This window comes from Pipistrellus hanaki (genome assembly GCF_964339955.1).
Source record: "Pipistrellus hanaki genome assembly, chromosome: 5".
NCBI lineage: Eukaryota > Metazoa > Chordata > Mammalia > Chiroptera > Vespertilionidae > Pipistrellus > Pipistrellus hanaki.
Window position 1 is genome coordinate 66,656,427 of NC_140507.1, and position 71,860 is coordinate 66,728,286.

Consider the following 71,860-nt stretch of genomic DNA (forward strand, 5'->3'; position numbering starts at 1 on the left):
GTGGAGTAAATGACTGATTTTCAAAACAATTTTAAAGCTACACTCTGTTCAAATAGCCCTCGTAGGCAGCTGAACACATGAAACAGGTGCAGGAAAGGCTGCTGTGCTTGGGAGGGTGGGTGGGACCTTCTCCCCTCCCACCCCCTTCCCATGTGAGCTTCCTACTCCTGAGTCCCCTCCACTGAACACCAAGGAGGACAGCTAGACCAGATTCTTCCTGGAAGAATGTGAGGAATGATGAGTCCTCACTCCACTCTTTGCCAGCTGTGTGGCTTTGGGCCAGTTACCTACCCTCTCTGTGCCCCATTTTCTTCATTTATAAAATAAAGATCCTGGGACCCATCTCTCTGGGTTGTCATTGGAATTTTATAGTCAACAAATGACTGATCATGAAGGTTCTATTCAGCTTTCTAAGATTCTAAACTTGGTATCAGGGTTGGCACTTCCTTTAATCCAGAAGACTGTGAGCTGGGCCAGCCCATGGGAGGAGCTGACAGGCCTGTGTCAGAGCCCGGGGCTGCTGCGTTCCCTGATCTGCCTGTGCATCATGGTGTCTCCTGCCTTCTGCTCTCTCCTCTCACTTCCATGGCTAAGTGCCCAGACTGGACATGGTTCTTGCCTATGATGACTGAAGTGCCACATGTCAAACAAAGCTTGGTGACCATTTTGAGGCAGAAGCCCAAGCACAGGCTCTTCAGCACACAGCCTCACCTGGGCAGGCAGTGAGTCTCAGGCAAGTTCCAAGAGGCCCTAAGGCTCGCAGGGCAGACCCACCCCGGGGAAAACTGAAAGGCAATTTCCCTAGAATAGAATCTCATTCCCAAGACACTAGCCAGCTGGGACCCCTCAGCCAGGCCCAGGAAGCCCCCTATCCCCAGAAACAACAAAACTGCAGAGGCATCAGCCTGAAAAGACTAATAGTGAACACACAGGGGCAAAAGGGGGAGGCAGGGGGGACCCTGAAAATTCAGAATCACCTGAGGGCATTTCAAAGAGGGCTGAGTCTTGTGTGGACCAAAATCAAAGAAATTTGGGTTATTGTTATTAAAAGGAAGTCCACCTCATATCCATTAGGATGGTTACTATAAACACACACACACACACACAACAACCCCAAAACAAACAAATAAACAAACAAATAAACAAACAAATAAACAAACTAAAACAGCCCTGACTGGGTGACTCAGTTGGTTGGAGTGTTGTCCTGTATCCCAAAAGTTTTTGGTTCGATTCCAGGTCAGGGCACATATCTACGATGCATGTTCAATCCAGGTCATACAGAAGGCAACTGATAGATATCTCTTTCTCTCTCTCAAATCAATACATATATCCCCAGGTGAGGATTTAAAAAAAAAAAAAAAAGCAAGCAAAAACCTACAACAGAAGATACCAGGCTTTGGTGAAGATGTGGAGAAACTGGAACCCTTGTGCACTGCTGATGGGAAAGCAAAATGGTGCAGCTGCTGTGGAAAGCAGTATGGAAGCTCCTCAAAAAAAATTAAAAGCAGAACTACTATATTAACCAGCAGTGGGTCTCAAAGAGATATTTGTACTCCTATCCTCTTAGCAGTGTCAGTCACAATAGCTAAAAGCTGGAAACAACCTAAGTGTCCATTGACAGATGGATGGATAAACAAAATGTGATATACGCAATGGAATATTATTCAGCCTTTAAAAGGGAGAACATCTGACACATGCTACAACATGGATAACCATTGAGGGTGTCATGCTGAGTGAAATGAGCCAGTTACAAAAGGACAAATGCTGTATGATTCCACTTATATAAGGTGTCTAGAGTAGTTAAACTCATAGAGACAGAAAGTAGGATGGTGGTTGCCAGGGCCTGGGAGGAAAGGGGGATGGGGAGTAGTTTAATGGGGACAGAGTTTCAGTTTGGGACAATTTCTGGAGATGGATGGGTAGTGACGGTTGCACAACAGTGTGAATGTACTTGACAGGACTCAACAGTAACTTTAAAAATGCCTATGATGGGGTCCTCTCCCTCCTGGGAGCATACCTGCACCTTTCCCTTCTCCTCTTCTTCCTCCCAGGTGTGCATCTCCTAAACTCTAAGGGACCTCATGAGACTTGCAACCAGGGGGCAGTGGGCAGCAGGAGCTCATCCTGGGCTAACCCCCTGAACCTGTCTCCAAGGCCCCCTTTTCGTTGACTCTCCAATGAGCTACAGCAACCACCTTGGCTCATTTCTTTCTTATAACATTTCTAGAGGCCAAAGCAGCGCCGCCTGGGCTCTCTCCAATTGCTTCTTGTTCCCTAAGTCCTTCCTGGTTTCACTGTACCCAGCTTTAATAAATTAAAAAAAAAAAAAAAAAAAGCCTAAGATGGTAAATTTTATGTGATGTGTATTTTACCACAATTTAAAAATATGACAGCATGAAGCCTGGGGAAATTTGAGTACTACTTTTAAAGTATCTAAAGGAATATGTGTGGGACCTTTTACAAAAAAACATTAAAGACTATTTTACCTTTCATGGAAATCTGGATTTTGACATGTGAGTTTGCTTAAAGCTGGCCCACAGGTATTCCAGCTTTGCATTGGACCTTCCTGATTTGTAAATGGGAAGTTTATTCACAGCAAATATTCTTGTTTCTGAAACTAGCCAGTCAGTCATAAGAATACACTGATACCTACTATGGGCCTACCACTGGCAGGTACAGTGGAATATATGAAAGAAGAAATGTGAATAAGAAATAATATGAAAAAAGAAAATACAAAAGAAGAACATAATTATTACATTTATGTATTACTATTTGCTAAGGGCTAAATTGTGTCCCCCACACGCTTCCAAATTCCTACATTGAAGTCCTAACTCCCAGTACCTCAGGATGTGACTATTTGGAGATGAAGCCTAATAAGGTCATTGGATGGGCCCTAATCCAACATTACTGGCATCTTTATAAGAAGAGGAGATTGGGCCCAGCCAGTGTGGCTCAGTGCTTGAGCATTAACCTATGAACCTGGAGGTCAAAGTTTGATTCCCTGACAGGGCACATGCCCTGGTGCAGGCTCAGCCCCCAGTAGGGGGCATGGAGGAGGCATCTGATCAATGATTCTCATCACTGATATTTCTCTCTCTCTCTCTTTCCCTTCCTGTCTAAAATTAATTTAAAAATATTTTTTAAAAAGAAGAGGAGATTAGGACACAGACACACAGAGGGAAGACCACGGGGGAACACAAGGGGAGAAGGTGGCTGTCTGAGAGCCAAGGAGTAAGGCCTTGGAAGAAACCCTGCTGACATTACATCTGACCTTCCAGTCTTCGGAGCAGTGAAAAAATCCATGTCTGTTGTCTGTTGTCAAATCCCCAGCCTGTGGTATTTGTTGTGGCAATCTTACGTACCACTCCATTTTCAAATCTTTAAAACACCTTGTGAGGGAGTCACTGTTCTCCCTGTTTTGTTTTGTGTTTTTTGTTTGTTTGTTTGTTTTTAAATATTTTAAAAAATATATTTTTATTGATTTCAGAGAGGAAGGGAGAGGAAGAGAGAGGTAGAAACATCAATGATGAGAAGGAATCATTGATTGGCTGCCTCCTGCACGTTGGACTGACCCTGCAACCCAGGAATGTGTCCTTGACTGGAATCAAACCCGGAACCCTTTTGTCTGCAGGCCAATGCTCTATCCACTGAGCCAAACCGGGGAGGGCCTCCCTGTTTATAGCTGAGAAAATTGAGGCTTAGAGGACTTGAGTTACTTGCCCAAGGTCACACAACTGAAAAGTGCTGGGCAAACTTAGGTCCTTGACTTCAAACCCCAGGCACTTATTTCCCAGTTCTAGCCCAAGGGTGTGAGGAGTGTGGAGTAAACAAACAAACAAATCATAGCAACAGATAGAGAATGTATCACAGAGGTCGGGGGGAAACCCAGTGGAGGGTGGTGAAAATTGTGGCTCAGGGTCTCAGAAGGCCTTTCTTGAGGATGACATCGTAAAATACTAAGAGCTACCATTTCTGAACATTTGCCATAAGACAGACACTCTGATAAATGCCTCACATGGACTAGTTCATCTAGACTGCAAAATGAGCTTATAATATACGTGTTATTCGTGTGCCCATTTTACAGATGAAGAAACTTGAGGCCCAGTGAAATGAAGCAAAGTGCCAAGGGTCATACAACCGAGGAGAGAAAGTGCTTGAATTGAAACCCAGGTCTCCCCGACCTCGTAAATCTTGTTGCTACTCATTTTGCAATAGATGCAAGTGTGTACGTGTGTGCTGGCTCTGGGAGGAAGCACAGTCTTCATCACAGGCAAGACAGCACGTGGGGTCTGAGGCTGGGACCATTCCTCCGCAGAGCCCTGGGTGCGAGGCCAGCAATCATATGCTCCAGATGTCCCCGGCCTGGGCCCTTTCCAATAGCCTCACACTTGCAGATGATGGTTGCGAGAATATGGCCTCCACAGCCTCGAATAGGCTCCCCTCCCACTTGTAAGACAAGTTTTCAGAGCAGGAAATGTTGCCTTTTTTTTTTTTTTTTTTTTTTTTTTTTTTTTTGTCCATTCATGTTCTCTGTTTCTCTTTCTTTTCTCTTTTTGTGTCTCTACCTTTCTTTCCCTGTCTCTCTTTGTCTTTCTGTCTCTCTCTATCTCTCCACACCCTCTCACACTTCATTCTCTGGCTGGGAATCAGAAGGCTTCTTGTCCTCTATGGTCACTTACACACCTAACAAAAACCACCAAGACACTGTCTCAGTTCTGGCTACCGCTAAGGCAAGGGCGCCTCCTAGTGGGGAAAAGTCTCATCTTCTCTAGGAAACCACCCTGAGGAGGGGGAGGTGGAGATGTGACTGCCTTGCCTGACATTGAGAATGTGCCAGTTGCTGGGAGTTAGACTGGCCCCCAGTCACTTGCAGCCAGCCCCACAGGTAAGGGGGCTCCAAACCCCATGCATAGCCCAGTGGCTTCATTCTGATGATCATTAGCCAGTTGGGGACATCTAAAATGTGCTGAGGGCCCCACCCCATCTGGAATTATTATTTTTTGTTTGTTTTTTAAATTTTTTAAAATTGATTTTTTCACAGAGAGGAAGGAAGAGGGATAGAGAGCTAAAAATGTCAATGAGAGAGAAACATCGACCAGCTGCCTCCTGCACACCCCCACTGGGGATGTGCCCGCAACCATTGTACATGCCCTTGACCGGAATCAAACCTGGGACCCTTCAGTCCACAGGCCGATGCTCTATCCACTGAGCCAAACCGGTTTCGGCTGGAATTATTTTTAATGTGCCCTCCCCACACTGTCCCCCCATTTCCCTCTCACAGCGATCCGTACAGGCATCCAGACCATGGTCTAAGCCCAGATCACGTGGGGCACTTAGGAAAGATGAAGTTTCCAGATGCTGCCTGAGACCTGCTAGATGGGCATCTCACACGAGGGGTCTAGCCACCTGAGTTTTACCACAACAGAGGCAGTTTTCATGAAGAGTGAGGTTGGCCGAGGCTCGGGTGACTCCCTTCACCTTCACGGGAAGGCGGTGGGGTCCAGAGAGTTGGCCAGCCAGCCAGCCCCAGGCTCACTTCAGAGAGGCAGGAGGTGGTGCTCAGGCCTGAGGTATGGGCTGCAAAACTGGAAGGAGAGACACATCCCACATCCCACAGATATGGGGTCCTTTCCCATCCCTACCTCCGAAGGCACCCGCAGGGGCCCTTCTCACCCATGAGCACCGCCACTAGTATTTGTGTCTGTCCGATGTACCCACCCCTGCAGGCTCCCTCAGCTCTCCGGTGTCCTGCACCCCAGCTTAGCTCCCACTGGTCACACCCATTCCCCAGGTTCTGAGCCAGGCAGCCTCAATTCCTAGAGATTATAGGGAGAGGGGTGGGTGCTAATCCCCTGGGGATGGGGGAGAGGGGTGAGTTGTGCTTCTTTTTCTGAGAGACTTAAAGAGCCCTGGGTTCCAGAGGGGAGGTCTAAGGCAACTCCCCAGAGGCCCCTTCGGCCTCTGCCTCCAGTATCCTAGGCCTCCTGGTGGAGATCTGTCCAAGTCACTCCCCCCCCCCTCCACCCCCACCTCGGAGCCCAGGGCGCTTTTTCCTCTCCTCTGTGCAGCCCCCAAGAAGCGAGGCTTCTCCTGTCAGCTCTGAGGCTTTACTGAGGATCCCTAACGCAGACCCAGAGGCCAAAGATTTCTGAGGTGAGGGCGCCCCCTGCTGGCTCTGCTCGGAGGCAGTGGCAGTTGTATCTGCGCCGTCCTCCTGGCGCTGGGGACTCGGTTTCCACCGGAAACCAACCATCCTCCGCGAGTCCCTAGCGGAGCCACTACACGCATCCATGTAGGTCGTGGATGCGAGGACCAGGCGTGTCACCAGTAAGGACGCGGGAAAGCTCAGATCGCGCGACTTTATTACAGAAAAGTCCCAAAGTGCTCTCCCCTCCGGGAGCCAAGGCTGGCGGACGCTTTTAGGCGCCCACGTCGGGGAGAACCCAGACCCGCTTCTGGGGTGGGCGCAGGGGATCCCCAGCGGGGGGGGGGGGGGGGGGGGGAGGCGGTCGGCGCAGGGGGGAGCCCGGCACTCCGGATCACCTGCGCCCGCACAGGGGACCCTGATAGGATGGCACACACGAAAGCGTGTGCCAGGAGTGTGCCAGGCACTGTTCTGAACGCCTTACCCCGGATAATCCAAGCAATCCCCATGAGGAATGCACGAGGTAGGAGCTTTAACAGTCCTTCCTGCTGCACAAAAGAGGACGTGGCGGCACAGAGAGGCCAAGTAACTTGCCCAAGGACACACAGCCCGAGAAGGGTGGGACTGCAATTGGACCCGGCTCGGAGCCCACGGCCGCCTCTAGTTTCCTCCTCCTCCTGTTGGCATCGGAGCCGCGAGGGGAACCTGCCTCATCCCTTTCGTGGGTCGGGCCCCAGGTGTGCGAAGCGGAGGCCCGGGAGCGGAGTCCGGGCTAGGGCTGCAGCTCGTACTGCTGCTCGGTGGCCGTGTGGAAGTCCTCCAGCACCGACTGCAGGAACTCGAAGGTGGGCCGCTCCTCGGGCCGGCTCCGCCAGCACTCGGCGATGACGCCGCGGTACAGCTCGGGCGGGCAGGAGTCGGGGCGCGGCATGCGGTAGCCGCGCTCCAGGCTGCGGATGACCTCGGGGTTGCTCATTCCTGCAGGCAGAGGGGGCGCGGGGCGCGGCTGAGCGGCGGCAGGCAGGGGCCAGCTGAGTGCCCTCTCTAAACACCGCTTCATTTACTTCTCACCGCCCCGAGAGCCTCTGGAAACGAGGCTGTCGATTTTGTCCTCAGGGCGGCCAGGGCTCAGGACGGCCCCTGTCTGGCTCATCTGTGATGGCCTGACCCGCAGCTGAAGCGCATCGCTTGCAGGGAAGGTGTTGGAGGGAGCGCACCGCCCGTTAATGAGGAGAGACTGATTGAGCAGCTGCCCAGACCCTTCTACCGGGGCCTGGGGGCTGGGTTTACAGCCCGGGGTGGGGTGTCAGGGGTACTCCCAGGGCCCGGAGAGGGACAACTGTCCTCAACTGGGAGTAAAAGATCAGACCCTGGACCTTTCTTATTTCCAGGTTTGGGGGCTGATGCAGCCCTATGGAGGAAGGGGACATGGCCCTGTTGACAGGAGCAATGCTGAAGGGATCAGGACGCCCCATCCCCACCTCCCCACCCCCAACTGGTGTGCCTGATGACTGTCCCCACCAGAGACTCTATTCTGACACAAATGTGGGCACTGCAGGCACAGGATGGGCCCTCTGCCCATCACAACCACCCCAGGACAGCGGGGACCCAAAGTGCCCACCGGAAGAAACTGCCTACCTGGGTAGGGCACCCGCCCGTACGTGACGATTTCCATCAGGAGGATGCCGAACGACCACACGTCCGCCTTGATGGTGAACACCCCAAAACGGATGGCCTCTGGGGCAGTCCACTTGATGGGGAACTTGGCCCCTGCAGGAAAAGCCGCGAGCAGCTCTGTGAGGCCAGGGCTGACTGCCCCCACGTCCTGCTCTTCCCGTCCCTCCCGCCCCACAGCGTTTGGCAGGGCTTGTGTACTGTACTGGTCACCGAGACTCACTAGGACACACGACCAAGTGCGTGCAGACGACGGTGGGGGGGGGGGGAGGTGTGGGGGAGACACCACATGAAAGGACAATAGGGGCACACAGGTCACCCCGTCACCCTCTTTAGGGCCTTGCCCAGTGGACTTCCCTGGACAACCATCCCCCTGTTTCCATCTGGACAGACGGGTCCCTTTCCACTCGACCTGGCCTTGTGAATAACAGGGACTCAGGGCTTGGGCGAGTCCCTTTAGCTGGTCCCTGCCTCAGTTAGTCCTTTCCTGCTCAGTGGAAATGATGATTTATGTATCTCTGAGAGTCAGAAGGAGGAGGGGATTCAAATGCTGCTGCCCCAGGAATTCCTGCGGATGGGGAAGGCTGCCGTCTGATCAGCATTCAGAGCGGATGGCATGGCTCAGCAGCCAGTCTGCTCTCACCTCGCCTAGCGTTCTCCACCTCCTCCCCAGCCAGCCTGAGGTCCCTCAGGGAATGAGCCATCCCCATCCTTCTCCTGCACCCACTGGCTAACATGCTCAGCGGATATGGCTTGCCAGCCTTCTTGATAAATGTATGTGCACTTGGATTCCCCTTGTGAAGAGGATTTTTACTTCAGTCATACTAAGGGGCTCTGTGGAATCTAATTCAGGGATAAAGTTTTTGCTGCTCATACTTCAGAGCAGTGACTTCTAAAGTGTGTCCTTTGAAACCCGAGTGCTGTGGGAGGTTAGTAGATGATAGGTGGAGAAGTATTTTGGGCTCAAATCAGTTTGGAGGAGTGAAGCAAATGTGCACAGTTGCTTTCCTGCAGGACTTCTCAGTGCCTTTAATATGCTGGTGTGCCTTGGAAATCACCAAGGGAGCCCTGGGTGGACTTTGCAGTATCTGCACCCTACTTCATACAGCCACTCCTCAGAGGCACCAGTGCTCTGCAGAGCACAGTTAGGGAAAAGCTGGCCCACCTGGGGGTAGGGCCAGGACTGTGGAAACCCCACAGCTCTCTGATCTCTTCACACAGGGCTCTGCTATGTAGTGATGAGGAGAAGTCCCAGGGGGTTTGGGAGTTGGGGAAGATCAAGTCCCGAGGTCTCCCTGTGGTTGGGAGTCTCTGCTCACCCTCTTGGGCGGTGTATTCATTGTCGATGATCCGGGCCAAGCCAAAGTCACCGATTTTGCAGCCCAGTGTCTCAGACACCAGGATGTTGGCCGCCCTGAGGTCACGGTGGATTGAATTCATTTTCTCAATGTACGCCATTCCTTCGGCAATCTGGGGGAACATGCCACAAAGGGGAGGGCAGCATGGGGACCTCCGTGCAAGGACCTTGCCTATCTGGGGTGCCCTACAAAGTCCCTATGAGGGAGAGGAAGGACCCGCCCACCCTCCCACCAGACTGTCCGTAGAAGCATCTCTCATCCTCTAAGTCTGGAAGGGGAGGGAAAGAATGCTGATGTGCGTTATTGGTTTTGGTGGTGCATGGAGGGTGGTGGTCTTGGAGAAGGAGCAGTTCTTGGGTGGAGTGGAAAGATGGCTTCCTCTGTCCTCAGCTGAATAAGCTACACCCCCTTGTCCCCTCAAAGCCTGGAAAGCAGAAACACTGCCATCAGCACTAGGGACTACCTCTCTTCTCCTTCCAAGTGTCTGCAGGGGAGGGAGACAGCAGAGTGAAGACTGGAGAAAAGGGAGGTCTCTGGACGGGAGAGAAGACCAGGAAGGGGCAGGAGGGAGAAGGTGGTGGGGGGAAGGGTTTCATTTTCTTGGCCTGTTGGAAGCACAGCTTTTGGAGCAGGGTGCCCTGGTTTGGAATTGCTGACCCCTGGCATGCTGCTTAAGCTCCCTGAGTTGTCTCTGAACTTATTGGGACACAGGAAAGGGGTGTCTGGGGCTTGGAGTTGAGGTGAGCAGTAAATGAGCCACATGGCTGAGAACCTAGCCCAGCACCACTCCAGGGCAGGCCCTCAGGGAGCAGGGGCAAAATCCCGAAGGAACGAAGGCAGGAAAAGAGGAGGAAACTCCATGTCTGTCCCCTGTCACCAGCACTGGGCCTGGAATGGCTGTTTGTGCTGCTCATGCGTCCTTTAGCCAAGGAAACCCACTCAGGCTTCATTCTCTGCACTCCCATTGATAGATGAAGAAACTGAGGCAGAGCATAGAAAGCCAGTTAATCGTCTCAGATTTGTGGCGGCAAGAAGCCAGCACTGGGATTAATCCCTTCCATGAAAATAGAAGGAGAGGTGGGATTTGTATTGATTTATCCACGAAAAAATGAATTCATTCTTTTATCCCTTTGCTAAATCATTCCATCAACACACATTTACTGGTATGATACTGTGGGGACTATACAGCTAAGTATCAAATATCTTTTATCTGGGCAGCATTTAGCAGTGCTCTTCTCATTAAAAATAAATATATTGAATAGAAATACCAAAAAAAAAAAAAAAAGGGTTGAGTAGGAGCCGGATCTGCTTTCAAGAAGAATCTGCCGTGCATGATGCTAACGATAACATATGAGCTAAGCGCTCTCCAGCACTTTCCTGTCCAGGGAAAGTTTACTAGAAACGACTCTTGACGTGGGCCATGAACACTCATTAGGATGCTTCCAGGTGGGAAGAGAGGCAAAGGTGTTCGGGGAAGAGAGGACAGCTGGGCAAAGGCTCTCACAGCCTCAGAGAGCTGCCCTGTGGCTGTACCTGGGGTGTGGTTGGAGGGGAGCTTTGCATTTCATCCTGTAGAGCAGGAAAAGGTGCGCCCAGAAGGGCATTGAGTTTGAGTGTTTGTGTGTGTGTGCATGCACACATGTGCACACGTGGTGAGGCACTAGCATGACCAGAACATGGTTTAGAAGCTGATCACCTGGGAGGTTCTGATTTGGGGTTTCTTAACCCTCAGCATCTTGACCATATCTATGGATAAACTGAGGTGGCTTTTCACATATTTTGCCCTTGGGTAACCCACGATTTACCAAGGAATGGGATACAAGGCAGGAGAGAGCGAGAGAAGGAAAAGAAAGGAGTCCACGGGTATATCACTCATATGTGATTTGAAACCGGTTACCAGCGCTAATTTTTCGAGACCATCTCACAGCCTCCTCAGACCTGTCTGTGGAAAACGGGTGTGGTGACATCAGTTCCTGCATCGATACTAATAGCAGATAAGGCCTCCGAGGTGGGGACGGGTCTGTGGGGGAGGGGAGGTTTCCTCTCTGGAGCAGGATGTGTGTGTGCATTTACACGTCTCACAGGTTGACCACAGATTTTCTGCTGAGAGTTCCAGTTTTAACAGACACACTCGGGGGCCCCGGATGGGTTTTCCTGCCAGTTAGAGGCTTCAGCTAAAATCGCTGGGGAGGAAAGGGCCTCCTCTCCATTTCCCACCTGCCTCCGAAGACGCTTGTGGGCACCCACTGAGGAAGAAATGAGGTCCCCACAAAACACTTGCCTACCACGTTACATGGAATTCATGCAAACTCTCTGGGTTTTCCATACCACCATCTGCTCTCCCTCTCTTCCTTATTGATAGAACCCACATTATCCCATCATGGTTGCCCAGAATAAAGACTACATTTCCCAAGCTCCCTTGCAGCTAGGAGTGGCTGGGGAGAATGTAAGTGCAATGTAGCCGGTGACTTCAGGGAGATGTCTCTAGGGAGGAAAATGGGCTTTCAACCCCTTTACTTCTTCCTGCTGACTGAGAAGAGGACAAGATGGTAAGGCTTGAGCACCCACCTTGGGCAATCAGATGACATGCTAAGACATGTGGCAGGTGGAAGAAACCTGGGTCCCTGTGACTTTGAGGAACAAGTCCACCTACCACCCAGACTTCCCACCTTTGGATGTTGAAACATTTAAGCCATTATTACTTTGGGTTCTCTGTCCTTCACAGTCCAGCCTAAATCAGATAGATACAACCTCTAAACAGCTGATTCTGTTAAGCCAGAGAGCAGGGAGGAGAGATCTGGAGGCCTCGGCCCCCATGAGGGCATTGGTACTCGGGTCTGCTGCCCTTGGTAGCTCACAAACCTGGGCTGACATGTCGATGAGTCTTGGGAGGGACAATCTGCTGCCTTCATCTGTCTTCAGGAAATCCAGCAAGCATCCTGAGGAAAGAGAAGCTGCAGCTACACGTCTGCAAGTGACCCTTCCTTCCCTGGCCATCCCAGCCTTCTCCAGGTGTGGACTGCTCCCCAATGGGCCTAAAGCAGGTGGCACTCTGTGAGACTCTTGTCCACAGAGAAGAAATCCACCCACAGAGTCAGAGTGCCTTCCGCTCTGCAGGATCCCAACGTCGGTCCTCATGGCACCCAGGAGGCAGCTAACATTAGGGAGGTTAGTTTTCAGCCAGGTTCAGGGTTACAAGCCAGGGAGCCAGGAGCAGAACCTGCTCCTCTGACTCTAAGTTCCGTGCTCATTCCAGCATGACCTTCACCCTTTGTTGGTAGAAAGTGTGCCTCTCAGCACCAGAATGGAGAGACCCAGCCCCTGGGATTTGGTGCCTCTAAAAGCCCGGAGGGACACTCACCTGAGGTGTGGCTAAGAGGTGAGCCGGGGAGCCATTGGGTCCCCAGTTCAATGTGGGCCCTCCTTCATGGTGACATTTAAGGAACTACATTAGCATGGCACCTTAGAATCCACAGGAAGCAGTGTGTGATCAGTGTCACAGGAGGGGTGAGAAGGAGGTCAAACGCGAAGCCCAACCCCCGGCCCAGCCCACTGCCCCATGAGAGCTTGGCCACACTGTGGACCTCAGAGGCCATCTCAGCCAACCTCTCTTTTCACTGTGTGGTAACATGTTCATACGGTTTTAAAAGGCCCCATGGCTGGTGAGTGGTAGATCTGGGACTAGAACCATCTCTGGATGCCCAGCCTACTGCTCTTTCGACTTGGCCATGGTCTGTCTTCCCCAGCAGGTGTCCAACAGTGCTGGCCACAGAAGACACACGCCAAGTGCTCCTGAGCTGAGGACACAGCTCTAGAGAACCACCAACCTGTCTTGTTCCTCCCCTCTGTCCCCTATGGCTGCAGGACACTCTGGGCGAGCAGTACGTTGGCTAATCCACTCAGCCCCTGGCTCAGTGATCCTGGGCACAGGTCCCCTGGCCAGGCAAACCCATGGCAGCAGATGAGCCTCTGGCTTCCCAGCCCCTAAGCCTATAGCCTCCCTCGTTCCCGCCTCTGTCTGAGGGACACAGGCCCCCACGGGGCACCACCTCTGGCCATGTACTCGGTCACGATGTAGATGGGCTCCTTGGTGACTACGGCATAGAGACGAACCAGCCTGTCGTGCCGGAGGGTTTTCATCAGGTTGGCCTCACCCAGGAAGGCCTCCGGAGACATGGTTCCCTCCTTCAGGGTCTTGATGGCCACCTTCACATTGTTTTTGTAATAACCTGAGCCGGGAGGTGGGGTGGGGTAGGGGAGAGAATGAATCTACGTAAGTTTTGGGGAGCCATCCAATGCTGGGTGGTGGGCTGGGGGACTGAGGCTAGAGCTACTCCCTTAGGAAGTGGCCCTGAGCTGGAATGTGCAGATACATATCAGCGTATCTGGCCAGATGTCAGCCTGTCTCAGCCTCCCTCCGGCATTTGAGGAACAGTGCTCTATGCCTCCATCACCTCATCGGTAAAACGGGTATCATAGCCTCTGTCCCTTCTCCTTCACAGCCTTTCCGGGGAAACAGGATGTGCTGTGCAAATCCTGAGCCTTCTGTGCACCAGGACGCAGGGCAGGGCCAGAGGCTCCGGGCAGACCGCACACTCACCCATCCAGACCTCGCCAAACTGCCCAGACCCTAGTTTCCGGACCAGCTTGAGTGACTGCCGGGGGATTTCCCATTCATCCTGGGTCCAGGGGTTCTCAGGAGCCAGCCTCACACAGGGTTGGGTCAGCTTCTGGCATAAGCCGTCCCCTTTCTCTGTGTTAGAGAAGAAGAAATGGAGCTGGAGGTTACCAGAGCAGCCGGGCTCGCATCTCTTCCTGGAGAGCCATACCTCTCGTAGCTGTGTCCTGCACCCCCTGTTGCTAGCCCCACCCCCACCCTCACCCCAAATGCTCCTCTACACATGTGTGTGTGCATGCACACACACACACACACACACACACACGCACACACGCGCGCGCGCGCGCGCGCACACACACACACACACACACACACACACACACTGAGCTCTTTGCAATTGTTTTATACAAAGCAAGTCATGCTGGCATCAACCTGCTCTCTCTAGGATGAAAATATTTGTTCCTCTCCAGGCTGTTGAATGCCGATCCAGGAGAAGGGATTAAGTACACAGACTTTAAATCACTATGCTGACGGTGTCAACTCCAAGACACACCAATGATTCTCAATCTCGAGATCTTAGCAGTAAAGAGATGCAAGGGCTGCCCGGCACAGGCCTCCACCCCCATCACATGCCCCGTCTTACTGGAGTAGTGCTGCACCAAAGCCTGGAGTGTGGGGAAGGAGATTCGGGGGGAGACGTAGTAGCCTCCTTCGTCCAGGGAGCGGATCTTATAGTGTTTGATCACCTCCCCCTGGGTGGTCAGGTCCTTCACAGACAGGGAGAAGGCACCTAGAGGGGTGATAATGACACAGCATGAGAAATACGGCCTAGAGAGGGAAAACTGGGCTGGGATGTGGGCTTCATTTCAATGCCTTGGGGAAAGCTCCCTGCATTCTGATCTCTATTTTGACCACTTCCATCCTAAGCTGCCTTTTCCTTCATCTCAGCCTCAGGTCTCCTGGAAGCCTGCCCTATCGGCTCCATCCGACTCTGTTCTAGATGTTCCTGCCAGAGTTTCCCCAAACTCAGCCAGGGCACCAAGAACTCTGGAGTAGGAAGGATGATCTCTTAGGAAGCAGGACTGGGCACCTGGTCTCTTGGGGACCCTTTGCCATGGAACATGGATTGATTCATTCATTCGGGCTGAAAAGGCTGATTCTACTCCCACATGCAACATCAAATCTCAACTTCAAGCACCCTTGTCCAGGGAGGAGAGCATGACCAGCTGTTTCCCAGGGGTTCTGCACACATCCACTCACACATCGGCGTGTTTCGTCATCTACGTTAATGCTTGCCTGCAGACAATGGCTAACTGATGCCAGGGGTTACGAGTAAGTTAAGGAGGCAAGAGTTTCCAGGTGAGAAACTTCTTCCCATAAACCTGCTGTTTTCATAAAATGCCTCTGCCCACCTCTCTGGGTACCATGCCCCTACTCTTAAGTGGGAGGTGAGAAAGCCGAGGCCCGAAGGGGGGTGTTGCTTGGCCCCGGTCACTCTGCTAGGTAAGCAGCGGGCATGGGGACCCTAGAGTCTTCCCTAAGGCCTTGCCTACCACGAGCCAGTACCACTCCCTCCCGCCAGGTGTCAGGCTTGAACACCTTTTTTTCTGGACTTGGAAACCTGATTTTTTTGGTTGTACTGTTTGTCAGCAGGCATCCTTCCTTTCCTCTCAGACCATCACTCTGTCTCAAACTCGTTCTCTCCCCCCATCTCCCTTAACCATAGCGCCTCTCTCATCACCTACTTGCAAAAGGACGCCGGGTGGGTGGGTGTCGCATTGGGCGCCTTGCTGCAGCCACAGCCCACACCAGCCTGCAAACCCAGCCCCAGCTGCAGGCTGCAAACTGTCTCCCACCTCTGGCCTAGTAGGTGCAACTATGCCCCAGGATGTAAGGCATTGGAGAGCGGCTCCAATGAGTTCACACCACCGGAGTGAGACAAAGGGCTTCCTCTCCATTTCCTAGGCTGCACCCTGCCTGCAGAAACTCGCAACGAGCCCAGGAGGCCTGCTCTCTTCCAGCCAGAACCACTGCCCAAGTACATGACTTAGGGCCCCTCACTTGCCCAGGCTCATCCAAGGATCTGCTATCATCTTTTCACAATTTGGCATTCTTCTTAAAGGAACCTCCAAATCCTATCAGCTTCAGGTTCACAAAATCTGCACCTCCTTGCTTCAAAACCCAGACCCCCTGCCCTGCCTCTGGGCTGCGCTGGGCATGCAGACGGGGCTCCCAGAGATGGAGACTTCTTAACCCCGGAAAGACCACCTGCCTTTGGATTAATGGTGCTCACATGCAAACCGATAAACTGAGGCTAGAGATGCGAAGGGACACCTGGAAGCCACAGGGAGCGAGGACTCTCTCCCCTTGCTTCTGAGTTTCTACCCTGTCTTACAGCCACGGTAGACAAATGTAGACAGAGGGATCTTGCTTTGGAGTTCTGAGAGGTTGTGTGTGCGTGTGCGTGAGTGCGTGTGTGTGTGTGTGTGTGTGTGCGTGTGTGTGCACGGTGATGATGCTTGGATAATCCTGCAGCCCAGGTCCATCTGGGCAGTGCCCATCTGGGATGAGCTTCCCACAGTGGGCAAGGAGGAGGTCCCCCTCCCTCAGAGAACCCCTTCCTCCTCCACACCGAGGGAGGAGGGCACCTTAGCTATAGGCAATGAGGAAAACATCCTTTCCAGGGTGAAATGACACAATATCTGGGATTTGCTATAATATAACAGGTGTGGGTGGGAATATGCATGAAACAAGACGGGCTGAGTTGGTCATAGTTGGAGCTGGGCGTCGGGTACAATGGGTTCCATTATATACTAGTCTCTCCACTTTGGTATGTGTTTAAAATATTCTATAAAAGGGTTAAAACTCATAGGTTTCATTTTTGGCCATGGGTGCTCTGCCATTAAAATGGAATAGTGGCAATATGCATACAGGGTGGGGCAAACATAGGTTTACAGTTGTGAGTATGTGAAATAGGTTTTATTCTTGTATTATTATTTATTAGCTATTTTCCATATGAACAACTGTAAACCTACTTTTGCCCCACCCTGTGTGTGCGTGTGCGTGTGCGTGTGTGTGTGTGTATAATTTAATGCATCCATTGATGCACTTCAGGAAATTCTGCACGGAGAAGTCTGCACAGAGCACCCCAACTTATCGATGATGCACCCCTCCTCCAATCCGGCCCCAAGCCTTTGGGGGGCATGAGGCTAAAGGCTCTTCCCTGAGCCTCACAGTGTGTGATAAGCAGCTCTCTTTGTCCAGCGTCTGCTGCTCTGGTGTTTCCACTCACTGCAGATCTGGGGCTGTGAATGGAGCGGAGGGACAAGCCCGGGAGGTGCTCCTCCTGGGCCAAACCTCTGTCGGCTCTCATTGTGCCAACCACAGGGAATCAAATCCAGCCTGAACTGGGAGGCTGGGGCCTGGGGGCTGCCAGGTGCTCCTGGCTGGCCTTCCCCTCCCACTGCCCTGGCAGCAGCCAGGCCTCAGGTGGGGGTCGCCCAGAGCACACAGGGCAGAACGGGCTCTGCCCGCGCTTACCTTTGTTGGTTTCACTCTCTCTGATGAGAAAGGAGCCCACCTTATTGATTGGAGCCAGCAGCTGCCTCTCGGCATCTTTCCGGCTAATTGATCTAAAGAACCACCTGGAAAAGGTCAAAGGCAGGGGAGCCTCAGGGAGTGGCCTCGGATCATTCTTCTCCAAACCTCCCTCCTAAGCTGTGCCTCTGCCCCCAGGAAATAAAATTTGTGTCCCTGGTCCCAGGTCCACTCTGAGCCAGCGCTCCTCCCAGCTTGAGCCACGCATGCTCCTCCCCTTTTTTCCCACTCCTGGACTCACTGTTTTCTTGAAACAAAATAAAAACTATTAAATGGGTGCCCTTTGTTAATTTCACTCTGGAAAAGGCGCCCAGCCACCTACCCTCAGAGCACACTCTTCTTGGAGCCGGTCTCTGAAGTAGATTCTCAGAGCCTGGTTCCCACCATGGCCCCCGGTGCAGGGACTGGTCAGCGTGGGAGTGCACGCGGTTCCAGGGCGGGGCCAGGGCCGGGCCAGGGCCAGGGGTGCCAGACAAGGAACCCTCCCAAGGGCTACCTACCATCACTGCACGAGGGACACCAGGTGGGGCCACTAACACGGTTCCTACACTTTGCTCCTGAGTTTGACAGGAGGAGCCACGTGTTACTCATTTTACAGCTTCCCCAGTCCCTGGACAGAGCAGGCTCTGGGTCCTGTTTGCTCAGTGTCCTCTGTGTGAGTGAATGAATGGCTGAGGCCCATAGCGGACCTCCCAGGGGTTATGAGGATGCTGCTCCTTGATAATCCAATTCTGAATGAGGCCACCACCCTGGGCACCCCCCTTGCCCCCAGTTGCTGGAGGCATGGGGAGTGTGAACTGATCCAGTGCATCCATGTTAGCTTGTAAGGCCATGGGACATGGGGAGGTTTCTGTCCAGGTGAACCAGAAAAGGTCGGTCCTCATATGGGGGAGTGATATGCTCACAGAGGAGTGACTCTTGCAGGATCACGGCAATTGAAACATTGTCAAGCCTGTTCCAGCTCCCTGTCTCTTCCTGCTCCCCCTGCTGGGTTCACACAGGCTCACTCTCTAGCCGCTGTCTGGCCACACCCTGCACGGCAGCCCGCACAGCAGAAGCCTCTGCTCTGTGCGGCCTTCCCTCTGTCCACCTACTTTTCCACTTCCAGGGTCTCTACTTGGGCCACAAAGTTTCTGGGTACGTAGCCTTCTCTTCCCGTGATGAGAGACTTGGCCAACCACCAGTCTCCAGATCTAAGGGAAGAAGGAAACAACAAAAATGAGAGAGTGGGCCGAAACCGGTTTGGCTCAATGGATAGAGCGTCGGCTTGGGGACTGAGGGGTCCAGGGTTCAATTCCGTTTAAGGGCATGTACCTTGCTTGGTGTGGGCATATCCCCAGTAGGGGATATGCAAGAGGCAGTTGATCAATAATTATCTCTCATCGATGTTTCTAACTCTATCTCTCTCCCTTCCTCTCTGTACAAAATCAATAAAATACATATTTTAAAAAATGAGAGAGTGGCTCCGATGGGTGCCTCTGTGCGGCAGCTTACGACCCCCCCCCCCCCAGCCCTGCACACACACACACCCACCTCCCAGGACAGTGGGCTCATCCCTGCGAGGCAGAGGAACCACAGAAGCACACAGCCTGGCAGAGGGGAGGGAGCTTGCGCAAGCTGCTCAGTGAGCTGTTTCAAATGCACGGGTGCCCCTGGCCTGGGAGAGAGAAGGGGATGGCACAGCCTCCAGGGGGCAGTTGGTCTAGACAGCCTGACCTACCCACTAGGGGCCCCTGTCTCACACTGAGTAGCCTTCCTCTTGATTAATGGACGTCTTTGGAACAGAGTGAGCAAGTTGGGACTGGACAGGAAAGACAACACAGGAGGGCTGCTGGTGAAAGGAGGAACGGGCAGCCCAGGGATGGCCAAAAGGTCAGGGTTTGCATGCTGTTCGCTCAAGGTCATTGCAGAACTTCAAGAGCAAAGCAGGAGGCCCTCAGGACTCTACAGGACAATCCAGATGTTTGAGACCAGATTCTTGAGGAGTCGCTGAGAAGGAACAGTGGAATTGAACCACAGCTGATTTATCTCACACGAGATCTCGTCTGGCGAGGGAGACAAATATTGACACACGTGACTCCAACATGAAGCTGTGATGGAGCGACTATGCAAACACCGTGGGGGTCAGGAGGGCTGCACGAAGGAGGTGGCATTAGAGGTGGGCTTTAGGAAGAGTAGGATTTTGACAGTGGAGCAGGAAACCCCTCACCAGGAGACTTTGGGAAGGAAGATGGAAGAAAGACGGTGAGTCAAGTTAAAGAAAATGCTGGGTACCTGGGCTTGGGGCTGGCAGTGGAGAAAATATTCTGGAGGCAGCTGAAGAGAGTGTGGCGGGATGGAATAAGGCAGATAGACGCATGGGTGGGAGTCCCGCTCTCATAGGGAGCTGCAGAGACTTCTGACCATGAGACAGCATCCTGGAGACTTACTCTTTCAGGATCTGCAGCTTCTCCCCTTTCAGCATCTGCAGGTCACGGTCATTCACTGCCATGTAGTCATACAGCGCCACCACGAAATGCTCTTCTAGGGGGAAAAGGAAGACATGGCCACCGCTTGGGCCCACGGCACTGGTGGCAGGGCTTGGGTAAGCCTGTGCTGTGAGCCACCTTCTGGCTACTAAGAGGGTCAGAAAAGGCAAGGATAGAGGGGAAGCCATGGTGAGCCTTCGCACTCACTGATGCAGAAGACGTTTCTGTCTGGCAGACGGACCTCCTGAGCTTGCTGCTGGGAACAAGGGCATACTGCCCCTCTGAGCCCATTGCAATGTCCTTTCTGGACCCCACACAGAGACCCTCAGGCCTAGGTGGGGCTGGTGGGTAAGTGATTCAAATAGCCCAGCGTTTAGGGAGATCGGCTGCATGGGCCTGAGGGCCAAAGACCCAAGTCTGGAAACCAGTGTTGTCCGATCCCTTATCTCCTGGAGGCATGTGAGCATCTCCTCTCTTCCCCATCCCCCGTCCCTTCCAGCCTCTATTCCAAAGGGAGCAGTGGTCTTGGAACCTGGCAACTGTAACTTAGACCTGCAGCCCTGCCCAGGGTCCCATCGTGGTGCTTCTGGCGGGCAGGCCCCTGCTTGCTGGTGGGCCCTAGGACGGAGGAGGAGAGAGGGCTCCGGAGCTTGCATGACAGCTGTCACATGACGAGGGCTTTTCTGCACGGCTCCCGGAGCCAAGGCCCACCTGGAAAAGGCCACCTGGAGACCACCAAGCTTCCCTGAGAGCGATGGCTCCAGCTTTGTCTCTAATGCCTGGCGTGACCTTGGGCTGGTCAACGTCCCTTGGTGGGAAGAGAGGGTTGGAATAGATGACAGAGGCCCCTCTGGTTCTGAGATTCAAATTCCTGTGCCAAAAGCATTTAATTTATGTCCTTCTCATGGGATGTTCTTCCTGGAAATTTGACCCCTCTGGCAGGAAGCGGAGGATGGCCCCTGATGCTAATTGTGATCTCCAACAGGATGAGTGACACCAAGTGAAGTCAATACCCTGAGTCTGGGTTCTTGCAGAGAGGAGCCACGTCTTATACAGCTTCCCCTCTTATACAGACAGAGCCAGCTCTGGGTTCTGTTTGCTCAATGCCTTCTGGGTGAGTGAGTGAATGAACGGCATAGGTTTGGGCTTGCATTCTGCTCTCCCGCACGCCACTCCAGAGTGAGGCCACCATCCCGTGAGACCCTCTTGAGGTCTGAGGCCCTGACTCCGGAAGACTGAGAGGCCCCCAAGGGCAGGCAAGGCTGGGACAGAACTGGGCCACAGGCTCCTCCCTCAGCCTCCCCTAGCCTCCTCCCCTAAGCCTCTAGGGGCCCAGACACCTTCCTCTCCAGGAAGCTGCAACCAACTGAGCCCCTGTTCTAACTGCGTAAACCCAGGGCCTGGGGAGGAGGCCTGGGGAGCCTCAGCTTCCAAAGCAGCCCCTTCTTACCTCGATCCGGGTGTGTGTCGGGAGGTGCAGGAGCCAGGTGGTTAAACAGGACCTAGAGCAGAAACACATGCCTCTGCATTAGTTCAAGGCCCCGCGGCCTGGGCAGGGCCTGCAGGGCGGTGGGTGAGACTACAGGAGCTGCCCTGTTGGCACAGGAGTTTGCACAGTTACCAGTGCCATCTCGAATAACCCCTGGAACACCTGCCATCTTTGCTCGAACCTTGTATACATTTAGAGGAGGGGTATGTAGGGATGCCCATCTTTGCAAGAGGCAGCTGTGGAATGGACATGGTGGTTGGTGTGGGTGTGGGTGTGTGTGTGTGTGGTGGGGGGCACCTCATCACTTGGCTTAAAATCCTGGCTCTGCCATTAAATGATGAATTTTCTCAAGGAAAATTATTTTTAAAATGTATCTCTGTCATCATTGATGTTTCTATCTCTCCATCTCCCTTTCTCTCTGATATCAATAAAAATATATTTTAAGAAAAGTATTTCCTTAAAACTTAACAAATATATTCCTACGTATATACCCTAGAGAAACTTTTGCATATGTGTACTAGGAAACATGCACAACAACTGCTTCCCACAGAAACACATAATAATAATAAATAATAATAATAATAATAATTATTATTATTATTATTATTACATGACCAAAGAATAGATAAATTGGGACATATGCATGCAATCAATCAATCCTACACAGCTGTGGCAGTTAAGGAGCTATAGCTACATGCATCCACATGGATGAAGCTCACAATGAAAAACTCAGATCTGAAACCCATGTCTCAGAAGAATCCATGCTGTTGGATTCATTTGATTTAAAATTTACAACATGCAAAATTAAATTAAATAGTGTTCAGGAATATATGTATATAGGATGCTACAGAAAAAGCAAAGCTAAGGAATAAGCACATCAGAATAGTGGGACCTGGGACGAGGGGGACAGACTGGGGGACAGCAGAGGCCTTCAGAGGGATGGGTCACTTCCTACTTCTGAGGATGGGAGGGCCTGCACTGGGTGTTCATTTTATTATCCTGCTTTCAACCTGTAATCAATAATCTTTTTTTGTATTTATTAAACACAAATTTGCAAAAAGCAGCATTTTTGCAAAAACGGTGTGTATAGTATTACAGTTCCACTGAAAATAGAAACTCAAATAACACACAAGAAAGGAGTCTGGGGTAAGGGCATGTGCTGAGGGGTGGGAATGGCCAGGGAGAGGTCAATGAAGGGGGATGCTGGGGAGGAGATGTAATTAACACTAAACAATAAAGAATTTAAAAAAAGAAAAGGGTCTGGAGGCAGGACCCCTGCAATGCTAACTCCGAGTATCATTGGCTAGTGGGATAATGAGTACTTATAATTTTTTTTTTCATAATTGACATGTATAATGTGACTTTTTAAAAGTTAAAAACATTCCAGGCTCTACTACTTATTAGCATGTAACTCTGAAGAAGTTATTGAATCTAAGTCCTATTGAGTAATTTTCTCAGTCGGATAAATCAATCATTAACCTATGGCCCTTCAATCATTCATTTATTCAACAAACAGTTCACTGTTACATGCCACGCCCTGCACTAAGTTGGGACACCGATAAGACGCCTGGTTTATCTAAGAAACGGGAATAGCAGTCACCACTCCCATCAGGTCGCAGTTGGGATGAAGTGATGACTGGTTGGATGTGCCTGTGGGGGAGGAAAGAGCAGGAAGAGAAGTCCAGGCATGACTTCCAATTGCCCCAAATCGAAAGGGGGTAGGTGACCAGATTGGGGGTGGGGGGCGGTCACAAACAGTCATCTACAAATGCATCTTTGGGAACAGTAGCATCAAAGGGAGTGAACTACTTTGTAAAGAAACCAGAACTTTGAGATAGGCTCCATGAACACTCGAGGGCCTGTGGGGAAGGTGAGCGTAAGCACCTTCTTTCTGAGGTTGCCTCATCCTGGGGAGTGAGCTCTTTGGAAGGCTGGCACACCAGGAAGGGGACAATGATCCAGGAGCTTCTGGATAGAGTTGAGGGCAGCAGATATTGCTAAATGCCTTAGACTAGTGGTCTGCAAACTCACTAGTCAACAGAACCAAATATCAACAGTACAATGACTGAAATTTCTTTTGAGAGCCAAATTTTTTAAACTTAAACTATATAGGTAGGTACATTGTTATTAACTTAAGTAGGGTACTCCTAAGCCGGTCTTTGCTAAAATCTCAAGGGGCCAAAGAGCTGTATGTGGCTCGAGAGCCACAGTTTGCCGACCACTGCTCTAGACTCTTCTCCACCTCAAGCTGACCTCTTTGATTTTTTTCTTTCTCTTCAAGGCTGCCCTTGCCCAACGAAAACTGGCTAAAAATTATTGGGGCTAGCCATGCACAGTTTTGTGCTAAAGGTAACATGTTAAAGCATTGCATACTTGTATCGACATGGCGTGTTGTTACATCTCCATCAGAAAGCCCTTTTTATTCTACCCACTTTACAGGTGGGGAAACTGAGGCTACAGGGAGTTAAGAAACCTGCTTCAAAGGTACAGCTAGCAGATTTAAATTCCAGCAATCTGGCTGTTAAATATTTTACGATCTGTAACACCAGTAGGAGCTGGGGTGGCACTGGAGGGGAGGGGGGCCCTACTTGTGAGAGCCCTGAGTTATCAAGAGAGGGCACCGGGACTTGCTAGAGACCAGGAGCAGCCCCCAGGGAGCCACACGTGCTCGGTGCACTCCCTCCTCCCGCCCCCTCCCCCGCTGGGAAAGCGACCACTCACCAGGGGTGGCAGTGGTGGGGGCTCTCTGCTCTGGGTGCTGACCTTCACGGGGCTCCACTGGCCCCTGCTCTTCTCCTTGCCCTGCTTTTTGCTGCTCACCACTCCCATCCTGTCAGAGAACACACAGCAGGTTGGTGACGTGAGTAGGTCTTCAGAGCCTCTGAACGGAAGAATGCCCCTAAACCCCTTCCTGGTGGCCAATTAGAGAGGTGGGGGTGGAAGTGGGGGACGGTGAAGGTCAAAGTCAGACATGAAGTTAGAATGGGGTTGGTGGGTTAGGCTTGCACCCACCTTTTTTCCCCCCAGAGCAGGGAGAAGTGGCCCAGAGAAGAGACATGGCTGGACTTAGGACACAGAGATTACAAACTCCTAGAGTGGCTTCCACCCCTCATCCCACCTCCCGGGACAGGAGTCTTGGCATCTGGAAAGAGTCTGACCAACGTGTCCAGTGGTCTGGGTCTTCGCTGTCATCTGCCACTGCCTGCATCCCTCGGGAAAGTCACACTTCCTCTCACAACCCGTTAGGGCATGTCTGAGGTCCTTGCCAGCTCACATATTCAGGTCAGACTTTATACATTTAGGGCACACAGATAGCACATGCCTCTAAGGCCAATCACAGCTTCTCCAGGAATATCGAGGAATCTTCTTTAGAGGTGAGAAAAATAGGTAAAGAATCAGAGGATGACAGACATGGAAAACACCCTAGATTCTGGCCACTCTTACCACCACCCTCATTCCAGAGGCTGCTATTTAGAGAGGGCTTACTCTGGACCAGGAATGTCACAAGCCCTATCTCATTTCCCACTTTCAACTCTCTAAATACGTGTAAGTGGGTGTTAGTGCTATCCCAGCACTATCCCAGGACCATGGTTCGAGGCATTAAATAACTGTTTCATGATCAAACAACTAATCAATACAGAGCAACTCTGAAGCCTCGCTGACCCCAGACCACCACACTTCGCCTCACTCTTGGGTCTTCTCCAAGCCCCGGATATCGATGGAGAAAGGGACCTTGAATCCTGACTGGCCGTGTGGTCCGTGATAGATGTCTGATTGCCTTTGGATGTCTGCACCGTATTCCATAGATTTTGAGATGCAACTTTTTTTTTTTTATATTTCAGTATCTCTGAAAATGGAATATGTTTTACAATTGATGATGGCTCATATTATAATTAGCAGCATTTTTTTTTCTCTTTCAGTGACACATAAAATAAGTGCTAGCCTTCTAAGTAATGGTGTCTTAGATTCAATGAAACATGGTAATGTGTGGCTGTTTTTCCAGAGAGTCAAAGGTACATGCCTCATGGTATTTCTCCTTAAACTCAACTTAAAAAAAGAAAAGACTACAATAAATTTGAATATAGAACAGAGAGCCACAAATAATCCATACTATTTTTGAGTGTGCTTTGCCTACAGAACATATAATACTGTACATTTGTAAAATAAATAAATAAATAAATAAAACTTTCTGTATTTAAGCAGTTAGTTTGTGTCAGTTCAGATCTACTTTAACATCAGATGAAATATGGTGCGAAGTTACAGGTCAACATTTTCTTTTTCAGAGATATTGGGTCTTAGAATTTTGGATAAGGAATCATGGGTTTATATTAGGAATAGCTACTAAATTTTATCAGGTGCCTACTTAGTGTCTGTTAATATGACAGTCTTTTTAAAATTTGTTGATGTAATGAATTATGTTGATAAATTTTCTGTTATCAAAGCATCCTTGTATTTTGGAGTAAAAGGTGTTGGTTATCGTAAATTAGTGGTTTTGGCATGTGGATGGATAGTTTTTGCAAATATTTTGTTTCAAGTGAGAATCTATATTCCCAAGTGGGATCTGTCTATTATGCATTAGCCATTAAGATGATGCTGGCTTCATAACTTCATAACATATACCAAGGAGTCCTCTATCTTTTTTCCTTTGGTTTTGAATGTTAATAACAACATTGGGACTATCTGTTCTTTAAAGGCTAGATAGAATTTAGCTGATAAGTCATCTGTTTCTCAGGCCCTTTTAAGTAGTAGGTCAGAAATTATCTGTTCAGACACACCCTGATTTTATCTGTTCCTATTTCCCCTCTCCATGTACCATTTTGATGACTTATGTGATTACTTATAGATTGATTTCCTCCACATTTTCCTATTTGTTTCCAAAACTTGTACATAGTCTTATAACTATTTCAATCTGTTTTGTTTCATGGTTATGGCATCTTTCTTATTCCTAATATAAATTAATAAAATTATAGTTTTTAATTGGATAGAAACTATAATTTTTAAACCTAAATTTTAAAATGATGAAAAAGAAAACTAATCAAAACAGCATGAAATTGGAACAGGAATAGACAGAGACCCAGCGGAGCAGAACAATAAGATGCAAACAGATTCCAGTACATATGGGAACTGTAAAAGGTGGCATTTTAACTCAGTGGAGGATTGAGAGTTTACTTTAATAAATGGCATTGGGACAATGGCTATCTACCTAGAAAAATGCAATTGGACCCCTACCTTATACCACATTAAAATATAAATTGCAGGTGTATTGAAGAAGAACATAAAAAATAAAATTATTTGGAGGAAAATATAGGAAACATTTCATATGAACCAGAATTTGGAGATAAGAATTGACAGAGATAGAATAGGCAGAAGCTGAGAGGACAAAAAGAAGTCATAACAAAAAGATTAATTCACTAACATGAAAGGCATTACACTGTAAAGTAAACCATCATGGAGTCAGCAGATAAGCAATAGATTGGGGGAAAGGTTTGCAAAGCACACAGCAGATAAATGTGCATTTATAGTATACACAGAGCTCATGAACATTGACAAGAAGTATGGGTCTAGCATACAACCCACTAAACAGAAAAATATATGATTATAAATAGGCAACTCACCCAACACAAATCCAAATAGCTAAATAGACGTGGAAAAAATATGTCAAAATTACTTACTAATGGAGAAAACACAAATTGAGATAATAAAATACCAAATTACATGAATAAACTGGGGGAAAATAAAAAGAATGATAATACCAATTGTTGACAGTAAAGCAAGGGATAATTGAGTTTTCCTACATTTCTGTTACATAAATATTTATTAAAGTAATTGTCATTTCATGTTCTTCCCACTCCATGAAACCTCCATGAGGTCTGGGGCCTTTGTTGAAATCTAATTGGTAAAACAGTGCTTGGCATTGTGTAAGAGCTTAATAAATATTTACTGAACAAATAAAATATGAAATATTACTGACCTTTTAGAAGCAATCAGTCAAGTTCTATTAAAATGAAAAATTATACATAGTCTTGGATTTATAATTCCACTTTATGGAACTCTCACAGATTAATAAATCATTATTACGTAGAAATATCAAAACGTTAATTGCAGTGAAAGTCAAAGCAGCAAAAAACAAAAACAAGATTTGTAATTGCTCACAAATTGGGGATTTGTGAATAAATCCACACTCTAAAAGTCTCTAAATATTATACAACTAGAGGATTTTCTATAACATGCCATTATGTGAGAAAAGGAGGAGGCAAAGTGCATGACGTTATGCCACATTTAGGAATTCTGAAGAGTGAGAAAAACAGGCATGCACATGTGTCTTTATGCTATGTGAAGAGAGGTCTGGGGGGAGCACACCAAGCTGTTTACTTTGGTTATGGTGGGGGAGGTAGAGACGGAAAAGGGAGGTGGAGGATCCCCCAACAAATAAATAGGAAGTTGAAATAATTGGGTGGGTGGGTGGGCGTTAATGCAAAGCAGTGCCCCAGAAAGATATTTCCTGAGATGTGAAAATTGTTTATTCTCGGGACTTCATGTGACTCTTCATGATAGAACTTCGTGTGACTTTTATCTTCTTTTTTGTGATTTTTATATATTCCTCGAATTCTTTAATAGTAGGCATATATTGTTGGTATAAGCAGAAACATAAAATTGAAGGTGAAGGACTTGCCCAGCAACAGTGGGGCACAAGGCCTGGAGTCAGGGCCACTCCAGCCGGGGCAGCCTGAGCCTCAGGCCTTTGCTGACCTCTCCCAGCCTCTGGACTCAATGACGGGTGAACAGGCAGCAGCTTCTAGAATTTTTTGACTTGGATTCTTGCTTCTGTGCCTGCTCAAATGACCAGCCCTCTTCCGCTGGCGATATTGCTGCCGATTTTCAACTTCCCGTGCAAACATTTATGTCCACTTAAACAACAGAATTGAACATTTAAATAACTTAACGGAGAGTAAAATGCCTAAAATAAAATCACCCACTGATGACAATTCTTTGCCTTTCTATTCCTTAGCAGTGTATATTCATGTGATTTTCCATGGGTTTTATAAATAACACTAGAGGCCCAGTGCACGAAATTCATGCACAGGGGGAGGGAAAAAGGGGGTCCCCTCAGCCCAGCCTGCACCCTCTCCAATCCAGGACCCCTCAGGGGATATTCAACAGCCGATTTGGGCCTGATCCGCACGACATCCCTCTCACAATCCAGGACCACTGGCTTCTAACTGCTCACCTGCCTGCCTGCCTAATTGCCCCAACTGCCCCTGCTGGCCTGGCCACCCCAACTGCCCCCCGCACTGGCCTGGTTGCCCCCAAATGCTCCCCTGTGAGCCTAGTTGCCCCACAAAGCCTGTTCATCATCCATTTGGTTGTGATGGTTGCTTACGCTTTTATTATAGATAGTTTTTTTTGTGTGTGTGTGTGTTTTTTTCAGATCCCTCCACCCCAGGGGTTCTGGCTAGAGTTACTCAGGAGACCAGGTGACAACTAGAGCTGGTTGCCACCCCACGGTGATATTTTGGCCGTTTCAGGCTGGGTGGAGCCAGGAAATGTACAAGTCCATGCACAAGCAGAGGGCAACACCAACAATGCTGGTCCTGGTGGCTTTGCTGACTGCAGGTGGCTTTGCTGGACAGAAGACACTGGCCTCCTTTTCAGGGGTGAAGAGTGGATGGGAGAGGGTGAGAGTTTGTGTATGTCTTTGTGTCAGAGAGTGTACACATATGCGCACTTGGGTGTATGCACTGCAGAGCAAGTATGTGCATGGACCTATGTATGTTCTTGTGTGTGAATAAGAAGGTTGGGTCTTGTAGCAGACCCCCTGTACAGACTTTGAGCAGAGCAGGGAGGTCAAGGTTGGCCTCAGGGAAGTTGCTTAAAGCAGCCTAAAGCTAGAGAAACTAGAAACCCTTTATTTACAGTTGCCTAGCACTTCACAGATTAAAGAGCACTTGACATATATTTGACAGTCAAGATGGCATTAGCAGGTTAATTATCCTTATGTTAGAGCTGAAGGCAGAATGGCAGGTGGCTTGCGAAGGCCCCACGGGAGGTGGCAGAGCCAGGAGCTGGAGGATGCTCTCTGCCCAGAGCTCGCTGCCCAACGCAGGTACACGGGTGGCCTGGCCTAGGGCTCCATCCCCATGGCTCACAGTTCAGGTTCAGGTTCAGATCCTCTTTTCTCTCTTCTACGGGACTGCCCCCGCCTTCAAAGTCCTCCCCTTGAAGGAACCTGGACTCAAAGCAAGCTATGTACTGGCTGTGTGAACGTGGGCAAATGACTGAATCTCTCTGAGTCTCAGTCTCCTTACCTATAAGAGGGGGGGGCATGAAACGGTTCATCATTTCATCCACAAAACCTCCCTGAAGAAAGCATACTCAAAGGGGAATGCTGAAAACAGCCAACAATGGACTTCCCTCTTTTGGGGGGGGGGGGGAGGGGAGGGGAGGGGCAGTTCTGTTTCTGCAGAATTGGACCATGAAATTCTCAATTACATCTTTCCTGACTGGCAAAGCTTCGCTATCCATTTTCAGCTGTTCACAGACGTCTTTTAATTATGCACTTACCCATGATTACGGGCGTAATTCCAATGACTATCTGACTATTTGTGTAAAACTAGGGGAAAAATGAACCAAAATATTAAAACAATTGTGCAAACATGACTACCCAGACGAAAATGGTTGTCCTGCCGAGGCTGAGCTGTTGGCAGCCAGTGTTAGTCCCTGGTGATGGCTGGGAATGTCCCTTCCCCAGCTGATGTGCTTAAGTACAAATTCAACACATGAAAAATGTCTTAGGGATGTTGACACATGGTGAGCATATATGTAGATTTTATGGAGGTCAAGGACCAACAGCCTAAAATAAATACATCATTCACATGGTTGTCATGGGAACCAAACAAGATGAGGGTGGGAAAGAACAAGAGCATAGAAAGCACCGAGTAGATACCAACCAGAGAATGACGTTCTGAGATGGCCATGGGATTCATGGAGATTTCCTACCTTTCCTTTGGGGTTATTTAAAATCCAATCCATAATTGAATTTCCCCAGGTGTCTCAAAAAAATGGTTTCTTGCTGTTGGTTTGTTCTAGTTAGGATTCCAACAAGCTTCATGCATGACATGTGTTATGTCTTTATGTCTCTTTTACTAGAGTTGCCTCCTCCCCCCACTGTGGTTTGTTTCGTGACATCAGGTTTGTAAAAACCAGGTTAGAGTGTTCTGCATTCTGGAACTTGCTTGCTTGAGACAGCTTGTACCTGTTCCTCCATCTCCCTATTCCTCGCACATACAGTTCACTTCATAGACTCCATTTGCTTCAGGTTCTGTAGGGATGTCTTATGGGGGTGACATGTGCTCCAGGTCATACACTATCAGGACATCTCACGTGCTCTCAGGCAGTGACCACACCGTCTGGCTGCACCATTTCAGTGATGCTGAGAAAGACCTGAGTTCAGGTGATGCTGGTTTGATCCCATCATTAAAAAGCTTCTCATCAACATTTCAGCTAATGGCTTCCCCAGGGGTTACTAAGTACTGATGCCCTAACTCCGCCATTCCTTCCACATGTGTTAGTTGAAAGTTGCTAGAGTAAAGGATGAAAAAGAGAGAACATCAGAAACATGTGCCTCAGGGTCAGGTAATATTTGGAAATAGATAAATAATGCTTTCCCAAAGAAGACATGGAATCAGAAAACTTGTTCAGAAAACAGAGTTTGTCTATTGGCTGGATTGGTGATATGTAATAGAATGATTCAAATATCACAGTTAACATCTTGTGTGATACTTTTAAAATACCAGTAGAATAATTTTCCTGACTAGCATAGGACCTGATGGAGTTGTAACTCCTGGCTGAGTAGGTAGGGGCCTCTGTGCACTGTGGTCCCTGGCAAGAGGCGAGTGAACAGAATGACCTGTGTGCCTTGGTCCATGTGGCTGCCAGCTTAGGCGTAGTGAGGCCATTTCAATTTTGTCAAGTGAAAATGTTTCTGCCATAGAAATTCACTGCCCACGATGGTAAAGTTGATAGAAAAGGTTAAACATTTTTTTCTTATTGCTTTCAGAGAGGGGGGTGGGTAGAGAGATAGAAACATCAGTGACGAGAGAGAATCATCAATTGGCTGTCTCCTGCAAGCCCTCTGATGGGGATTGAACCCACAACCTTGGCATGTGCCCTGACCAGGAATGAAACCATGACCTCCTGGTTCACAGGTCAACACTCAACCACTGGGCCATGCTGGCTAGTAAAAAGATTTTTTAGGTGGTGAAAAGTTTGAGGATGTAGTGCAAAACTTCAGGAAGAAAGACAGCATTTTTGTGAAGCTGTGTTCAGTGAAACACGGACACAGGTTAATGAGTTGCCTGCATTTGGTTCTGCTGACATGGAGAAGCTTGAAATCTGTTAGGCCATCATGTGGGAAAATAGCCTGTTTTAATATTTAAATTCTTGTGATAATTAGTAGCCTCCAAATAAAATTTCTTCAATTGGAGACGTGTAAATTATGTTTTTTTAAAATCCCACAATAGTGGTAATTAAAACATACTGCTGATATGCCAAGTTGTAAATACCACTACTGTTGTATTTTATATCGATAGGACTAAGGACTTCAATCTACTTTGCACTTTCTGAAAATTTCTTTTTTTTTTTTTTTTCATTAAAAAATTAAACAAAAAATTAAATAATGAGTTCACGGCTTCCTAATGGACTCAATTCTGACTCCTTAGCACAAATGCTCTCCAGGTTCTCAGTTTGCGTTATAACCGACAGGGAGTTTGCAGACTCCTGAGGCCCAGCCTCGGCAGGTCCAGGGCGGGGCACCAGAATCTTCGTGTTTTTTTTCACAAGTGCCTCCGACAGAGGCTGATGTAAGAGAGCTCACCAACCCCACTTTACGAAGACCCTTTCTATGATTTGGCTGCGCTTCAGAAGTACGACTTGAATCAAAAGACAGTCCTGCCGACCTCCGGCACTTCCTGTGAGTCCCTTGTAAATAATGTGCGTACTTTTCCTGCCAGAGATCCTCTCGCCTTTAAAGGGGATGGATTTTTTTTTTTTCTGTCCTCCACACAAACATTGCTTTACACTTTAATATATTTCTGCATTGTTTTTGACATGGGAAATAATGACCCTTTCTATCAAAACAATGACAGCATCTCTCTGATACCTGTCAGTTCACAAAGTATTTTCACACAAAGCATCTTAAGAGCCTCCAAAGAACCCTATAAACTAAATAAAATCCTCATTTCATCCTCAGATCAGAGCTAGAAGAGCAGAGCAGGGACATAAGTCACTCAGAGCCTTGCTTGCTCCCCCTAAGGCTCACAGGGATCCTCCCAGATACACATTCGCTCTGACTTGCATTTCTTTAAAGAGGCACTGCCTCCATCCTTCCATCCTTTTGAGCTGCCTCTCCAAGCAGAACCCAGAGGAGATGTGTGACCAGAGGGGAAGCACCTCTGCTAGGCTTCAGGGGCCAGGCAAACACCTGGGCTGGAAAAGCTGGCTCTCATTTATGTTTTCAAACATGAACTGGAAAAGGTTCAGGACAGAAAAAGAAAGGAAAAAAAGGTCTCAGGCCCCTGACATTTGTTGTTGTTGTTGTTAATTGTGATTACTGAGTGGATCTAGAGACACGTGTGTCCCTCTAGAGACAGAGAGATTTAAATTAACGTGTAAAACTCTTGTTGCAGGATTTGTGTCTCACATGAGAACAGGACTACTAACAATGATTAGCCCAGGGCCTGGCACTCCTGCCAACGCCAGGTTACACGCGATGACTGCGTTTCATGTGGAGAGTGTATCTAGCCAACAGCAGACATATCCCTCCCCGATTTACAGATGGAAAAAACCGAGGCTCAGTGGGGTTTAAGGACTTGCCCAAGAACATACAGTGAGTCACAAACTGATATTTGAAAACCAATTCTGACTGTGAAGTCTGGCTGATTCTACTCTTTTCCAAAGTATGTGAGGTAGTAAAAAAATAAAACACTTGTGATAGTATCTGTGAAGAATGTGAACCCGATCAGAAAATTAGGGTGGATTTTAGAACAGAATGAGGGTGATTGAATTTATGATACATGTTCAGGCCACACTTGGAGAACTCAGCCTCCTCTTATCAATCAGGTGAATGTACTCTCCTCTCCACACATATAATTTGCTTTTGTTGCAGGAAATTCAGAAAGCAGAGAGGGAGAGAAAAATTACCGGCAACACCATCCTCCAGATAGCCATGGTTAACAGTCTGGTATGCAACTTTCCATTGCCATTAAAAACAAAATAGCAAAACTGGGATCATTATCTACATCCTGTTTTGTGAACTGCTTTAGAAGAGCGTATCGTGACCATCTTCGCGTGCCACCTGTTTGGCCTGTAGCGTTGGTGGTGAGGCTGTGAGGCACATTATCCGAAGACTGTACCAAACTTACTTCATCCACTGCTTTTGTTACACACCTAAGTCGTTTCCATTTTTTTTTCTTTTCAGTATCAAATATAATGTGGCAAAGATGTCCTTCGCTGGACTGGCTTGGTGGCCCAGTTGGTTGAAGTTTTGTCCTGCTTGGTTTTTTGTTTGTTTTTTAATTGCCAAAGTCGGATAAACAGGGGAGACTGTCATGCGTATGCATGAAATGGAATTTAGTCAAATAAAAGATTTTGGTCACTTGGTCCTGACTTTTCTCTTTCTGTCTTTTAAACTTTTTATTTTTGGAAAAACAGTGTAGATTTTTTTTTTGTGGGAAGTTTATTCTGTGTATTGTTTTCCAAATGGTCGTGATTTAATCTGGTGTAAAACTGAGTGACGTTTTAAAGGATTGTAATTGGGCTTCATCCCCAGGCATAATTATCTCCTCGCTTCTTCGGTGTGGTGGTTCTGAGATGCCTGAGCATCTAATAGATTTGTGGTTGAATGGGCTTCATTATTACCAACCAAGTCCACTTTGTGGGCCCATAAGCATACTGTTGGCTGGAGCTGTTCAAGCTATTCTGAATATTATTGATCAAGTATCTGACAAGCCTTAAAACCACCTGCACTGCTTGACCCAGTAAACCACTTCTTTGACAATATCCTAAAGGTATGTTTTATGTTAATCAAGATGTTACTCCTACAGAGATGGTTAAAGAAATGATGGTGCATCATATAGTAGACTATTACACCTATATTTTAAAATATTTCCCAATAATACTTGGAAACATGTTTAATAATGTTAAGTAGGGGCCAGACCCCCAATCTGTTTTATACATTGTCATTGTTTTGAGTGGAAGGCCGTTTATAGAGGGTGGGAGTTCTTGTTCTGGCTATCTGAGTGTAAAGTTCTGCTAACCAGTTGAAGATATTATAAACCTGTCTTTAATGTATTGTCTGGGAAATAGAAACTGAAACATGTTTTTCTCACAAGAGAAACTGACCATTATAATAAATGCACTAAGCAAATGCAAACTTTTGTTTTTATAAAGGTCTTAAGCCAGGTGCTACAAGTTGAAAAGAAGGCTGGTGGTATTTTAATTGCTATAGATTCCTCTAATAAATTTAGAACCTATTGTTTATTGCCATGCACATTACAAGCTTGAATGTTTTTATAAATAATTAAAATTTTAGAATGTGTATTAAAGATGTAAATTTAAAAAAAAGGAAATTCCTCATTAACTGTGAATTTTATTAAATATGATTATTATCTGATGGAGCAAATTTATCCTTCGAGACCATGTGGTGGTATGTGTTATGTATGATGTTGGTTCTGGAAGAGGTCTGTATGCTTATATCAACACATGTGACTTCATGTAAAGATTCTTAATGTTCACAGTTCTTGGCAAATGCAGTTTCAATCTATATATAGCCAGAAGTAGATGTTACTGCAGGAAAATGCAGGATTAAAATTGTCCTTAAGTATATAAAGGGGAAAAAAGGTTGAGGACTCAATTTCCAGTCAGAGCACATACCTAGGTTACAGGTTTGATTCCTGGTTAGGGTGCCCTGCAGGAGATAACCAATCAATGTTTTTCTCCGTTTCTCTCTCCCTAAAATCAGTGAAAAGCACATCCTTGGATGAGGATTTTTTTTTTTTTTTAAAGTTCTTTGTTCCTATGTTTTATCCTTCTTCACATCCCCCAGTAGTCTTGGATGAGTTTAAAATCTTTGAAGTGCAATTGTTGGCTCAAGAGCACATCACGTTTAAGTGTTCTGATATATTTTGTAAATTGTCCTCTAGGAATTTCACACAGCAGTGCATGAGTATACAAATTTGGAAGAAATATTATTAATTATACTAGAGGCCCGATGCAAGAAATTTGTGCAAGGGGCTTGGTCCTCGCAGCCCCGGCTTCATCCGGAAGGACGTCCGGAAGGTTGTTCAGCTACCCAGTCCAATTAGCATATTACGCTTTTATTATTAAAGACTAAATACTAATTTATTTAACTACTATTGGTCAAAGTAGTTATTTTCAACTTTTGACTATTCTAAGAAACCTGTAAAAAGCATCCTTATAAAATATATATTTAGTTGTTTGAATATTTTTAAAGCTTTTTTCTATAAGTGGAATTACTAAGTCGAAGAAGATGCACATTGTTAAGAATCTTGATCTGTGATGCTTAACTGGCTTCCACAAGAGTATATGGAAAAATATCCTGATTTACACTCTCACAGTGATGCAGGCCCATCTCCCTGGTTCTTTGTCAATGGCTTTTATCAAATTTTAAAGAAACATGACAATCTGTTAAATGAAAGGTGATAAACAACATCGTAAAAAATTAATTTGCTATTAATATTTATTATGTATTTATCAACCACTTGTGTTGCTCATAATCATTTGATTGTCCATGCCATCAGCTCATTTTTTACATTGAGGTGTTTATCTTTATCTTAATGCCATATAGGACCTCTCTATAGGATTTATGTATTTAATTTTTACATTAGTGTGCCGTGTATGTTTTATCAATTTATCTTTTGCTTTTTAATGTTGTTTATGGTGCTTATTGTGCACAAAGGTAATCATTGCTGTCTATCCAATTTATTCATCTCTCTCACAATCTTTGTCTTTAATGTTCACACTTGGAAATTTCTTCCCCACCGCAAGTTTATAGAAATATTAAGCTAGTTTAAGTTTTCTTACTGTTAATTAGGAATATCTTATCTGTATAAAAGCACACAGACTAATGTAACAGCACTAATATCAAATAAATACTATTGTTTTGTCACTTTTGTCTATTTTTCTTCCTCTCTTTCTTGTTATGTCACAGATATAGCTAAAGCTTGAGCATTATTTTCCCCTCTCTCTGTCTCCAAAAATAATCTTGAAGTTAGTAGGTATTATTATAATGTATGATGTTGTGTGTTTATGACATATGTATAAGCAACCACAAGCGATATATATTCTTGTTTTGTATATTTTGCAAAAACGACTTCATAATGCATGCAACCTTTTTGCAAATTACTTTTATTTTTTATTTAAATTGTGTTTTTCAGAGTTGTTCACTTTAATACATAGATCCCTAGTTATTCTAGTTTTTGTTTTATCCTATCCATTAAGTAAAGATGCCTCATTTTAATTTAGCTATTTATTCCTCTGCAGTTTTGTGTATGACAAACTTATTTTTTTAATAAAACTCAAAACTTTGTATAAGAATATGTGCTCATTATAAAAAAAATAATTTAAATACAGGAAGCTATAAAGAAGAAAATTTCTTATAATCCCAATATTCAGAGGCAATCTTTGTTAATATTTTGGTTTATTTATTTTTAGTCTTTTTTTTTTAATGGTGGGGAGATATGAACATTTAAAAAATTATTACAAAACTGAAATCAGAATGGAGCACGATTTAGAGTCTTTAAAATGGATTAAAATCCTGACTTTATAATTCATAAACTACATCACATTTGTTAATTTTCTCAATCTCTTGAAGTCTCATTTTCCCAGTCAGTAACATACTAATAACTGCCTCACAGGGTTTTTGAGAGAATTACACTGAGTGGCCAGATTATTATGATGTCTGAACACATAATAATCTGGCTACTCAGTACCAGCCTGGCCAGGGGAAGGGGATATGGGCAGTTGGCCAGCTTGCCTGCTGGTCGAACTCCTGGTCAAGGAGGCAATCTGCATATTATCCTTTTATTATATAGGATATACACTGAGTGGCCAGATTATTATGCATTCAGAGCTCATAATAATCTGGCCACTCAGTGTAGAAAGAATAAGTGAAGTCCTTGGCATGGTCTCTGGCACAAATAGCTTCTAAATGCATATAATTAGCTATTACAACTATACATACATTTTTGTTTTCTTTTTATCATTTAATACTACATCATAGGCCTTTTGATATCATTCAAACTTATAAAACACACATTGCAATGTTTATATTTACACACACACACAGCTTTACCTAATATTTCTGTATGAATTGCCTCCTACATTTATGATTTCTCCCCTTTGTTTAGGCTCTCAGAAGGAAAATCGCTTTGGCCCAATTCCATGGAACTGTTTCGGGATTCATGATCCTAACTGTTAAATTGCTTTCCAGAAAGGCTGTGGCGGTGTGGCTGCCATCACTGTGTGCGAGCCCCACCCGATAGCAGCGTGGTCCTCAAGCCCCCAGGCTGGCCCAGACAGTCTCATCCTCCCTGTGAGGAGCTCCGTGTCTGCCCAAAGATTAGCTTTGAGCACAGGCCTGGGCCAGGCTGTGGGGTGAATGCTGGGCAGACAGTGGGAACTAGTCAGATCAGGTTCCGGCTCTGGAGCCCAAACTAGTTAACACAGCAGTGAGCGAAGGAGAAGCCAGAGAACAAATAAGCAAAGTAAATGCCCAACTCTTTTCCAAAGAGGTCAGTGCTGTGGAGAAGGCAGAGGATGGTGTGAGAGAATGGTCACGGAGGCACTGGGTTATTCAGGGAGGAGGAAAGGCGAGGCAGTGAGGTTTTTAACTGGGGTCTGGATGACCAGCAGGCAAAGGTCTGGAAGGGCAGTGGGAACAGCAGGAGGGAAGGACCTACTGAGGATAAGGCATGCACTTGGCACATTCTAGGAACAGGAGGGGCCGTCAGGGTGCCGGGAGCAGAGGGGCAGAGCAGAGGGGAGGTGAGGACAAAGAAAGGGGACAGGAAAAATAAACTCAACCCAACTCAAACTCTTTTAAAATGCCACGTGAAACCATCGGATGGTTTCAGGCAGGGCTGACTTACCTTTAAAAGATCACTGAGGTGCCATGTAGAGAAGATTGTGGGGTGTGAGCCTGGAAGCAGGGTCACTGGGCTGGAGACCACTGCCGGAGGCGGGGTGAGAGAGAGTGTGTCAGTGGAAATGGGGACAGTGGGTGGAAATGGTGAGATGCCAACCAATGACAAGGGGATGATGACTTTCAACTGTGAGGGGCTGTCTGTGCAGGGGAAAGAGTTGCCCTCAGTCCTACAGAATTAGAAGCCAGTGTCCTGCAGGGATTGGCTAGGTCAGGTTTTAAAAATTGAATGTGCTGGATAAGCATAGAGGGAAGTGCGGGTTTGGTCTGGGAAGAGCCTTAGCTGAAGCCCGAACTTGAAAGTGCAAGCCTTGTTTAGGATAAAGGGCTCCCAATGCCGAGTGAGGCCAAAGGGCTGTTCCCCAGGACCAGGAGAACTGAAAACTACACCTCATTCAACCAGGCTGTGGACCCTGAGCATTCCCTCACCCTCTCCCAGCCTCGGTTTCCCCTTCTGTAAAGTGAGATCTGAGAGGCTGACATCCATGCCACTCACTGACAACCAGCCACTCAAGGATGCCCTGCTCCCTTTTTGTTTGTTTGTATGCTTTTTGTTTGTTTGTTTATCCTCACCCAAGAATATTTTTTCCATTGATTTTTAGAGAGAGTGAAAAAGAAGGAGTGCAGGGAAGGCGGGGGAGAGAAATATTGATGTGAGAGAGACACATTGATTGGTTGCCTCCTGCATATGCCCCAACTGGGGCAGGGGATCGAGCTTGCAACTGAAGTGTATGTCCTTGATTGGGAGTCAAACCTGAGACCCTTTCGTGCGCAGGGCCGATGCTCTAACGGTTAGAGAAATACCAACCAGGGATCACATCTTTTTAATGACTTCTCCAGGAGCTGCCCTCTGGTCCGTGGGCGCAGCCATGGGCTGCCCTGGGTGCAACTGCTTTAACATACTTACTTCTCTGGCTCTCCAGAACCACTGTCAGGTCTGAGAGGGGCCCTGGACTCAGGGTCCTGTTGTTGATGCCTTGGGGAGTAGGACCCACCATATAACGGGGCCAAGAGCTCTCACCTCAGCACAGGCAGGTGCGGGTTCTCACAGCAGCTGGCTCAGGCGGGGATGAGCGAGGTCTGCAGGGGCTGGACCACTACCTCCTGCCCCCACAGGTTCCTTTGAAAATGTTAAGCCTTTCCTGGAACGAACCCCCTGTGTTGGGTTAACAACTTGCTTAATAAGTGTTTTATTGTTGGGTTGAGTTTATTTTGTTGTTAACTATCAGTGATTTATTTGTTCTAAGTCCACGCAGGGAGAAGTTATTCTTGTTGCTCGTATTAAGAGTATTACTTCTGTTTAATAAGAGAATAGTAAAGTTTTACATTGGGAGCTAGTTTGTATGGTTGGAATTAAGATAATTAGTTGGAATTAAGATAATTATATGGTTGAGCTTAAATGCTTTCTTAATTGGTGGCTGCTTTTTTTTCACTCCCACATGCCCAGAAGAGCAGAAAGCAGAAACGACACAGATGACACGGCATAAGCTACAACAGCAGCAGCTCAGGAGCCTAGAAGCATTAGAAAGGTCTAGTTGTGCAAAGAGGCTGGCGGTCCATGATACCCATGTGAGACAAGAGCCAGAGAAAGGGGCTGGTGGAACTCAGAGGGCCAGCTGACATCACCACTGATATTGCCACTTGAATTCTTAACCAACAGCCCAGACTTCCAAAGGCCAGAGTAGGCCCCCAGTCTGCTCCCAAGCCTGCGGGTCTCAAAGATTTCCCTATCTCTGCAAATGGCAACTCCCTCTGCTGGTTGCTCACGCTTTTTCTCCTGCATCTCACAAATAAACCACCACTAACACTGCCAGCTCTACCTTCAACATGCATCCAGAACCAGGCCACTTTCCCTGACTCCACTGCCACCATCCCAGTCAAAGCTTGGATTCTTGCAGTAGCTTTCTCAGTGGTCTTTTGCTCCTGTATTTGCCCTCCCACCAGCCTGCTTCCAGCAAGGCAGCCAATTGTGATCGTGAAACTTCTCCCCCCAGACTCTGCCAATGGTCCTCTCCCATTCAGTGGAACTTCTCTGGTCAGACCGTGAAACGTCTCCTCCCAAAACCCTTCATTGGTCCTATCCCACTCACTGAAAAAATCCTCAATCCTCTATGACATTTCCTCAAGAAAGTGAGCAGACTTGCCATAGGATCCGGCAATCCCACTTGTGGGTATAGAGCCCAAAGAATTGAAGGCAGAGACTGAATAGATATTTGAATACTAACATCCATTGTAGCTTTACTCACAATACCCCAAAGGTGGAAGCAACCCAAGTGTCCATCCATGGGTGACTAGATAAACAAATGTGGCAGATCTATATAATACAGCAGTATGTAGCCTTACAAAGGAAGGGTATTCTGACATATGCTGCACTTGAAGGCATTATGCTAAGTGAAAGTATTTGGTCATAAAAGGACAAATATTGTATGATTCAAAATCATATGAGGCATCTAGTAAAATTCATAGACACAGAAAGTAGAATGATGGTTGCCAGGGGCTGGAAGGGGTAGAATAGGGAGTTAGTGTTTAATGGCATGTTTACTTACTTGGGTTGCCATAATAAAGTACCACAGGCTGAGTATTTTAAACAACAAAAATTAATTTTCTCACAGTTCTGGAGGCCAGAAGTTTTAGATTAAGGTGTTAGAAGGGTATGTGTCTTCTGAAGCCATTCTCTTTGGTTTATAGATGGCCGTCTTCATCTCGTGTCTTCCCTCTGTGTCTGTCAGCGCCTTAACCACCTCTTCTTAGAAGAGCACGATCAGATTAAATTATAAGATGATGACCTCATTTGAACTTGATTACTTCTTAAAGGATTCTATTTCCAAATACTGTCACATTCTGAAGTATTAAGGGTTAGGACTTCTACATATAAATCGGGAGTGGGGAAATTCACAGTTCAGCCCATAACATATGGGTACAGAGTTTCAGTTGGGAAAGTTAAACTAGTTTTGGGGAGAAATGGTGGCAATGGTTGCACAAAAATGTGAGTGTACTTAATGCACTAATTCAAATGGTGAATTTTATGTCATTTCCTAGAGGCCTGGTGCACAAATTCAGGCACGGGGGGGGGGTCCCTCAGCCTGGCTGGCTCTTAGGGTGGATCAGAGCCATCTTGCCCAGTCCTGATCAGGACCAGTCAGGGCAGTCATGGGGGAGGGACCATGGGAGGTTGCTGGCTGTGAGAGTTTGGCTTTGGGAGCACACTAAACACCAGGGAGCAGCTTCTGCATTGAGCACTTGCTCCCTGATGGTCAGTACACATCATAGTGACTGGTCAACCAGTTGTTTGGTCAGTTGTAATGGTCAGTTAGGCTTTTATACATATATTTTAACACACACACACTCCAAAGTCCTTAGAATTGATCCACACTTTTCTCTTCTCTCTCTTCTCCTACCACTCTTCCCCCTTGCCCACTCTGCTTCCAGCACACCAGCTTTCTTCTTGGGCCTTAAACAAGAAAACACACTCTCACCTCAGGACATTTGTATTTGCTCTTCCTTTGCCTAGAATATTCTTCCTCAGCTATTGCTAGCTCCTTCACCTCCTCCAGCCCTCTGCTCAAACGTCACTTGGTTAGCAGAGGGACCCTTCCTGACATTTCAGAATCACACAAACCCATCCATCCCAGGCACTTCACTCTGATTTATTTTACTCCATAGTCCTGACCCCCACCTGACACTCCAGGTTTACTGATTGGCTTAGCATCTGTCTTCTCCCACTACTAGATGAGCCCCTAGGTGAGGACAGGGCTTGTTTTGTCCATGATGTAACTCCAGTGCCCATAGTAAAAGTACACAGATATTTTTGAATGAAAGAATGGATGGCTCCTCTTCTAATATAGCATCCATTCTAATTAATATCTACAGTGACAACTGACATGTCATCAAATTTGCTCCTTGCAACAGCCCTGTGAGGGTTGGGAGGGGCGGGTACTAAGCTTCAGGGTTAGTAAATGATGCGTCGGGATGAAAAGCCACCCTCATTTTAATCTATCGCCCTTTCCCCTCATGGCCCAAACTATTGTTACCACTTTTCCCAGGTTCCCTGGATCGCAGGAAGAGTAGGGATTGTACATCACGATGAATACATTTAAGTCAATGCTCTGCCTCTCCTTCTCTGGGAGCCGCGGTGAGGAGCTCATCTTATGTGTAGCACTTTCTAAAAGTTATAAACCAGGTGCTAATGGTAGCTGCTTCACCAAACCCCATACTTTCACTTTCACTAGGTTCCCCTCCACAATGTCTGCTTGGGCATAGATGCAGGGCAGTTCCCAGCCACGGCTCCCCCAGCACGACACTACTGTGCATGCCTGAAGGCCCAGCATCAAGGGGTGCTGTTCCCTGCTGCTTCTACAGTACAGGCACATATGAACAGATCCCTGTTCAAGCCCTGCGAAGGCTTCCAAGAAGGCGTTTAGCTTCATGAGATTACAGAGGGTTTATATAAAACCTGCAAGTCTGAGAAATCTAGACCTCCTCCATCTTTATTCCCATGTCCTCTCTCCCTCCTTTCCTCCCTCCCTCCCTTCTTCCCTCCCTCCCTCTCTTCCTTCTTTCCTTCCTTCCTTCTTTCCTCTCCTCACTCCTTACACAGTTAAGTATGCTGAATATTTATTTCCTTCTCTTCCATATCCGTGGAGTTTTCCTGGGAAAATGGGAGAATATAGAGAGTTTACAAGACCTCCTAGATTCTCTTTCTCTCAGTAGACATTAACAAGTGTTTCCTGAGTATATCAGAAAGAAGGTCCCTTGGGAAGTGACAACAATAGAGCAGCAGCTGCTCTTTGCTGTACCACACACAGGGGAGGTCTCTCTGCTCTGTGGTCTGAGGTCGCCACCAAGGTGTCTGCCAAAATTCTTTTTCTTCTTTCTTTTTATTATGACCATAAGTAAGAAATACACTGTACACCACCAGATAAAACATTCCTAGATGCACATATGCACAACTACATGATGAAACAATTGTTCACAAAACACACACACACACACACACACACACACACACGTGTGTGTGTGTGTGTGTGTGTGTGTGTGTGTGTGTTTCAATCCTCACCCAAATATATTTTTCCATTGATTTTTAGGGAGAGCAGAAGAGAGAGGGAAAGATAGAGAGAAACAATGATGTGAGAGAAACACATCGATTGGTTGCCTCCTGCACAAGCCCTGACCAGGGCTTGAGCTGGGGAGGAGCCTGCAACCAAGGTACTTGCCCTTGATCAGAATGGAACCTGGGGCCCTTTGGTCCACAGGCCAGTGCTCTATCTCCTGAGCCAAACCGACTATGGCCACAAAACATTTCTTACCCTACCTCAAGCAACGAGTGCATTTACATATCTTCTGTTTCTTTTTAAAATTTACATTATGATAAAATACACTGAACATAAAATTTAGCATCTTAATTTTTAAGTCTCCAATTCAGTAATGTTAAGTAGTTTCACACTGTTGTGCAACCAATCTCCAGAATCCTGTCAGTATGCAATATTGAAACTCCCTGCCTATTAAAGAAAAACTCGTTTTCCCCTCCGCCACTCCTGGCAACCACCGTTCTACTTTCTGTCTCTATGAATTTGACTATTATAGATACTTCATATTAGGTGGAAACATTCAGAATTTGTCCCTTTGTGTCTGGCTTATTTCATTTAACATAATGTCCTCAAGTTCATTCATGTGTGGTGTGTGTTCAAACTTTCTTCCTCTTTTAAGGCTGAATAATATCCCATTGTAAGTATGTGCAATAATTAGATTATCTATTATTTATTTGTTCAACCATGGCTAGTATTAATAATTCTGCTATGAAAATGGGTACACAAATAACTCTCTGAGACTCTGCTTTGAATTCTTTTGGATATTTGTTACAGATTTTTATCAGGTTCAGTATAATAAAATACCACAGCCACTGTGACCTATAAAAAATTCCAACTATTTCCCTCACAAAAGACAGGCCAATGAGTTAAACACTCTCCAAGGCACAGACTTCTCCAAGTTACTATAAACTGAAATCCAGCTGGGCTGAGCAGTGGGCTGCTCTGGCTGCCCACAGTCTTGCTCATACAGAGCCCTGGTATACAATAAAGGATTCCTGATCTGCCAGCTTACCATGTTTAAATATCCTGGAACTTGATAAATGCCCCAACCTGTTCTGAGCACATCCACCCCTTTCTGATTGTCCAGAGGGCACTTGAGCATCTTGTAATGTCTGAAGGGCATCATTGGATTACTCATGGTACAATGTTGGGTGAGTCACTTCATCTCGTTGCTTCTGTGCCCTCATCTGTAAAGTGTGGGCTTTGGGTGAATGGTCTCCAATGGTCTCCAAGATTCCACTGTAGATCTATGGGGGCACAGAGGAACAGCAAAATCCCAATGGTAACCTGGGCTCTGCTTCAAGCTGCAGAGAATGAGGATGGGTCATGGATATGGGTCTTAGAGTTGGTCCTGTCCCTGCATTCTCATCACCCAAATGGGTCCAGGGCAATGACACAGAGATTTTATTAGGAGCAATGCTCTGGTTTCTCTTCTCCTCTTGACTCCCTCTCTGCCTTTCAGGGTCCATGAAAGACCAATGGTCTTCATTTCTGCCATCCTCAGCCTCGTTCCCCTACCTTGCCATTTTCACCTCCCAACCCAATGGCACGCACTTTAAAATGGGAGGCCCTGTTTCCTGAGCTGGCCACAGAGTGTTATCAGCAGCCTCAGCCAGGCTCAGCGCTCTGGGACTCAAGTATGTCCTTCTGGGTTTTGATGCCAGAGGCTAATCCAGGCAGGGGCGATGGAAGTGAGGGATCAGATAAATTGTGATAAACCATGGAAATAAAAATTCTATCTAGAGTCAAACATGTTTTTGAGAGAACCTTGCTTCAGCTTTTCTTGAATGAATATATATATATATATATATATATATATATATATATATATATATATATTTAAGAAAGACAATCATGTTATGTTGCCCAAAAAGACTTTGAAAGTGAATAATCTGGACTTATCTATAAAATGAGGCAAAGGCACAAAAACCAAATGAAAGGACATCTCTGAAAGATTTTCTATTGAACAAGAGGATACATATGCAGTACTTAGAAGGGTAAGTGCTTACACATACAGTAAGCACTCAGTAAGTGTTAGTTATTATTTTTCTAGCATAGCATAGTAATATTTTATAGTAATAACCCCAAACCATCAAGAAATAAGTGCTGGCCCACAGTATGTCTTACAATCCCAGCCACAGGATATTGGGCCTTTTGTTTAAAGTCTGCCTTCTAATTTAGACTCCTTGTGAGAGCCTCAAGAGAAGGGTCTACTTGTTTTTGTTTATTTCAGGGCCCATCTCAGCATTTGAAACATTAACTATGCAGTAAATCTTTCTCTTCTTTTGAATGAATGAACAAATCAATTAATCAATTGGGGAAAACCTAAACATAAATAAATGCCTACTTATTCACCTCCCCTCAATAACCCACTGTCATAACGAGTAAACAGATTAATTGACTAAGACAACAGTAGACAGACGTCATTTATACCAAAGCTGGTGTTATTCTATATCCAGATTATTGATTGTTAGTTAAAACGTTGGGCCCCACAAGACACAGTGATCTAATGTTTAGTGTATTAGATCTAAGAAGCCCAAGATGAAATTAAAATTTAATCTTGTTGCAGGTTTATTTACCATATTTCAGAAAGCCTTTCCCTTTAAAGGCTGCCAGTGTTCAGTAGCCATGAGGGGTTAATTTGGCAGAGTTCCCAGAGGAAACAGAGACATGAAATTGGATTATGCCCCATCTTCTTTGCCTCCAGGTCTGCAGGCTGGAGTTTAAGAAGATGCAGGAAAGGATTACTAAGAGAGAAGGAAATCAAACACATTTAGATAGCCAAAGTCAATCCGTGGAGCCAAATGGTTTGTTGTTAATAAAAACATATGTTTGAAAAGGCCCAATGGTGTTTAGGAAATTGTGGGCCGAAGTCTCCCACCCGTTGGGTTTGGTCTCTTGAATTTCAATGTTACGTGGTCTCCTTAAGCCTTGAGTGATAACATTTCAGTTTGATAAACACCGTTCACCTCCTATGGTTAATGCTAGTAGCTGGAAAGAACAGTTAGCCAACCATAAATATTTCTGTGTCAGCCTAGTTCCTTGGAGAGAAATGCAAGGCTTTGAAAGATGCCAAAACATTTCCTTTCGTCAAGAACCACGGGTGGCCTTGATCATGGCAGAATCTCTAACACAGCAGCAATTACCTTTGATTAAAGAAGTAAACATAGAAGCAACTCTCTTAACCAAAAGGTACTTTGGCACAATGAATATGCACACACAGGCTTGGCAGCAAAGCAGACTTGTGCTCAAATCCAAGGCTCTCCACGTGCCAGCTGTGTGCCCTTAGAAGTACTTCTGAGCCTCAGTTTCCTCATCTTTACATTGGGGATGATATGTTCCCCAACTCATCAGAGTAGACACACATATCTTTAGGATTCTTTCATTTTAATCCCAGACTCTCAAAAGAGGAGATAGAGATAGATAGATGATAGATAGATAGATAGATAGATGATTGATAGATAGATAGACAGACAGACAGACAGACAGACAGATAGATCATTTGTTTTTCAAAACATTTTGGGGCCACAGCCTGCTTTGACAATCTGCTGAGATTACAGACGCTCTCCCCACAAAATACACATGCACATACACGCCGAATTTTGTGCAGTTTCGGGACCCCTTCCTGCCCACAACGATTCACGGACCTCTGATTAAGAGCTTTGGTTGAAACTATGGGACAAATGAGGCCAAACCCTTGGGTTTTTGTTTCCTTATGAGTCATTTCATTTCACAGAGAGGAAAGTCTGTTTTCTGGCCAAAGACCACATCAGTCATCCTGGCCAGCAAATATAGCTGCTGACACAAGGGAACTAGATGAGAGAAGATGAAAAACTCAGGCCACTGTCACCATGCAATTCAAAATCCACCCCCCCTGTCGTTGTCATTCCTTGAAGGGATTAGGAAAGAATAATCTTCAGTTGCACTGCGTGGTTAAGAACACCTCTGCAAGCTACATGTCATTCTGTTTTTAATCATAGTCCTCTCTAGAGTTTAAAAAAGGGGAAGTGACTAAATGTCTAGTGAAGATGGTGAAATAGAGTTATACAATGAAATATTATTGCCACCTCAGAAATGATCATTGTGAAGACATGTAGCCGTGGGAAAGATGTCTATGTTGTGATGAAAAAAACAAAGGAAGAGAGAAAAAAAAAAAAAAAGGAGACTTCAGCCCACAATATCTTTCAAGATTCCAGCGATGAAAAAAAAAAAAAAAAGCATCATGTGAACCGAGACAAGCAGTTCTTGGATAAAAATGTGAAGTTGGTGGAATTATTGATGGCTTGTATCTGTTTTTCCAAAAATGTTTTGGTATTATATAATTTTTACAAAGTAAGGAAAGAAATGATATAGCTGTACAAAATCATCCTGTTCTTCCAAGTGGCTGCGGCCCATCTCCTGCCTCTTGCCAGCCCAGATCTTTGCTTGCCTCAGGAGCAGCTGAGAGGCAGCTTGGGGCTCGCAGACATGGTCAGAGCCCTGTGTACCCAGACCAACACAAACCCCAAATCTGCAGGGATGGCACCTTCATTGTTCCCAGTGCCCGCCGGGTTCCCAGCAGACCCTGCACAGTGCAGGCCCTCTGAGTTTCAGGGTCAGACCACCCACACGGAGGCTGGTGCACAGAGTCAGAAGTAAATGACTTGTCCAGAGCCCCAGATCCGGTCCGGGTGGGAAGGCGTTAGAATCTCTCCAAAGCCAAAGCCTAGGGCCTGGCTGTCTTTTGCTGACCCTGGAAACAGACGCAGTAGCCCCACAGGGTCCCCCTGGGTGCTGGAGGTTAGCTATTCTCATGACAGCCACCCAGAGAAAATTACCAAGAGCTTCCTGCAGTGTCAGCCACAGGAGGGGCAGCAGCTTCATCCATCAGGAGGCCTCGGACCTTCCTATGGGTCACAATCAGCACACAGGACATCAGTATAGCCTCCTAAATAATAGCAGCGCAGCTTTGACGTCAAGGCCTGCCTCACTCCCCTCAGGCCAAGCCCTTAACCACCTCCCTCACATGTGGGTTCAGGCACCTGCAGCTGGGGCAGGTGGAGGGAGGGAGCATGAACAGTAGAGCAAGGGTCGGCCCGCATCCTGCACATGTGACATTTCCTTCCCAAAGCACTCAGTGGACGGACACAGGGCTGCTCTGGTTCCTGTGAAACCCCTCCCTCTGCAGCTCCTTGTCTAATGGCCGAAGAGCAGGCAGGACCTGGGTGACAGCCCCATCACAGACCCATTGGGGTGGGAAGGATGGCTGGACATGTCTGACTTCAGAGAGACTCTCGTTTCTGGACCTGCACAAGTCTGGCTTACCATTCATGTCACAATAAGCAATGACCGACCACTGACAGTTCCAGGGCCAGGAGGCCACGAGGCTAGAGGTGTTCAGAGGAGGACTGATGCCAAAGGGTGGACAGATGTGGGAGCAATGGAGCAATGACAGGTGACAGCAATAAGGCTGAGAGCATGAATGATGCATATCGAGAAAGGGTAAGGGAAGTTGGCATGTAGGGACCCAGCCCACAACAAGGCAGGTCTTCTCTGGAGGGCTGTTTCTTCAGGCCAGATCATGCCAGACATGGAGGTTGCTCTTTCTGAAGGAAGAGCAACCTCCTCCGGCAGAGGTTTCCCAAATATTGTGTGAACATGTCATGAGCTCTTCCATCCCTGGCTCTCCATTCCCACTCAGTTGCTGTGCTCATGTCTGCAAGCTGGGGAGAACTTCACAGGGGCCATGAGCTTCCCTTGTCTTTGTAAAGTGCCTGAATCAGTGATCCGCACACAGTGAGCGGATAATAGACCGACTAATGAAGAGGTCAGAGCACTGGTTTTGGGGTCACACAGACCTGAGTCTGCATCTGGGTAGTTCCTGAGGTCATCATACAGTTGTTGTGGGGCTCATGTGATCTGAGTACACAACATTTCTTGGCACTCAGGTACTGGCAGCTACTGTGAACTCTTCAGTTTCAACTCACCTGATAATTAGGGCTTTGGGGTTTAATTCTTATAACCCTGTGATGTGTTATTATCAATAAACAAAGAAAGAAGACTTGAGGATCACCCTAACTGGTTTGGCTCAGTGGATAGAGAGTCAGCCAGTGGACTGAAGGGTCCCAGGTTCGATTCCTTGTTTGCAGGCACATCCCCAGTAGGGAGTGTGCAAGAGGCAGCTGATCCATGTTTCTCTCACATTGATGTTTCTAACTCTCTATCCCTCTCCCTTCCTCTCCATAAAAAATCAATAAAAATTTTTAAAAAGACTTGAGGGTCTCTGCCTGAGATAGATAAAGCTGCCAGCACAGGGTGAGGTCAAACTATTGTTATGTAATGAAGACATTTGGTGGTTTGCCCAAAGTCACACAGCCAGAAAGTGGCAGGACTCAACCTTGAAAGCAGACCCTCTGGTCACAAGACTGAGTGTCCAACCTCTATGCTATAGGACCTCTCAGGCATGGCTGCCTTATCTTACTCCTATGCCCAAGTTCTTCCCACTTTCTTTTCTGCACAACACACTGAGAGAGAAAATAAAATTATTCTTAGTAAATATTGGACTTGGTGATTCCAAATATTTTTGGGTAGACGAGTCCTTTGGGGAATCTGATGAAAGCTACAGCACTCTTTGCAGAAAGGTGTGCATGTCCACAAAACCTCACCTTCAAGGTCAGGATTTCATAAACCCATGAAACTCACCAGGGGCCCATGGTCATGGAGGTCAAAACTCCTGACTTAATCCATTAAGCACAGATCATCTCAGACCCTTGCAGATACTACACAAACATACACGAACATCCCCTTGAACTTGAGTGACACTGAGAATCAGGACCTTCTTAACTTTTGTGCCACGATGTCTTTCTCACCTCAGTTTGTTCCTGGCCCAGCAGTCCAGGTATCAAGGTGTGCAGAGGCCAGCGATGACAAGGCACCTAAGAGAACCACCATGGTTTTGGAAGTAAGCATGAACACACAGTGGCCCATGGGGAGTGGAGGTCATGTGGGGGCAGCAGTGCCCATGGCAGAGCCTCTTCTATGTCTCGGGCTCTGTGCTATGATCATCTTGCTCAATTTAGTTCTCACATCTGGGCTTGGAGCTAGATGCAAATGTTCCCATTTCACAGAGAGCTAGGTCATTCACTCACACTCCCCCAGGTGGCAAGTGGCAGAGCCAGGACCTAGAGGAGACCTGGCTGGCCCCAAGGCCCAGCACCTTCCTCTGGCTCACATGGCCATCTCCTTCTGCAAGGGAACCTGTTAAAATCCCCATGTGGTGATGGCACTGGAGCTCATTGTGGCTAAGAGCGAACATGAACTCTTCCATGCTTTTGCTCCTTCAAGCCTTTTTCTTTGTCTTAATCTTCACTTGCGTTCAAGAATTTATCCTTTGTTTCTTTCACTCAAGAACAATTTCACAGGGTACCCACCCTGTACTGGCACTATTCTGGGTGTTGGGACCTGAAGGGAGGACCTGGTCCCTACCCTGGAGGAGCTCGGGTCCAGAGGGGCAGCAGTTCTGAAAACATAGAGCCCTAAGCATGTGATGAAGGTTCTTGGGGACACAGGGATGGATTTGGGCACTGGTGACAGAAGAGAAGACATTGGTGCTGGTCCCTAGAATAAGAACTAGTGGGTCTTGTCTGCATGAGAAAGTCAGGGGGGGTGGGCAGGCAGAGGGGCCAGCAGGAGCACTGGCTGATGCAATCTAGAAGCAACCTGTGGCTGGTGTAGTCAAAGCATACAGGCTGGCAGTGTGGGGAGCGGGAGAAGCTATAGGAAAAGTAGTTTAGACCCAGTGGCAATCACCGCTCTTTAGTTCTGATCTTCATCTAAGTGTGATCTTCATCTATGAGTTGTCTTCCTGTGGCTTCATAATTCTTTCCTCTTTCCTGCTTCCAAAGCATCCTGTAATCTGGTTGAGACATCACTTTTGCACAAGGACACACCTGCTCTGCTGTGTCTGTGGTGTGTGTGTGTGTGTGTGTGTGTGTGTGTGTGTGTTTGGTGGGGGGATGGGGACAGAGTGCCAAGCTTCTCTGCCTCCCCATCACCTCTCCACAAACCTGAACCTCACAAGCAAGGATGCTGGTCCCTGGTGGTCTCATCTGGCTGCTGCAGATTCTAGGGCAGCAGAGTGGGCTCCCAAGGCCAGGTTGTCACTCAAGCAGGAACTGGCCCTGGGAGTCCCACTTTAGGTCCCTAAGGCCACATCTCCACTCAAAGGGAGTGTTTCCCAGAACAGCTCACAGTTGCTTGGCTGGCCACAGATTCCGTAGGGATGTTTGAGCCCAGAGGACAGCAAGCAGATTCCATCGAGGTATTCTGTGCAGGGTCTGAGCCCTCACTTGCCTCCATTCTTGGCCTTCTACTTCCTAAACGGAGAGGGGTCAGGCTTGGGCAGCTGGACAAGCACTTGGAGGACTGAGAGCCTGATCCAGCCCAATGAGCTCTGCTGGGTCGATAAAGGGAGGGATACTTGACTCTAAAACTGCTGACAGACTGAGGGCTCAAGAAATGTGTGCTGATTGAGAAAAGAAATGACAGGTGAGAAATGCTATCAAGAGAGGGGAAATATAGAGCTTTTTTGGAATAAGGTGAGGGTTGGGAGAGAGAATGGTAGAAAATGCTAAAGGTCTGCTATGTTCCAGAATGTTCAGAGATAGTGGGGACCATTGGGCCATAGATGCCAGTTTTCCCAAGTATGTTCAGATGTTGACCCCTTCTACTTTAAGGCAGGATAAGTATACATTTTTTTGGCTCTTTAATTTAGGATAATTTTAGGTTTACAGATAATATAGAGACTACCCATATACCCTTCACTCAGCTTCCCCAAATGTTAACATTTTACCTCAACATGGTACATTTGCCGCAACTAAGAAATTCACATTGGTCATCAATTACAATGACATCAATTAAAATATTAAACTTTAGTTAGATCTCACCTATTTTTCACTAATGACTTTTTGTGTGTGTGTTTTCCAGGATTCAACTCACTCCAGAATGTGAGTTCTGGATTTAGTTGTCCAGTTTCCGCACTCTCCTCTGATGTGTGACAGTTTCCTCATCTTTCATTATCTTTCATGACCTTGACAAATTTGAAGATAAGTGGTCTGTAGACTGCCCTTCAATTTGGGTTTGTCTGATGTTTTTTTTCTGACCAGACTGAGGTTATGCATTGGGGGAAAGAATAGCTCAAAGGTCAAATATTTTTTTCCAAGTATTATAGCAGAAGTTACACAATATATGACTTAGTCCTCAAGACATGATCACCTGGCGAAGGTGGTATCTGCCCGGATTCACCACTTTAGAGTTTTGATTTCTCCCTTTCCATCTTCACTTCCAGTCCTCACTCAAGGTGAGGGGAATACAGCTTCTATCAAAGACAACATATCTATTATGCAGAATTCTCCTCTATAACTATGGAAGCACAATGAGAGCGATTCTTTAGTTCCTTGGTAATGTGGATAGTTGAGAGTGAAAGCAGTAGCCAATTAGAAAATGACTGGAAAATTTGTCAAAACCCCAGACTTTAAAAAAAAAAAAATCTTCAAGATATTGTTATCAACCGTTCTTTCCTTTCCACAGCTGGCCAAATAGACCTCTTGGCCAAAAAGGTCATCATTAAACCTATTTCGTCACCTTGCCCCCATTGGCTAACAAATGGAAAACCCTTTTCAAAAACAAAGCAAAAGCAACAACCACGCATTTACCTCAAGCCACACATCATGCTAGCCTGTATCAGCTCTGCCCAGGAGATGTCATTACCCTCTGTTACAGAGAGGCTGAGTAACTTGCTTGGAGTGCCACCCAACTGGCACATGTGTGCCCACCCATAACCCCAGCCCACAGCCTTGTCTATTTCCCCTCCATGGCATATTCACTGTATTTTCCAGTTTAAAAAGCCCAAGAAGCAGAATCTACCCGAAATTTATTTTTATAAATAAAAAACTTTCTAAAATTAAAATGAACCACCCTAGCCAGTTTTGTTCAGTGGATAGAGCATCAGCCTGCGGACTGAAGGGTCCCAGGTTCGATTTTAATCAAGGGCACATGCCTGGGTTATGGGCTTGATCTTCAGTAAGGGCCGTGCAGGAGACAGCCAAACAATGATTCTCTCTCATCATTGATGTTTCTATCTCTCCCTCCCTCTCCCTTCCTCTCTGAAATCAACAAAAACATATTTTTAAAAATTAAATTAAAATAAATCAACAGTGGAACAGTCTACTCATTGGTATGGCTCATCATATTAATATCTTTCTCTCCATCTATAACAGCCCTAGCACTGCTCCTGCCTGCTTTCCCAACCACGGGCCTCAGAGCACTGGTTGCACAGTTTAAGGAAATGAGATGGTTGAGAAGGCAGAAGATGCAGAGCCTTACCTTGGCAACACTCAGTGGCTTGTCACCATACCTCTTCAAATCCCAGCATCGTTGTGGTTTAGCAGCCTTCTAACCACAACCAGCAACACCTGATGCAATCCTAAAGGAAAAGCCCATCTCAGCGGTATTAATCAGTTCACACAGTTCGTGGCACGGCAAGCACCAGGCAGAGGTGGCAGGTTCTCCGGTCTGTGATCAGAGCTGCACCAGCTGCCCCCAAGGAGCCCCGCCCCTCTCGAGCACTTTGAAAGCTTCCATGGGCCCATGGGGTCCAATGGGCACTTCTGCCCCAGAACAGCCCAGGAGGAAGGACCAGGTGCAGCTGGTCTTTCTCTGGCCCTGGGCCACGTTGGTCACAATGCCCTGGTACCACCAGAACGTTTTCTCATGGGGTTTTGGTTTACCAACATTGGTAGTGTTTTTCCTACATGGGCCTAGCAGAGTTAGTAAAACTTCCAAATAATCCTATCAGGTATTTTTTCTGTGTTGCAGCACTGGGATAGAGTGGGTGTGAGAGAGGGGCACAGAATTGAATCTCAATAAGTGCTACTTCCTCGTTGTTTTGTTTTTCATAGCACACTAGCCACTCACTGATTCTGCTCTCAGAACCTCTTCAATGTGCTACTTCCCTTAGCCACGGAAACTCAGAGGAGCAGAGAACGGTAGAGGCAATAGGAAAGGACATACAGAGCTGTGAGGTGTCATCCTGGACTCCACCAGCTGAAGAACTGACAGGACCAAGGAGGTTGCTGAGATGACCTCAGAACACTTGCTGGTCCAGCCAGACAGGTGAGCCGCTGGTCACCCTCTTTCATTTAAAAAAAATATAATTTAATTACAAATTTTTGGGGTCACCTGCTTTCTGATCCACGGGCCAAAAGGAATCAGTGAGTGGGCTCCTCTTCTGCCTTTGTGTCTGGAAACCGTGGAGGATGGCATTGAGATAGACCTGCTTCTACCCCTGGCCTGGGACCACAGTCCACAGTCTCAGTGTCCTGGTGGAGTTTCTTTGCTTGAATTTCAGGACAATACTTTGCTGTGAGCTCCCGATAGAAAAGAGCTTTTTAACACGTGTTCATAGCAACATAGTGTTCTTGGATTATCAATTTCATTGGAAGCAATCTGATTTATTTCCCTGAAAGGTTTTGTGAGAGTAAGTAGGTTAACACATAAAAGGTATTATGACAGTTAGTAAGCTCCGAAGAACTGGCAGCAAACGTGAAGATGCCTAATCAACATCCCAAATCTGATCTTTCAAACTGCTGTCTTCTATCCTGGGTAGCAAAGGGCCCAGAACAGAGTCCAGAACCAGCTGCGCTCACCCAAGCATAGTTATTATTAATTTGTTATTCTATTCACTTCCTGACACTGAGAGTTGGATTTAAGCATTAAATACAAATTGAGAGAATATTGACCTGCTTAAACTTATAACCTAAAACTTAATTTGAGATGAGATTATTCAGTCTTGTTTTTTCCATTCAGTTAGCACACCAAACTTTTGTGAAAGTCTGCTCTGTGGTGAGCACACACTAGAGCTGGGGGCAGAGATATATTGTAAATAGGCATGACCCTCCCCTGAGGGACTCAGCCTAAGGAGCCAGGGAAGATGATCCAGCAGAAAATTCTACTGGGGTAGGTGAGTGCAGCCATGGATGCCTCCACAAGGCATAGTATTAGGACAGAGGCGGGGCAATAACTCCATCAGGGATCATTGGGGAAAGTTACCATGGAGATGGCTTTAAACATGCAAACTGAGAATCATGCAAACACTCAGGGACAGATACCTAAGTGGAACCTTATACTGAACAAGGATCCAGTGATGTTGCCTAGTTATGCCTAATGTTCTCATCAATGGGGACTCAATAAGTGACTTTTGGACTTTTATATGCTTGGTCCTGAGGATACAGAGAATATAGTGGGAAGCAGGAAATCGACCTTCCTAAGGGGAAAATCCATTCCCTTTGATTCTGGCTCATCTATTTAATTAGGTTGGAGGGAGAGAGGATGTGAGAATTTGCAGGGAGGGGAGGTCCAGGATATGCTGGCCTTTGTGTGGTCTGGAAAAAAACTTCATCTTTCTGCCCACCTCCAACAGACAGGGGTCGGAAAAAACAACACAGAAATGATTCCTGTAGCTACTCAGAAAAGAACAAGGAAATGACCTGGCTCTTGGGTTTCAGATGTCTGAACAGAAGTGAAAGTTAATTTCGGCCATTTTCACTCTTACAGAGTCATAGAATCCCTGAGGATGGCAGAGGGGCAGTGGGGGGCAGGCCCAGGAGAGGAGACGGGGAGCACTGAGATGTGGTAGGGGAGGCCTTTTAAACACTTTTGTTAGACAGCCTCAGAGCAATCTCTCGGGGCCGCACTGAGACTAGACCCTGGTTCTGTAACCCCCCACTTCAGGGTTCAGCATCACTGGCTTCCTCATTTATTTTTGCTCATTTGAGGTGACTTATGCAAAATTCAGAGCTCTCCTTCCATGGGTCTGCACCTGCCTCCCAACACCAGCACATTTCTAATCTAAATTGAAAGCTGTGGGCAGTAGAATATTTGAGTGGAAGAAACATCAAAATAATCCAGTCCAAGATTCACTTCAGGAATGGTGGTATGAGATGTCGGGCAGTTTCCTTCTGAAGGAAACAAGTGTAAAGCTAGACAAAACTCTTAAAAAACCAAACATTTCACGACACTGGAAAATGATCAAAGGCATTAGATGTGTTTAATCTTGAAAAACTGCTACTGTCTCTGAATGGTCTTGAGTCTGTGGTCTTCTTGCTCAGGGCTTTTACACCTAGTCCCTCTCCTCCAAACCTTAGCCTGCATGATGAGAACCACGGCTTTCCCTCTGGGAATGGCGAGCTTGTTTTGAGGACTATTTGTGAAAACCAGTAGCTTTCTCAGCTGGAGGTGACAGTTTGGTCTGGGATGGGGAAATGAAAACCTGCAGTTTTATAAGTTAGAGGTCAAGGAATCAGTGCTAGACAGGAAGTGAAAAACTGCAGCTTTATTGGCTTAACCTTTTAACAGTTAAAATTTCTGTTCAGAGTGGGTAGAAGATCACCCAGAAATGTAATGGGGGAAATCCTGGAAGTCAGACAGCCATGAAAGGGCTGAGATAATACACTCCCCACTCCTCCCTGGCTGACTGCTAAAATATGCGAGAGTCAGGGAGGTTGAGGGTGTAGCAAAAAGTGGACAGCAAGGGAGACCTGAGGACTTACTATAGATTTGAAATTATTCCTCCAACTATAAACAGCTCAGGCAACAGAACATGGAAGGATTATATGTTCAAGGTGTCTGAGCATAATTCCTGTCTAAATAATTGCCTGACCATTAAACAATGCAAAAATAGGGGACACCCTTAGAGAGCCAGACTGAAAAACCAAGTAAAATACTAAAAACAAAAACTGTACAGTGATTTCAGTGGCTGCACACTATCGAGGGGACCAACTTTGCAATTCAAATGCAGGTAAGTTAGTAAAACAAAAACAAAAACAAAAACAAACAAATAACCATTTTTGGGAAAATAAATCAGAATTTCGAGTTGCTACAATGCCCAATTTTCAACTAGAAATTACTAGACACATGAAGAAACAGGAAACTGTAACCAGTAAAAAGAATAGATTCTGACTTCAAGCTGTTATAGTTCTATTCGAGGAATAAAAACAAAATATGCTTAATGGATTAAAATAATTTATATTAACAGCGAGTCAAAATAAAGGGAATCTTAACTGAAAAGTGCAAATTATTTTTAAAAATCAAATAGAATTTCTAGGCCTGAAAAATACAAATACTAACACTGAAAATCACTAGCTATGCTCAACAGTAGATCTGAGATGGCAAAAGAAAGAAGATGTGAATTTGAAGATACACTAATAAAAGTTATCCAATTGAAAAAAAAGCAAGCAAAAAGGAGTAAGTAAAATGAACAGAGCTTTAAAGACCTGACAAACAATATAAAATGTTCAAATATAAATGTAATAGTAGTCCAAAAATAGAGGAAAGAGAAAAAAGAAATAGTAAAATTATTTGAAGAAAAGCTAGTTGAAAATTCTCCAGTGTTAGTGAATAACATTGACTTAGAGAATCAATGCTGCAATCTGAATGTTGTGTCTTCACAAAATTCATATGTTGAAACCTAATAGCCAATGTAATGATATTAGGAGGTAGAATCTTTGAGAAATGATTTGGTCATGAGAGTGGAGCCTCATGTAAGTTGGATAGAAATAAAATCTCTCAGTTTTATTTTCTGGAAAAGAATAAGAATTGGTGTCCTTATAAAACAGGTCTGAGAGAGCTTTCTCCTCTCTTCCCCCATGTGAGGTTATAGCAAAAAGAAAACCATTGCCTGACCTGTGTAGCTCAGTGGTTGAGCATTGACCTATGAACCAAGAGGTTATGGTTCAATTCCTGGTCTGGGCACATGACCAGGTTGTGGGCTCGATTCCTAGTGTGAGTGTGCAGGAAGCAGCCGATCAATGATTAATTATTCTCTCATCATTGATGTTTTTCTCTCTCTTTCTCTTTTTTTCTCTCTCTCTCTCCCTCTCCCTCCTCTGAAATCAATAAGAATATATATATATATATATAAGATAGCCATCAATGAAGCAGACCCTTATTAGACATCAAATCTGCTGGCACCTTGATCTGGACCTCCTGATCTTCAGAACAGTGGGAAATAAATTCCTGTTGTTTATAAGTAGACCAAACTGACTAGGACAGTTAATAAACTAAATGAAACCAACATAACATAAGTGAACCACTCATGGTCCAAATATTGAAAATCAAAGAAAAGACATAGTCTTGCAAGCAGCAAGAGAAAAAGCTATGCATTATATTTGTGGCAACAATACAATTGATAGTTAACTTCTCATCAGAAACAATGGTGGTGGGGAAAAAAAAAAAGAAACAATGGTGGTGGAAGACAGTGAAATGGTATATTCAAAGTGCTAAAAGGAAAAAGAACTGTCACCTAAGAATTCACTATCCAATAAAACTATCCTTTAAAAATGGAGTTGGTATAAATAATTTTCCAGATAAATGAAACTGGAGAAAATTTGTTTCTATCTGACTTAGAATTCAGGAAAAACTAAAGGAAGTCCTTCTGCCTGAAAGAAAAATAATACCAGATGGTAACCAGTTCACCGAAGGGGTGAAAACAATGGGAATGTCAAGCATGTAGGTAAGTAAAACCATATATAATAATATAAGTACATATTATCTTCTTTTAACTTTTTAAAAACACATATGATTGCTCCAAGCAGAAATTACATCACACCATCGGTTTATAACACATACTAGTACATTTGACTGTGGTAAGTTGAAGATGTAGCTAAAAAGTAAAAAGGAGAAGTGATCTCAGCAGTTAGCACACTAGGAAGTCCCAGTGCTTGTTTCTCCCACACCAAAAAAACAACAACAAAAGTAACCAGAGCAACAAACAGATGAAAATCTGGGAGAGCTCTGGAATCCAATGAAGAACTTGCAGCAACCCAGTGAAGCACAAAGCCCAAGGATGGCTGTGCAGAAAGCAGAGGAGGTACCTTTACCTGGGTCACCCCATCCTCCAGTCACGCACAGCTTGGGGTCAAGAGGGACCCTTTCAGTATGACCTTTCCACATGAAGAAAAGGAAATCAGGAGAACACACGGGGGGGGGGGGGGGGGGGGGAAGGGGGGGAGAGAAAGAGGGGGGGGCAACAAAAAAGAAAATAAAACAAATAAGAAAAAAACATTGAAAAAGAAATAAAATAAAACAAAAGGAGATCAGGAGGATTCTAGCAAGCCCTTGTCTCTGCTGTAGACACCAGAAGGTTTCACCACTGAAGACTCGACTCCCACAGTGTTTGCTGATGCGAGGGTAAAAAGGGCCACAGTGTGTCTCTGGGGCACCCCTTTTCCAGAAGCCTGCATCCTCTTTGTCTTCTAAAGCTCCCTCAGGAAGGGGGTCTCCCCCTGCCCCAGGAAGCTGCACACACTGAGATCCAAGGCATCAGAGGGCTCTTAACTGCTCAAAACCAGGCCCCAATCTACAACATCCCAACATCTCCATCAATGCTTTTGGATTAGGGCGTTGCTCCCATGTGTTACATGCTGCCCCCACCCCGACCTTCCATCCCCCCAAAATTAGGAAAATAACCTACTAGAGAATAAGACGTGCAGTGTCACTGACACCTCCATGAAGGATACTCTGCAGCTGCTTTCCTAACGGGGGCCAGGCCCATAGGCCCAGGTCAGAATGGATGTGGATTTGTGCCAAGAAGTGGGAATAACCCCAGATTCACCTATAGGGATGTTTGGGGCCAGCACTGAAATGCTCAAGACACCAGCGGTGAGGGTGCAGTTTGAGGGCATTTGAAAGTGGGTGGAGTGGGTGGGAGATGTGTGAAGAGTTCTAGAACCCTGTGCCCCTACCTCCGGTAGCACTTCATCATGGTGAGCCCTCTGCATCCGTTCTGCAGTTCTGCCCCACATTCTGAGACAGGGTGCCTCACTGCCTTCATCTCATTTTCAGTGGTTGTCTACTGAGGGTCTCCGATGTAACATGTCTCAGACTAGTCTCTTGATTTTCCCTTCCAGAACTACTTCTTCCCAGATTCAATGAATCAACACCATCGACTCTAGTGCTCAATCCAGAAATGCCTTGTAATCACCCTCTCCATCCCTTTTCCCTAAAAGCAAACCCTATGGGCTCTGCCTCCAATATGATCTAGCATCTTTCCACTTAACGCCCACGCCCAGTGCTATCACCCTAGTACAAGGCTTTGTGAGCCTAGACCTTATCCTTCTCCCCAGCAATCTCCCTTGAGCCGCCCATTTTATTTTCTTGATGGTATTTATCAGTAGCTTAAGTTACCTCATTGGTTGGTGCATTTGATTGTTACTGCCTGTCTTTGCTCACTAGAATGGAGGTAGCCCCCAAAAGAGGCCTATTGTTCTTGACAGTCACTCTATCCCCTCACACAGTTCTTAGCACATTGAAAGGGCCCAATCATAGTTACTTGAATGATTGAAAACTTCTTTATCTGGGTCATATTATCTCCATTTTACAGGATTAAGAGAAGGATTTGCTCAAGGCTGCAAGCTGCCAGGTCTCCTGACCCACAGTCAGTCCTCTTCTCTCTCCAATACTTGGTTGGCCTCTCAGGAAACTCTTCCAAGACTTCCATCCCACAATCCCACTAATGACTGGTTTCAGTGGAGACCAGATGTTCTGGGAGCTTCAAACCCTGAAGACTGAGATGCCACAAACCAGGCTTTCTCAGTCATTCAAAGAGAAGTCAGCAACGTCTGCAGCTTGGCAACTGTAGGTCCTGCCCAGCCCCCTCCCCCCACAAGGGCCACTCTGGCCTGCTGGGGCCCAATCATGGCTGAGTGCCCAGTAGGGTATGGACTCACAAAGGGCAATAGCAGAAACTGGTCGCTCAGTGGGACACGGACCAAGCCCCAAGTGCACGAAGAATCAGGCCAGGGCTGGGGTTGGGGCTGGGACTGGGGAGGCATAGTGGCTATAAGAACCGGGATCTGGAGAATTCTCCCAGGAAGGTGGACGAGGCCCCAGAAGACCTTGGGACCCCTAACTCACTAGGGTTAGGCCTAAAATAGCTCCCCCCACTATCTGAAATACTATCATTTGTAGATTGCCTTGCTACCTTGTTCTAAAAAGATTTACCTCTACAATACATTAAAATAAAACATTTTTAAGTAGATGGGGGGAAATGAGTCAAATGGGAAAATAAGAGTGGAAAAGTAAGTTCAGCCGGTATGGCTCAGTGGTTGAGCATCAACCCATGAACCAAGAGATTTGATTCCTGGTCAGGGCACATGCCTGGGTTGTGGGCTAGATCCCCGTAGAGGGTGTGCAGGAGGCAGCTGTTAATGTTTCTCTCTTATTGGTGTTTCTCTCTCTCCTCCCTCCTATTGCTCTAAAATAAATAAAAACATATAAACATAAAAATTTTAAAAGGAGTGGAAAAGTAAGACTGAGCCAGGCCTGAGGATAGTAGGCCCCAAGCCTGTCATGAACTTGGCTTGGTTAGTGGGTCAATGGGTCCTACTGTTGGAGAGAAACCTGCCAATATCTGGCCTAGCCCCACAATCTCACAACCAGGAACCCACATTGGGAAGCACAGGTAGATGAGATGACACTGTTCCATTGTGACTGGAACAATGAAAATGTCCATCAGGAAGTGAATGGGTCATTGAAGTGACCCAGGACCATGTGTATCAATATCAAGCACCTACTGGGGAGGAAAGGGCAAATTATAAAATAATACAAGCTTATACCATTAGGAAAAAATCCAAACAAACAAAATAAAACTCTGTGTGTGTGTGTGTGTGTGTGTGTGTGTGTGTGTATACGCCCACTTCATATACCCATATGTATAAAAGTGAAACCACAAATAAGGAAAATACACTCCAAATTCATAGCAGTGATTATTTTGGGGGAGGAGCAAGTGGCAGAGGCTGGACAAAAAAGCTTTAACCTTACCTATACTATTCTAACCTTTTTAAAAGAAGAATCAATTCACTTACTATTAATATACTCTTTAAGACAATATACAGTATGGAAAAACCTAGAAGCAAATATGCTGAAATCTATACTAATAAAAGGGTAATATGCTAATTAAACTGAATAGACCTGACATCTTCCAGTCTTTTGGTCCTCCTTCCAGACAAAGCCACAGTGGCAGGGGCCATGGCAGAGGGGGTTAGGAGCAATTAGGCCAGCAGGGGAGCAGTTAGGAGGGATCAGGTCAGCAGGGGAGGGCAGTTAGGGATGATCAGGCAGGCAGAGGTGGTTAGGGGTGATCAGGTAAGCAGGCAGAGGAGTTAGGGGTGATCAGGCATGCAGCCAGGTGAGTGGTTAGGAGTCAGCAGTCCCAGGTTGTGAGAGGAATGTGGGATCAGGCCTAAGCCAGCAGTCAGACATCCCCTGAGGCCCAGGATTGGAAAGGGTACAGGCTGGGCTGAGGGAATCCCTCCCCCTCCCCAACCCCATTTTAATGCCCTTACTCCCAAAATTTGTGCATGGGCCTCTAGTATTAATAATAATCAATTATGGGTGGTGGGAATATGAATGATCTTTTTGAACTGTTTATTTATTTTTCAAATGTACTGTATCTTCACAGAAATGAGACCAAACCTAAAACCAAAGGCAAAAAAACCTTTGTCCCTGACTCCCCCAGGATTGGGGCTCTGTGGTGAGCAAACAGGCCAGGGTCTGACAGGGCCAGGCCCTGGGTTGGCAGGCTGCCACGGCCTTCTGGACCTCAGTTCTTCACTTCTCGGACCTCTCAAGAGCCAGGTCACTACTGCTTTGCTCTCACAGCACCCTCCCTCTTAGCTCTTGTATTTCCCACAGACTGGCTTTGCCTCAGCCCTGGACCCCACACTGTAGCCCAAACAATCTCCCAAACAGGACACATGGGAGAGCATCTGGCCTATAAAAGACCTAAATCCAGAGGGGGCTAAATTCTCCCTGCCTTGCCCATGCCATCAGGAGGCACCCACCTGCCACAGAAATGAATTCAAGGCCCAGATCGCACTGAGACCCATCTTCCTTTGCTCTTTCCCCCGCCTGGTGCACACACATTCCAGACATTCAGGTCCACACACATCAGCTGCCCAGGCCTTGGCGGAAGGTGGGGTGAGTTGTGGAATTTCCCCAAGTGGCACCTAATGAATGGAAAACATTTTAATGCCCTTACTCCCAAGCGGGGGCCTGGAGGCAGTGAGAAGTCCTGACTGGCAACCATCTGTGGAATCACTTGGGGAAGTGACCGCTCTCTCCCCTCAGCCTCTCTATCTGCAAAATGGACATCGAAAAGTTTGTCCCTTGCAGAAAAAGAAGATGGAGTGAGCAATCTACTACCCTTTTTAGTGTCTTAGGAAAGAGGAACAATAAAAGAACAAGAAAAAATAAAAAATAAGCAGGAGCGATGACACAGGGCCATTAATAACGGAGATCCCTTCCGTCTTTCTGTAAGTCAGTGTGGCGGGATCAGTGGTGGCCAAACAACATCTGTGGTGAACTAAGGGACCCCCATCAAGCTCCTTCCTAGGATGGGAGAGGGCAAATGACCCAGGCCTCAAACCACCCACCTTTGGCCAGCTGCCCATCCAGCCCATTCCTGGGATCCCTGGTTCAGCTTGTCTCCCTCCCAGTCATTCTTCAGCAGAGGAAACTAAGCACAGGGTTTATAAGAATGAGACCAAAAAGATCATTCATATTCCCACAACCCATAATTGATTATTATTATTTCAGCATTTATTCCTTCATTTGTTCACATATACACACACCATTGATTTAGGTACCCACCACGTTCCGGCCCTGTGAGGGGCACTGGGAACATTTCCAGGAATGGAATGAGTGAGATGCCACCCCTGACCTTACAGGGCTTGGAATCTATTAGGCGAGATGGACAAAGAGATTAGTGACCTCAGGATAGAGTGGTCGTGTAGTGGTTTGCGCCTGGTGGCAGGGAACCACAGGGCACCAATTCCGGTTAGAGGAGTAGATACTTGGGGGAGGGAAGAGGGAAATAGAATCAATACACTTAGGGAAGGATTGTATTCTAGGGTCTGCAAATTGGTACATCTGACCAGACTATTAAATATTTCTCTACTCTCTTCCAACACTTAAGTCAGATCACACAAGAACAGTAATCAAGGCCGCATTCTCCTAAGAGCTTAGGCTTTCAACATATGATTTTATTTTATTTTTTTGCAGGGGGAAGGGAGGTGCTGGAGGGGGTACATTCAGACAATAGCCCTCATTCTGAACAGTTTCCTTCCTTTCTCTTTTTTTCCTTTCCTCCTCCTCCTCCTTTTTCTTCTCTCCTCCACTTGCTTCCTCCCTCCTCCCTCTCTCTCCCTTATACTCTCTTTCCTTTTCATAAGCCTGTGGCATCATCCCCAACAACCATTTTCAATGAGGGCTGATTCTGCTTGCTAAACATTTCGATCCGCTCAGGAAACATTAACCTGAGAGTGATTCATCAGGGGCGTCCTGCGGACGTGATTTCGCCGTGCGTGCATCAGCCTGCTATCTGTATCTTGTTTCTCTCATCCCAGAGTGCAGTAAGTAAGTCCCCCTCTGCGTGCCTGCATTTGTTTTTCTCTCCCTGTCTGCCGCCAGTGCTCTCTGGGAACCAGAGACAGTCATAGTCATAAGGTGTTAGTCAGCACAATGGCAGCCGACCATGCTGGCGAGGCTGGCTGCATCCCCGCCGGGGAGCCCTGAGCCTGTGCCTGGAACCTGTGGCCGAACCGCGGGGTGTGTTTGTCTGCTCCGTGCTCCAGCCTGTTTTCCTGGTGTCAGGTTCCAAACGGAGCTACCTCGTGTTCAGAGAAGACAAATAAGGCGGCTAAGGTATTTGGAAACCCTGCCAGCTTGATTGTTTAATATTTGCTCACGCTGTGCATTAGACTAGAATGAGACTCCAGCACGCCCCATTTCAGGTGGTGCACAACTGAAGACCCAGCTGGCTCACAAGACATAAGAAACATCAGTTAGCCGAAACCGGTTTGGCTCAGTGGATAGAGCGTCAGCCTGAGGACTGAAAGGTCCCAGGTTCGATTCCGGTCAAGGGCATGTACCTTGGTTGAGGGCACATCCCCAGTGGGGGGTGTGCAAGGAGCAGCTGATTGATGATTCTCTCTGATCGATGTTTCTAACACTCTATCCTTCTCTCTTCCTCTCTGTAAAAAGTCAATAAAATATATTTTTTAAAAAGAAAGAAGCATCATTTATCAGGTGGCTACTCTGTGCCAAACGTACATCAGGCACTTCATAGGCATTAATTCGAATCCTCACAACAACCCATAGTGGAGGTATCGCTACCCCCAATATATGGGTGAGGAAATCAAGGCTCAAAAGGGTTAGATAGTTGCCTGAGACAGGCTGATAACACTGACAGAGCCAGGAATGGATCCAAGTCCCCCAAAGCCTGACTGGGGTAGTGTAATAATATAGTTGACCCTTGGACAACATGGGACAGCATCTGGCCTATAAAAGACCTAAAGCCAGAGGGGGCTTAATTCTTAGTTCTTGGACCTCAGTTCTTTGAGTCCACTTATAGGCAGATTTATTTTCAATAAACACCGTAAATGTATGTTATCCTTCTTGTGATTTTCTTAATGACGTTTTCTTTTCTCTAGCTTACTTTATTGTAAGAATACAGTGTGTAACTACACAAACATACAATATGCATTAATCAGCTGTGTGTTCTGGTCAAGAGCAGGATATTAGTAGTTACATTTTGAGGGAATCAAAAGTTATATTAGGATTTTTGACAGTGAGAGGGGTTGATGCCCTTAATCCCCTCCCCCCATGTTGTTCAAGTGAACGATACTTTCTTTCCACCTCGATCGCTGGTTAAGATGCAGTGGGGGAAAAGGGTGTATCCCATTTATTTTAACATCTATGGGGGAAGTCATTTGGAGTTGATTTTAGGAGAGCAGCTAAGTAAAAGGGAGGTTCTGCTTCCAGTCAGGCGGTTGTGTACGTGGGGTAGAATTCCTAGAAGAGGGCTGAATATGAAGATCCACAGACCAGCTTCCCCTAGGACCCCTCCCCAGTGCTCTGTGTGATGGATGACAAGCACCTGTTATCTTCCGTGACCTGGTCTTGATCCTGCCTCTAAAGCCCGTGGGTATGGTCTAGGTTTCCTTAGTGAGATAGAACGATCAGGTTCCACTTCATCCCTGTTGGTGACATTTCTCCTCCTGACATCCTTCTCTCGCCTGAAGTATCATCAGAGACTGGCTGGGGGAAATGAAAATGAACTCATTAGCAGCAGCTGTTGGCTCAACCACTAGGAGCGCTATTGAGCTCAATAAAGCAATTGAGCATCAGTTTACTTTCATAAAGGGCGGAGCTCTATTGGAGATCCTGGACTTCCTCATTCTGCCTTCTGGTCTAGGACCACGTTACTTCATCTCCCCCATCCCACCCACAGACCTTAAAGCAGGGCAGAGAAGAAGCAGGCGCTCCCCCAGGATATGGAGGTGCAGCTTTGCTCACGAGTATCTCACCTGCGAATTCTCACCTCAGCCTCAGGGCAAGCCCACCAGACTCTTTCTCTCTGTCCAGTTGGCCTTGATCTCTTGCCACCTCACTCAGATTTTCAGTATCTGCCAGATCCTCCCACTTTGCAGTTTCTGGCCCTGCCTCCTGAGCCCCGCCCAGCAATTCAGTGGGTGGGGAGTATCCTGGAATCGTGGGTCAGAAGATTCCAGAGCTTGACTTCCCGGTGCCAGTGATGAGAAAACCATCCAACGGGGAAAGTGATTTGACAAAGGTCTAATTAGTAACAGAGCCTGGCCCGGTCTGGAACCTGGATCTCCTGTTTCCTACCCAGGGCTGTTTCAATGGTTCAAAGGAGCCTGGTTGCTTGGGTGAGATGATGCCTAGAAGAAGCTAAGAGGTTTTCCTTCACCCATTAGGGCTGCTTCACTTTAGTTGTTAGTGGCATCATTTCTGATTTCCTTCAGATGCTTCCCATACCCCAGGGGGGCCTCCTTCCAGTTGCCACCAGTATGTGCTGGGGCTGGGCCTGGAAATACTCTCCGCAGCCTCTTCCAGATGCTTATTCCTTCAAGTGTTTACAAGATGAAAGGACAAACTCTGCTGGAGTTGCTGGGATGCCATGATGGAGAGGAGATAAATTCTAATGGCAATAGCTCTTGTCTGTGTGCTGTGTACAGTGTCTTTTGCTTCTTCTTTTTAAAAAAAAAAAATGTTTAAAACTGATTTCAGAGAGAGGAATGGAGAGGGAAAGAGAGATAGAAACATCAATGATGACAGAGAATCATTGATCGGCTGCCTCCTGTACACCCCACACTAGGGATCGAGCCTGAAACCTGGGCATGCACCCTGACTAGGAATCAAACAGTGACATCCTGGTTCATAGGTTAAGACTCAACTACTGAGCCACACCAGCCAGGCAGTGTATTTTGCTTCTTAAACAAACCAGCAAGCCAGGCCCATAATCAGGCCCACCCTAACATTGGAGAGGTCCAAAGCAAATGCACAAATGCAGGCCCATATGCCATGTGTCTAAATATTTGAAAATTATAAACCAAGCTAACAAACCGTTAGGCAATATTTGTTCTTTCCTCTTGCCTTGACAAATATGCTTTTATAATGACCTCAAAGGTAGGTTATAATTCTGTGTCCTTGAACCCTGAAACTTGTAGGGTCAAGAGAAGTGAGGCCTCGGCCCTACCCATGTCCTCCCCCTTACTTCTTCCACCTGAGGACCCTGTGCTTAGACTGAGAATGCAACCTTCACCCACACACACTGCACAGACAAGCGGTCTGCACAGGCCTGAAGGTGGCCACTTAGCCAGAATATGTCCAGGTCCAGATCCTGGGAGCATGGTGTAGAAGAAAAGGAGTGAATGGTGAGTGGGCATGTCACATAGCCACCTTACCTTAAGGAAGCCCAGAGCTAGGCTTCTAAAGCACAGGACCCAAGGCAGGCCCCCTTACCCAGGTATACAAACAGTATCATTAAAATTATTTCCATTTTATAGACAAAGCAGCTTCTGCTCAGAAAACTTGAGTGACTTCTTTTTTTTTTTTAAATACATTTTATTGATTTTTTACAGAGAGGAAGTGAGAGGGATAGAGAGTTAGAAACATCGATACGAGAGAAACATCGATCAGCTGCCTCTTGCACACCCCCCACTGGGGATGTGCCCGCAACCAACGTACATGCCCTTGACCAGGATCGAACCTGGGACACTTCAGTCCGCAGGCTGACGCTCTATCCACTGAGCCAAACTGATTTCGGCTTGAGTGACTTCTTACAGGAACACACCAGTAACCAGAAGAGTCAGGACTCGAACCTGGGTCAGCCTACCTCCAGATCCCCTGCTGTGTCCCTTCCCAGTGCTACCTTTCCCATTGTCCACCATCACCTGGAAACTCAGTGAGCCCCACCTTGCTGTGGGTCTGGACTTCCAGCGCTTCTCACCGCTGGTAAAATGTAGACATCCTCTTCATTGGTCTCCTTGCTTCCTGCCTTGTCCCCTTATCCATCCAGCTTCTCTGAGATATACTAGTGAAAGCCATGACATGTTCCCCTCTTAACCCCTCCCCTTCAGGGTCACATCCACAGACCTCACCTTGGTCCATCACACCCTCTTGCACTCTTCTCAGCCATGCCAAATCCCTCTCTGTCGTCAACTTGCTCTTGCAAATGCTATTTCCTCTCCTGCCACGCTCTCCCTCGGGCTTCCCCACCGCCTCTCCTAGCCAGTTCCCACTCATCCCCCTCATTTGGGCTCAGATGGCAGCTGTCACCTTCCCAACTCCAGTTCGAAGATGGCTGCTTTTTAAATTATCTTCCTACACTAATAAGTAGCCTATGCTTAGCACCAGGTGGCACAGAGCGAGCCACCCATACTGCTCGCTGAACTAATGGGTTCCCTGCAGGATGGGAGCCTTCTGCGATTCAGCCGGATTCAGCCCCTCCTGAGAGATAAGGGCAGAGAACAGCCATTTCTGACGCCAGCAGCGATGCCAAATGACAAACGTTTCCTGGATCCTCTTGAAACGCTGGGCCCCCGGATGGAAGAGTCTCTCTCAAAGGCAGATTAGAAGCTCGTGGACTCCGGCCTAGGACTGTGAGTTCTAATTGCTCCCTGGAGCAGGGGAGGGTGCACCCCGCTCCATGTCCTATGTATAATAGAGACAGTCAGAAACATATTTCTTCCTTCTCTCATCCAGTCAACAGGGGCCAAATTTTAATCACCAGGGAGGATAGCCAGGAGCTTTAGACAATGGAGTTTGCCCTTGAGTAGCTTAAAAACTCCGGTGGGAACCAGGAAGGCTAATTCAGAGAGTGCTTTCTGCTGTGGGAGTGACAGGAAGGCAGAGACCCAACCCAGCTGTGCATTCTCTGTGTTCCTTTGGGGCAGTGGTCGGCGAACTCATTAGTCAACAGGGCCAAATATCAACAGCACAACGACTGAAATTTCTTTTGAGAGCCAAATTTTTGAAACTTAAACTTCTTCTAACGCCACTTCTTCAAAATAGACTTGCCCAGGCCGTGATATTTTGTGGAAGAGCCACACTCACGGGACCAAAGAGCCCAGGTGGCTCGAGAGTGGCAGTTTGCTGATCACGGCTTTGGGGGAAGAGGAGTCCTTTCTGCTAGGTCCATGCATGGGATCTGCTCCAGCACCCCCACCCTCACCTTTCTAGCATCATCTCCCACAGCCCCCATCTCTGTGCTGCTCCCTGCACTCCAATGTGAGGCCGCTTGCTCTTCCCTGCTTGCAGCAGGCACGCTTTGCACTGGCTGGTGCCTCTCCCTGGAAAACGCTTTCCCCAACTCCCACATCTTCTTCACAACTTTGCTCAAACATCACCTTATTAAGCAGGTCGTCCCTGACCACCAAGCATGGCTTAGGCACACTGTGGTCTCTGAGGCTGCCCTGGCTATTTTTTTGGAGGGACTACAAGGTCAGTGTGGTGCATACTCATACCCTGCCTCTACTAGCCGTGTGCAAAAGCCCCCAAACCTCTCCATGCTTAGCGCCCTCCTAGGTAAGATAAAGAAAATGTTTCTTTTGTTGTTGTTAATCTTCATCCCAGGGTATATATTCTTTTTCGTTGTTGTTGTTAATATATATATATATATATATATATATATATATATACACACATATATATATATATTTAAAATATATTTTATTGATTTTTTTTACAGCGAGGAAGAGAGAGGGATAGAGAGCCAGAAACATCGATGAGAGAGAATCATCAATCAGCTGCCTCTTGCACACACCCCTACTGAGGATGTGCCCCCAACCAAGGTATTGTACATGCCCTTGACCAGAATCGAACCCAGGACCCTTCAGTCCACAGGCCGACGCTCTAATGCACTGAGCCAAACCGGTTTCAGCTGATGTTAATATTTTCCATTGATTTTTACAGAGAGTGGAAAGGAGGGGGAGAGGCAGAGAAACATCGATGTGAGACAGACATTTTTATTTGTTTTCTTCTGCATGCGCCCCGACCAAGCTGCAACCGGTACCTGGCTTTGATCGGAATTGAGCCCAGGGCCCTTCAATCTGCGGGCTGATGCTCTCTATCTATTGAGCCAAACCGGCTAGGGCAGGATATTGTTTCCATTGATTTTAGAGAGAGTGGAAGTGGGGGGTTAGGGCGAGAGACACAGAGAGAAAAACATCGATGTGAGAGAGACACATCAATTGCTTGCCTTCTGTACTTGGGGATAGAGCCTGCAACTGAGGTACAGACGCATGCTCTTGTCCAGAATGGATCCTGAGACCCTTCAGTCCACAGGAAGACGCTCTAACCACTGAGCAAACTGGCTGGGTCAAGAAAATGTTTCTTGACTCTCTTATTTCACAGGATTTCTGTAGGTCCAAAGAAGACCATGTCTCACTCGTCTTGGGACCAATGGAAAGGAAACTGCTCTGTAACCTGTAAAGTGCCATGCTCCTATCAGAGAGGCGGCTGTTGGCCCACATGTGCGTTCACTAAAATGGTCCAGATGCCGGGGCCAGCCATCTTACACAACATTACATCTTAAAAATCAAATTGGATCAAAAGGGCTGATCAAAGGCAGCTCTAGAACCAGTGTGTTGTCACCAAGTCCAGGCTCATGGGCTTGGCCCAGTATTCCCTGGTCCAAAGGGCCAGCTGTGGGGGAAGAGTCCCAGGTGGCCCTGTGGCTCTGAGCCTGGGGTTACCTCCACCCATCACGAGGCTCCTGTCCAGCCTCACATATAAAAGACAGCTCCATACAAAGCAGCAGGCATCAACTACCCCAAACACAGGGCCATCTTTTCTTTGTAATACTGT

At 46.7% G+C, this 71,860-nt stretch overlaps 1 protein-coding gene across 3 annotated transcripts; it reads right to left on the reverse strand.

Annotated features, from left to right (window-relative positions):
• Positions 1 to 6,347: 6,347 nt before the first annotated feature.
• On the reverse strand, positions 6,348 to 54,234 carry BLK (BLK proto-oncogene, Src family tyrosine kinase). Of its 3 annotated transcripts, none has more exons than XM_084886362.1 (13): positions 54,017 to 54,234; positions 24,071 to 24,179; positions 21,311 to 21,362; positions 19,822 to 19,915; positions 18,487 to 18,585; positions 17,336 to 17,439; positions 14,439 to 14,585; positions 13,778 to 13,930; positions 13,227 to 13,406; positions 12,040 to 12,116; positions 9,139 to 9,289; positions 7,784 to 7,915; positions 6,348 to 7,123 (listed from the first exon to the last, which is right to left on the reverse strand). In XM_084886362.1, the coding sequence occupies exons 2-13, from the start codon at positions 24,176 to 24,178 to the stop codon at positions 6,918 to 6,920; spliced, it is 1,503 nt and encodes a 500-aa protein (XP_084742488.1). In that variant the 5' UTR covers position 24,179; positions 54,017 to 54,234; the 3' UTR covers positions 6,348 to 6,917. The 3 variants fall into 3 exon arrangements, with proteins under 3 accessions (XP_084742488.1, XP_084742487.1, XP_084742489.1); XM_084886361.1 differs by having other exon boundaries at positions 19,822 to 20,008; positions 54,017 to 54,187; XM_084886363.1 differs by lacking the exon at positions 24,071 to 24,179 and having other exon boundaries at positions 54,017 to 54,187.
• Between the last annotated feature and the right edge of the window lie 17,626 nt (positions 54,235 to 71,860).

Coding starts and splice junctions, on each gene's coding strand:
- BLK (XM_084886361.1), bottom strand. CDS start 24,178: ATGGGAGTGGTGAGCAGCAAAAAGCAGGGCAAGGAGAAGAGCAGGGGC. Junction 20,009..21,310: donor CGACACACACCCGGATCGAG/GTAAGAAGGGGC, acceptor TGACCCTCTTAG/TAGCCAGAAGGTGGCTCACA. Junction 7,916..9,138: donor TGAATACACCGCCCAAGAGG/GTGAGCAGAGAC, acceptor CTTTTCCTGCAG/GGGCCAAGTTCCCCATCAAG.